The sequence below is a fragment of the Dipteris shenzhenensis genome, chromosome 32 (assembly GCF_047967505.1).
Source record: "Dipteris shenzhenensis isolate YYH24624 ecotype China chromosome 32, Dip_SZ_1.0, whole genome shotgun sequence".
Classification (NCBI taxonomy): domain Eukaryota; kingdom Viridiplantae; phylum Streptophyta; class Polypodiopsida; order Gleicheniales; family Dipteridaceae; genus Dipteris; species Dipteris shenzhenensis.
Genome location: NC_141627.1, coordinates 355,230 through 427,318, shown reverse-complemented (window position 1 = coordinate 427,318; position 72,089 = coordinate 355,230). Strand labels below are relative to the sequence as shown.

At 45.3% G+C, this 72,089-nt stretch overlaps 1 protein-coding gene and 1 pseudogene across 1 annotated transcript; one reads left to right on the top strand and one right to left on the bottom strand.

Moving 5' to 3' along the window:
* Positions 1 to 30,353: 30,353 nt before the first annotated feature.
* LOC147880149 (ATP synthase subunit delta, chloroplastic pseudogene) lies at positions 30,354 to 31,500 on the bottom strand (annotated as a pseudogene).
* A 23,425-nt stretch (positions 31,501 to 54,925) lies between these two features.
* Positions 54,926 to 58,030, top strand: LOC147880148 (heat shock 70 kDa protein, mitochondrial-like). The gene is made up of 5 exons (XM_087370525.1): positions 54,926 to 55,166; positions 55,249 to 55,328; positions 55,781 to 55,859; positions 55,948 to 56,514; positions 56,630 to 58,030. The coding sequence occupies exons 1-5, from the start codon at positions 55,086 to 55,088 to the stop codon at positions 57,833 to 57,835; spliced, it is 2,013 nt and encodes a 670-aa protein (XP_087226651.1). The 5' UTR covers positions 54,926 to 55,085; the 3' UTR covers positions 57,836 to 58,030.
* The last annotated feature ends 14,059 nt before the right edge of the window (positions 58,031 to 72,089 follow it).

The window sequence follows — 72,089 nt, the reverse complement described above, 5'->3', positions numbered from 1 at the left end:
TCACATTTGCTATGGTTGGGAACAATCAAGATTTATTTGGAGTTCTTCGTGAAGATGATAAGTTGGATGGCACCAACTATCCGATGTGGCCTTATCTCATGAAACATATTCTTGTTGCAAAGCATTTGTGGAATATTGTTTCTGGGGCTGATCTGAGGCAAGCCAATGCTACAGTGGTTGCCTCTACTACTGGTCCTTCTGCAGGGGGTACTCCTCCTGACGCCTCTTCCTCTAGCACTCCTGTTGCTGCTCTTCCAACTCAAGAACAGTCAAAATGGGATGTAAGATATGCAAATGCACATTCATGCATTGCTTTATCATGCAAGAGAATCATTATTCCACACATCTGGACTTGCAGGACAGCAAAGGATGCTTGGGATGAATTGGCTTCTCTCTATCAGATTTGCAATGAAGCTCGTGTTGCATATTTGAGAAGGCAATTATAGGAAGTCAATATGAATGAAGGTGAGTCAATGGATGCATACTTGACAAAGGTCAAGGACCTCATGGAACAGCTTGCCAACATTAATGAGGTGGTGCCAAATTCACAGCTTGCCAGTACCACATTGAATGGACTGCCAGATACATATCAAGGGTTTGCTACAACCCTTCGATTAGTGGCCATGGGTAATCCAGACCACTATTCTTTTGATCAGCTAGTTACTTTGCTTTTGCAGGAAGAGCAAAGTAGAGCTAACAGACAAGCCATTATTCCTGATCATGCATTTGCTTCACAGTGAATAGGAAGAGGCAAGGCTTCCAAGCCTATGGGCAAGCCAAAATCTGCGCATAGCAGCTGCAACTCCTCCCATGCATCTAAAAATACAGTAGAGAAGGCAAAGAAGAAAAGATGCAACTATTGTCGCAAGCCTGGACATGACATTTCAGAATGCAGGAAGCTCATTGCTTCGGAGAAAAAGAAAGCAGGATTGACATTTAATGCCTCACATGCTATTGAATCCCATGAGCTAGTAGATGCTTCACATGCACATGCTCTTCAAGATGATTGCTGTCCATTGCTCATTTGATCCCTCCAAAGCTGATGCACTCTTTACAGCTAATGATGCTCAGGTACTTTGATAGTGGTGCTTCCAAGCATGTCACATCTTGCAGACATTTGTTTCATTCTCTAACTGATGCACCTCGAGGGGGGACTGTTACATGTGTTAATAATGCTTCAAATGCTGTAAAAGGAGTTGGAGATGTGCAGCTCACATCCATTTCCAGCCATCCTGTCACTCTGACAAATGTTCTTTTTGTGCCTGGCATTGAAGTCAACTTGATTTCAATTTTAGCAAGTGCTACTTCAGGTTTTAGAGATATTTTTTATGGCTAGAGATGCCTAGTATATGATCTTCATGATGACAATGCCATAGTTCTCACTGGCACTTTGCAAAAAGGGCTTTATCACCTTGATCATCATCTAGCTACACTTTCTATTGAAGAATTGGCTATTTTAGATTCACAACTTGCTGAAACTCATCTTTAGCATGAGAGAATGGGCCATCTCAATTACAGAGCTCTTACAAAGCTACATTCACAGCAGATGGCAAACGATGTACCTCAGACTCACACAATTTCCAAACATGTGTGTGAGGGTTGTCTTTTGGGTAAGATGCATAGATTTCCTTTTAAAAAGAATTGTCCAAAACTCTCACAAAGGAAATTGCAGCTAGTACACAGTGATGTCTGTGGCCGAATGAGGACAAATGCCATTGGGGGGTATAAGTATTTCATGATTCTCATTGATGATTTCACAAGATATTGCTGGGTATATCCTTTAAAGGCCAAATTTGAAGTTTTATTATGCTTTTAGAGATGGTTGAATATGGTTGAGAATGAATCAGAAAGCAAGCTTGTCACCCACAACATGGATAGGGGGGGTGAGTATATGTCTAAGGAGTTTGATGCATTTCTATCCTCACGGGGCATTATTCACTCATGCACTACTCCTTACACTCCTCAGCAGAATCTTGTTTCTGAAAGAAAAAACAGGTCCACAATGGAGATGGCCAGATGCATGCTTAAGGCCAAGTCTTTGCCCAATAAATTTTGGCTTGATGCAGTAATGTGTGCCAACTATGTGCTAAATAGATCACCTACACAGGCATTGAAGACTATTACACCTTATGAAGCATGGAAAGGTAGGAAGCCTTCTTTTTTTTTTTCCGAAAAAACAGTGCTAATTATATTACTTCGAGAGCACGATACAAAAGGTCAGCTTATCGCTGACGGACTGCGTTCACAAATCGGACACAGCCCAAAAAGGTACAAAATAAAGTCACTATCTCACGGAGGGATAAGGCGAGTGTGAATGAACAGCCAGTGGGGTGGTGAGTAGCACCACCGAAGGCCCTGTGAAGTCTGCTCGAAGAAGAGGGCCTGTGTGTCCCAAGCCCGGAGGAAGCGTCTCCGCTTCTCCTAGCCGGCCCGGGAATCTCCCTGAATCTGGTCCCACTGGCCTCTGAGTGTATGAATAATCTCACACCAGATATCCGTCATGATTTGGGCAGTCGATAAGGAGGTGCCACCGAGGAGCTGCGCGCAACGCGAGGTCCAAATGTGCCATCCTGCGATGCTGCTAATAATCTCCCAGACTGGCTGCCTCTCTTGAACTCCTGTATCATCCTCTGCTAGGTGCTGCGGGATACCCTCGAGCGGCCCCCACGTCCCCTGTGTGATAAGGAAAATGGGGTCCTGCTGGCAAGCCTCGAATAAATGATGAAATCCAGGTGCTGTACTGCACCAACAGAATGCGCCCCAAGTGATCAAACCTACCTCCGGTGCTGCGCGAGTAAGAATCCCGAAAGTCCACCTCCACACTTCCTGGGCGCGAGTGCAGCTCCACAGGCAGTGTTTAGGTGACTCCTCGGCCTCGTGGCAGATCTGACAGCATCCATCCTGGCCTATCTGCCGCAACCAGCTCCCCACTGGAAGACCTTTGTGGGCAAAAAGCCACAGGAAGTAGGAGATCTTCCGCGGCCACCAGCACTCCCACAAGGCCTTCCAGAAGGCCTGCAAAAAGAACCTGGAAATACCCTGTGCATACCAACTGGGCCGCTGGGTGGGGGGGCGGCTCTGCATCCTCCCAAGAACTCGCCTACCCAGAGTCGTGCTGTACGCAAAGAAGGAGGTCGGCCCCTGTCCTGTCACAAGCTCTGGCCAACTCCACTCTCCTGGGTCCCAATCAAGCTCTGACAAGGCCCGCCCCTCCCAGAGCCAGAGTCGCCAAAGCTGCATCTGATCCTGCTCAATGCTAGGATCGGTACTCCAGACCTTCCCAAAAAGGCCTACAACTCGAACCCTCTGCCATGGGAGTAGAGGGTCAATGAGCGCATCCTCTCTCCTGAGTCGTCCATCCCCCATGACCGCGAAGAAGGAAGTAGAGGAGTCGTCCATACGTCCTGCGACCACCAGTGGGATGCCACGGGGGGTGAACTGTCCCAGCCAACGGTCGTCACCAGGCATGAGTATCTGGGACTCAGGTGGAACCAACCAATCAACTGGGATCGCGCCGTCGATCTCTATGCGTCTCGCCTGGACTCCCCGTGCACCTCCAGCTGTGTCTGCGAGATCAGCCGTCCCCAGATGTCTGTACGTGTCCCTCCAAACTCGAAGGGACCGGGCTGGCCCCCTCATCTAGCCCTCCCACCTGATATGTGATCTCTCCCCCAACTGAAGGCCCTCAGCATCTCTGACCTGATCGTTCCAAATAAGCGGCTGGCGATCGATCTCCTCCTGGCAACTAGGCGGTGACTGAATGAGACTGAGATGGAGTTGCCTCCAAACCATGAGGAGGCTACGAATGAGTGGGGAACGGGGCTGAGTGAGCGGGGCAGAAGTGAAGATCCACCTGAGGGACGGTAGCCACTCTCCACCTTGGCGCGGGACACAAGAGCCGACCCCTTGCTGAAGTAGCATCTTCCACGTCTGCCCCCCCGGGGTCAAACCACGGATGACTAGCTTGCCTAGCAAGGCTTGACTCTGAAGCTCTGGATCGATGATCCCCAGGCCACCCTCAGCCTGCGGAAGAATGACTGTCTGCCAAGCAACCCTGGCTCTGGTATCTCTGAGGCCATCCTCACCGGCGGACCAAAGGAAGTTCCGAACCAGCCTCCTGAGCTATGCCACACTCGATCTCGAGAAACACCAATAGGACGCCACATACCAAGCCGTGGCTAGGAGGACCTGGTTGACTACCAGGGCATGACCTGCAAGGGAAAGCTTAGCAGTGCTCCAGAAAGCCAGCTGGATGGAATCTAGCACCGGGAGAAACTGCTGAGCTGGCGTGATGTCCAGGCCGACCTGAAAACCAAGATATCTAGCTGTCTGTCCCCGTGGGATCCACCTGAAACCCAAAAACCTCCCCCACTGACAGCTTGCCCCGGGGTCTGTGAGAAAACCAACTGATTTGTTCCAGTTGATTTTCGCACCAGCAGCCAAGCAGAAGACCTCCAGGGCCATCCTCACCCTCTCCAGCATCATCTCATCGTCCTGGACAAACAGGGCTGTGTCATCCGCGTACTCCGAATCCAAGAGCTCCGTGTCCTCCCGGAGTGGAAGGCGAACACCCCTGATCCCTGTAGACCTCGTCCGAAGGTAGTAAGTCATAGCCTCGGCGAAGAAGAGAAACAGGTAAGGAGCAAGGGGGCAGCCCTGACGCACTGATCTCTCCAAGCTAAAGCGCTCACCCATCCTGCCTCCAATGATGACTCTGCTAGAAGCTGTCCTGTACAAAGCTGAAATACCCTGAATCCAACCTGCTGGAAAACCTAGCCGCTCCAGAGTCCCCTCCAGAAAGGACCAGTCCACACGATCGTAGGCCTTCTCAAAGTCGAGAAGTAGGATGGCAAGGTGTGATCCGCTATGCTGAGCCCACTCCGCCGCCTCTGAGAAGGTGAAGACATTATCCAGGATACTGCGAGCGATCCTGGACAAAGCCTGTCTGAGTGTCATGGATGAGGTCTGGGAGTAGAGGCCGAACTCGGGCGCTGATCATCTTGGCGAGGATTTTGTAGGCAGTGGTAAGGAGAGTGATCGGCCGCCACTGATGGATCTCCTGTCTATCTCCTCCCTTCGGGATGAGGCAAATCATACCCGAGGAAAGGCTCTCTGGCATAAAACCGCTGCTGAAAATCCTCTGAAGAGCTGCTAGGAGGGGCTGATGGATCTGGTCCCAGAAGGAGGTGAAGAATGCCCGGGATAGCCCATCCTCTCCTGGGCATTTCTGTCCATCGATGGCCATCAAGGCCTCCAACATCTCATCCGTGGAGAACGGTGCCATCAACATCGCCTGCATGCTAGGCTGTACCAGGGAAGGAGTGTGCCTCCACACCTCCTCACGGGCACGTCGAGTACGAGGGGGGCAAGCGGCTCCTGCTGGAAGAGGGTCCTGTAGAAGTCAGTGGCTAACCCCAAGACCTCTCCCGGATCCGTAACAATGTGTCCCTCCGCTGTCCTGAGACTCCGAAGCTGATCACCTGTAGCTCTCTGACCATGCGTCCTGAAAAACTCCCTGCACATCCGGTCACCCTTCCGGGCCCAAAAGGAGAGAGAGGCGTGATAGGAAAACTCTGAGCGACGCTGGAGTGTCTCCTCAAGAAGGGCTCGGGCTCGAAGGGCCTGGATCCGGAGCTCCGGATCTGGAGCTCCTCCGAGCCCGGGGAGGCCTGCTGGAGTCGCTGAATGGAGGCGAGGTCCCTCCGAATAGCTCTCTCTCTGCCCCACCACACTCCTGTCGAACCTGTAGGGCTGCGAGCTGGCAAATCTGGCTGGACTCCTGCAAAGCCTGCGCCACCGAACCCACCAAATCCACGCACTCGCCCCAGTCTCTGTCCCAAAGACTGCAAATACTGCTGCATACGTCCTCCCTCGAGAAAATGGAGTCAGGAATCCGGCATGAGCGGGGGGGAAGGGTCTGAACTGCCGAGTCTAAAGATAAGAGCACTCGCGCATGGTCGGAGAGTGTTGTCCCTGGAACTATACCCGCCTAACCGCCTCTGCTGATGGCCCAGTCACTGACATAAAATCTATCCAGCCTCTCCAGGAGTCTACCTCCTTCCCTGCGGAAGCCCCACGAGAAGTCCAGGCTCCTGCGCCAACGATGGAAGGACGGGTCTCGCCAACTGTCCCTACCTCATGTCGCAAAGATAAAGGCATCCCAAGCTGACTGCTCTGCCTGAGACATGCCTGTAAACTCTGGTCCTCTGCCCTGCTGGTCCTCCAAGGTCTCCAGATTGTTGAAGTCGCCTCCAACAATCCAGGAATCCATGTCTGGGAGAATCCCTGTAAGTGTCCTCCAGAAGGTAACTCTACAACACGGAGATCTGTGGGAGCATAAATGTTGAGAACTCCAACTCTGGAGCCCTCCAGATCCAGGCCTACCCAGAGGGCACGGCCTGGTATCAGCGTGCCATGACCGAAAACTCCCGGGGCTAGCTGCTCGCCCACGGAGATATAGACACCACCACTCCTCCCCATAGCACCGATCGAGGGCTCCCAATAAGTGTGAGAGCGTCCAGGGAGAATCTTCCCGCATCTACGGGCGTGATCCGCAGAGAGCTTGTGCTCCTGGAGCAGAAGTACATCCAAACGACCAATCACTGCTGGCTGGAGTTCCTGTCTCAAAATGAGCTTCCTGGGACCACGGGTGCCAGAAGAGTGAAACCCGTTCACATTCCAGGATACGAGGTGTAGGCTCATGATGAGGACTGGGAGGCTGCGAACAACTGTCTAAGTCGACTGACATGTCGGAGTGGAGGCGCTGACGCTTATGGGAAGGTTTGGAGGGGGAAGTAGGGTCGTCCTGCCCATCCTTCAACACCTTCAGCAAAGGCGAGAGACCTTTGGTACCATGAGCGAAAGCTTTCTCGAGATCTCTGAGGTGGACATACCATAGAAGGCGCGGAGTTTCTGAGGAGTCCAGGCTCTGACATCTTGGGGGAGGGGCCAAGACAGGGGGGGCCTGAGGATCACAATCAATCTGAATCGTTTGGCGGCGCAATGCCACCGCAGGCGCATGTCACCCTCGGACCACTGAGTCTCGAGAAGCTGCCCACCGGACGGGCCTATCCACCTGAGCATGTGTCTGCTCCCTGAGAGCCTCCCAGACCGAGTCGTCTGTCCAGGTCTCGGTGCCATCGCTAAGGAACGTGAAAGCAAAGCTAGGGCCATCCCTGGGGGCCAAGGCGGCTATCTTCCCATCCGCCCCTTTGCGGAGCAGGAAGATACTGATGTCGAGGCAAGCGGGGAAGTCGGCCACATCCAAGTAGTCCCAGGGGCCGGATCTGTAAAAGTCGCGGGGGAGCGCTCTCTCCTGAAGCTGAGGCCCGTCAGAGTCTGCCACTGACGGAGAGGCCTGCATCGGTAATGGTATAGACTCAGGGTGTCCTGCCAGCGGAGCGGGAGGGGGAGGAGGCTGGGGAAAAAGTAACTCAGACTCCTCAGGGGCGACTAGCGGGGGAGGAGGAGGAGGGGGAGCGGGGGCTGCCCTCGGCTAAGGAACCGACGGTGCATCTAGCTCTGCGGGAGGGCTAAAAGAACCGATGGGAGGAGAGGGATGGGGATGCTGAGAAGGAGGGGGGGAAGACTGAGGAGGACGAGGGGGGGGCTGAAGCGGAGGGTCGGGAGATATGGGGGGTAGATGGGGGATGGACTGGGGCTGAGCGGGAAGAGGCTGGGGAGAGGAGGAGAGGGGGATCTGAGGCTGTGGAGGGCGGACTACCATCGAAGAAGATGCTCTCCCAGGTCCCTGGGGCGGCTGCCTGTCTGGTCTCTGAGGTGCAGCTGCAGCCTCGACCTCTTTGCCCTTATCCGAAATCTTCTTATTCTTTCCTCTTTTCCTTCTCACCTCAGTCTAGCCGCCAGCTAACTCTGGTCCAGGCTCCGGCTGCCTCTGCTCCTCCTGGCGTGGCTGTCCGGAGGGGGGGGGAGGGGGCGGAGAGGGGGGGGCGGGGGAGGCCGAGAAGAGCTGGCGAAGCGTGGACAAACAGCCGCCAGGTGTCCAAAGCCGTGACACCTCAGACACTGTCCTGGTTGTCCGGTGACCACCATGCTTTGGGTGATGCTGCCGGCATCTGTCACGATCTCGATCACTGCTGGGAGAGTCGCAGGGTCCGCCACCGCCACACGGACTCGGGGGGCTCCTACCGTCGTCACCGCATCGGCGAAAGTATCATGCATAACCCAACCAAAGTGAGAGCCCAGGTCCCGGACAATCGGCCGCAGCTCAGCAGCAAGACCTGGAAAGACAAGCCTCACTGGATGGCGAGGTATACAAAATCGAGCATCAAAATCTGCTGCGCTGAATCCACGGTACCACGGGACTATCATGATAATCTTTCCGTCCACTATCGTGGGGGAACCAGCGATCAGGTTGCTCGCCGCTTTCACAGTGGAGAGTTTGAGCCAGAAGATGCCCCTACCCATAAGGGCCACCTCCTCAATATGGTCGTCCTCTAACCTGAGAGTGGACTGATCTAGAGGGGGAATGTCCAATGACTCTGCCATACACCGAGGTAAGGGCAAAGTCATTGGCAACCTCCTGAACCCGAGATGATTGTCGCTCTGTCAGGATGACGCGATAGGCATCAGGAGAGGGAGGGTCCGTCTGGACCTCCGGTTCCGGGCAGGAAGCCGCCATACCGCCAAGACGAACTGCGAGGCTTCCGGTGAGGAAGAGGCTTCCACCCAAAAAAGGGGGGGGGATAGAAGCGGAAGGGTGGAGCCTGGGAGTGGCGAGGAGGATGGAGGGTGGAGGCGGAGGCAGCGGGAGGGGAGGGCAGGAAGCGGAGGTGACGCGGGGTGGAGAGGTGTGGGCAGGAAGAGGGCGAGGTGGGGAGGCGGGAACGAAAGCGGGGACGGGGGGAGGCGGAGTGGGACGAACGGGCGGACGGAAGGCAGGGGAAGAGGTGGGACGGGGGGGCGGGGTGGAGCGAAGGGGCGGGGAGGGCGGGAGCGGAGGGCGGGAAGGGGAGGCAGGGGTGGAGAGGAGGGGCGGAGAAGCGAGAGGGGCGGGGGGGAAGGCGAGGGGTGAGGGGAAGGGAGGCGGGGGGGGAACGAGGTGGTAGCGGGGTGAGGAGGCGGGGGTGAGTGAGGCAGGGGTGAGGGGGGGGTGAGCGGAGGTGCGAGAGGAGGGGGGGTGAGCAGAAGGGGGGGGTGGGGCGGAGGTACGAGAGGGGAGGGGGGGTGAGCAGAAGGGGGGGGTGGGGCGGAGGTGCGAGAGGGGGGGGGTGAGCGGAGGTGCGAGAGGGGGGGGGGGGTGAGCGGAGGTGCGCGAGGGGGGGGTGAGCGGAGGTGCGAGGGGGGGGGGGGTGAGCGGAGGTGCGCGAGGGGGGGGTGAGCGGAGGTGCGAGGAGGGGGGGTGAGCGGAGGTGCGCGAGGGGGGGTGAGCGGAGGTGCGAGCGGGGGGAGGGGTGAGCGGAGGTGCACGAGGGGGGGTGAGCGGAGGTGCGAGATGGGGGGGGAGAGGTCGGAAGGGGGGGGGGTGGAGCGGCGGTGAGGCAGGGGTGGCGAGGAGAGGCACGGGGGGGGGCAGCAGCGGGTGAGGGGGGGCGGCGAGGGCAGAGAGGGCGAGGGGGCGGTGAGGGCGGATGGGAGGGCTAGGGGAGGTAGGGGTACGACGAGGGGGAGGGGAAGCTCGCAGGAGCTAGACGATCTGAGACGCTCTACAACAGGTAGGAAGCCTTCACTTTCACACATGAGAGTTTTTGGGTCTCTTGCATATGTTCATGTACCATCTCAGCTGAGACATAAGCTTGATGACAAGGCAATCAAATGCATATTTATTGGTTACAGCCAGGAGAGCAGAGGGTATCGGTTATATCAACCAAATACTAGGAAGATTATTGTCAGTAGAGATGTGATCTTTGCTGAACATCCAGCTTCTCCTCTTGTGGGCTGCAAAGAAAAGCCAGATGTTGACATGTTTGATGCCTTTGAATCCTGGTTACCTCTGCCATCATTAGAAGAGGATTTTGTCCAGCAACATGAGCCTCCTATAGGCCCTCCACTAAGCAATGATCAGCCACAACCTCATGCTGATTTGCAGGTTTCTCTTCCAGCACAAAATGATCCCACTACTCATGATGCAGTCATTGAAGAAAGAGTTGTCAATAGACAGCAAAGGCAAGTTCCCAGATGGCTTCTTGATACATTGAGGGACAGCAAACAAGATCAGCCTTTTGCTACCTAGACAAGATCAGGGAATACATAGCATGCTCACTTTCTTGAGTTTGCACTCCTTGCTATAGCTTGCAATGAGGAGCCTCTGTGCCATAAAGATGCTTTTGATAGCAAAGAGTGGATGGATGCAATGAAAGTTGAGTTACAATCTATTGCCAAAAATGACACATGGGAATTAGTAGATCTCCCTCCAAGCAAGCATGCCATTGGAACGCGGTGGGTCTACAAATTAAAAAGAAAATCTGATGGCAGCCTAGATCGATACAAAGCCCGTCTTGTTGCAAAAGGGTATGCCCAACAACAAGGCATTGACTTTGAGGAGACATTTGCTCCCACATCCAGGATTACTACCATTCGATGTGTCATTGCCATTGCAGCCCATCATCATTGGCAAGTGCACCAACTTGACATCAAGACCGCTTTTCTTCATGGGGATCTGCAGGAAGAAGTCTATGTCACACAACCTCCTTGCTTTGAGGTTGTTAATTCTGAAAATAAGGTATGTTGGCTTAGAAAAGCCCTTTATGGTTTGAAGCAGGCACCCAGGGCATGGTATGCCAAAATTCTTGCACACTTACTATCCCTTGGTTTTCAGAATAGTCCCACAGAACCACTCTTTATGTCCATGGGAGTGGATCATATTTTTTAGTGCTGATTTTATATGTGGATGATATGCTCATCACGGGCCCAGATACTCAGCAAATTGTAGCTTTCAAGGCTGATTTGCAGCAGATTTTTGACATGTCAGACATGGGACGGCTCCATTATTATTTGGGCATTCAGTTTGCTCATGTTGAGGGGGGTATCATGATGTCTCAGTCCAAGTATATTGGACAGCTCCTTGATCGTTTTCAGTTTGAGGATTGCAAGCCAATATCTACTCCAGTGGACCCTGGCTTCAAATTCTCAGCTCATGATGGGAGCCCACCATGTGATATCAATCTTTATCAGCAGGCTGTTGGATGCCTTGTTTATTTATGTCACACCAAAGTTGACTTGTAGTATGCAGTATCTCAGCTCTCTAAATTCATGCACATGCCCAATTCACAGCATTGGCAGGCAGTGAAGAGAGTCTTCATATATCTCAGAGAGGCACTCAGGATTTAGCCCTCTCCTATGGTGATCAGGGTTCACTTACCATGCATGCTTATACGGATAGTGACTGGGCAGGATGTTTCGACACCAAAGTGTCACATACTGGCAATTGTTTTTTGCTTGGGAATTCATGTATCTCTTAGCTCAGCAAGAAGCAACCAACAGTTGCCACGTCTAGCTGTGAGGCTGAGTATAGGGCAGCTTTCACTGCTATAGTAGAGTGTGTTTGGCTTTGACAGTTACTTACAGATCTTGGTATTTGCCAGACATCCTCCACTATTGTCTACACTGATAGCCAGAGTGCTTTGGCCATTGTGCATAACCCAGTGTTTTATGCACGTACCAAGCATATTGAAGTTCACTATCATTATATTCGGGAGCGATTGTCAGCAAGAGACATAGAGTTGTCCTATCTTCCCACAGATAACAACATAGCAGATATGTTTACAAAGGCACTTCCTCATCCCAAGTTCGAAGTCTTCCGATAGGCTTTACACTTGGTTCCCTTTGTTACACGATCTGACATCCCTTGTACATACATATGTGGCTATATCCTTTTGGATGAACATGTGCCACCATGACCAGAAAATACCAGGTATTCTGAGACGTTTTCAGAGTACTTCAGCCCATCCCATGGAGGGGGATTTGTAGGCCATCTCTTGGTGGTTCTAGTGATGCCCTATAAGCCATGGTATGTGCCTTGTAGGCATAAATATAGGCACTTGTAGTGTTAGTGCCTTTTAGGCCACATAGGACACTTAGTCCTAGGTCTAGGTACAAGTACCTTGTACTCTCTATTTTCATTATCCTAGTTGACGTGACGGCTGATTATCATCGACTCTTTGTATTCTCTCTTTTGCCTATCGATCCTACAGTTGAAGCCTTCCCATGGTGATGTGCCTGCTGACCTGCTTCATGAGGATCAGCCTGAGGTTGAAGAGTTAGATGAAATCTTGGTTCTGGAACAGATTGTGGCACATATGGAAAGTAAAGTAAAAGGTAGAGTTTCCCATCGCTATGTGGTGAAGTTCAGGAACTATCCTCTGCACTCCATGCGAAGTATGCGAAGTGCATGGAGGAGGGTGATCTAGTAGAGTCACCTCTGATTTTGCAGCTCTACTTTGACACATTCAGCTTAAGCCCATTGTAGTGCAGGCTCCTACAGGTTCAGCAGAGCAAAGATCTGAAGCATTGCCAAGTGCTCGAGAGGAGGGTAGCATCTCCCCTTCTTTGATTCACACAACTGTATCTGGAGATCACTTGGTGGCACTAATTGTATCACCCGAGATACTACTTGCTAACAGTATTCTTGCTGTGAGGTCTCTGTGATGGGTGTTCTAGACACTCCACACAGAGGATGCATTGATCTATGGCTGGACTCGCGTGCTCTCCTAGACCATATTTTCATTGCGAGGTTGTATTTTACAGATGATGTATATTCTGGTATGGGCTATTTCTGCCTACTTTCTTTATTTTCATTGTAAATTTTCAGTAGCAACCTAGGTAGTTTAATATTTTTAGAGGAGGGTATGTCACGGGGACGTGAAAAGTTATATAAGTATTTTGCAACTCAACCACACTTAACAGGGGGTTAACCAAGGTTAAGTCTAGTAATAGTTTGGCCATGAGGGACTCGCTAGAGGAAGTGCAAACTTCCTAGAAGTTCATAGGGGCAAAGTCTAAGTGCACCACAAGGCCTTAGGGGCAAGGCAAAGGCACTAGAGAGGGGTCTAAAAGTTGGGCCCAAGAACAGCCAACGTTGTTCTTGGTCAGGTGGGTTAGAGCTTTAATAAAGGGCCATTTGTCATTCATGCATGTGCATGCCCTTCTACCACCTAAAATCTCTCTCCCCTCACCCTCTTGGAGCATATGTCATGGGGACGTGAAAAGTGATGTAAAGTATTGTAACTCAACCCACGCTTAACCCGAGGTTAACCGAGGTTAAGTCTAGTAATAGTTTGGTCGTGAGGGACTGGTTAGAGGAAGTGCAAACTTCCTAGAAGTTCCTAGGGGCAAAGTCTAAGTGCACAACTAGGTCCTAGGGGGAAGGCAAAGGCACTAGAGAGGGGTCTAAAAGTTGGGCCCAAGGACAACCAAGGTTGTCCTTGATCAGGTGGGTTAGAGATTTAATAAAGGGCCATTTGTCATGCATGAAGGTGCATGCCCTTCTACCACCTACCATCTCTCTCCCCTCACCCTCCTGGAGCACCAGGCCTAGTAGAAGTACTCTAGACTGATTTCGACTTTCTGGGCTAACTCTTGTTGCTGCTTTGTTGCTGCTGTGACTCCTTTCCTAGCTCCTACACTCACCTGAATCAGCCCAGCTACTAGCACGAATCACAAAGCAGGCCATAAGGTGCATTTATTATAGGCCGTATGGATCCGCACGGACCTAAGATGCGTCTTCCAAGAAGCTGTACATACACCTAGCATGCATTTCGAGGAGCTTTTGGCACACATGTGAAGGTTGGCATGCTTCCCGAGGAAAATTTTATGGTATGAATCCTGAGGTAGATATTTTAGGGCAAATATGTAGACCATAGCCTCTTCATATCTTTGATAGCATTCCTTCCACCTTCTTTTCGTCCTTTTTCTCTTTACCTGAAGATTAGAGGACACATGCACCCTGCTGGTGGGAGCCTAGTCAGGGGATAGGTGCAAGGCTACCTTTTAGGCTCAGTGCACACGACCCTCCAAATGCACAACCCAACTATGCACTAGCTGCACTCTAGCTTGGCGTTGCAGGCGGCTCTTAATGGCATTACCTTATTCACGCAATCATTTGTAGTAGACCCCCTTGTGTTTTGTGACGACCAGTTGTTGCTTTGTTTTACACATCTAGAGCCTCCCCTCTTGCACAGGTACCCTTGAAAACAATTAGTTGTTCCAAGTCAAAGTGGAGTGCAGCATTGGTGCCCAAATGGAACTTGAATTGGATGCTTATGAGGCAAGCGTGTGTAAAATACATTGCGTTGAAGTTTGTAGGTCGGTGCTGCAATCCGTGTACTGCTAGTAGGTGTTTGCCTCTAATAGTTGCTTGCATGCTATTGTGCTAGTCGTTGAAGCAGACATCTGTGATAGATTTTGCTTCCTTGTTGCATCTGCTTTTGCTGACCGTTGTAGTTGCAGTTGATGAATGCTAGGGTGAAATAGTGGTGAGAGAGAGCATGGCTCTGATCGAATTTAGAAAACCTGCTGGTTTAATTCAAGATAAAGGGTGAAAGGGAAGCAAAGGTGCCAGAATCTGAGCTTTGATACCAATGTAGAAAAGAAGTAGGGGTAGATTGGAGAAAGGGGGTTAGAAGAGTAGAAGGGAAAGAGATACAACGAGCTGTGGTAGTGGAGCTACTAAACGAGCTTCCATACCAATGCAAAATGCAAAATGCAAAAAATGCAGAATTGCAGTACTAAGTCGTACGTACAACATAGTCATGTCGATGGTCAACTATATATCAATCTCAGCATCATCATCATCCCCAACGACAGCAAGATATTAGGATGGATAAGGCAGTGGAGGCATGGAGTCAGCAATAGAGTGTTGTCGGCCACTCAGAGGTGCGGTCCTGGCACGTCTCCTAGTCATAGCTCTGCGTCTAACCAGGGCTACTGTGACCCCTGTCGGTTGGGCTCCCAACTCTAAACAAGAAGGGGATGTCTCCAATTGTGATCTGTGTGTCGACCCTCTGTCTGGGCTATCGGGTCATGGTCATGTCGAGGCCTCGTCTCGCTGGGGTCCATGTGATCTAGCTGAAAGAACTCTGTGATAGAGCTCTGAGAGGGATCAACAGAGGAAGAAGTCTAGTCCTGTCTCTGTGCTCGGAGTATTCTCTCATGGTGTCTAAGTGCCTCATGAATGAAACCTGAAAAACACCACTGGTCTGGGTAGGAGGAAATGGGCTAAAATCCCATGACTATCTCTGAAGAGGCAGTGGAAACGTCCTCGGATCTCATAGTACACAGGACACCAGAAGATGAAATGCTCCTCTATCTCAACCTCCTGTATCTCACATAGTGTGCATATGCACCGCTCCCTGGGTAGTCGCTCTTCTCTGCCACTCTCGATGCAAAGTCTATGTGAAGAGACCCAGAACTGCCCAAGAGAGATCTTCATCGAGTGGGGTAGGTGAATCTATGTGTACCCTGGTGGGTCAATGAAACCCTCTACTGTGATATGTAAGAAGTGATCTCTATAGAAGCTAAGCTTCACTGGGAGTTCACTCGATTCCAACTAGGTCCAAAAAGTGTATAGTTGTAGTAGATCCTCACGGATAACTTGGTTGACCTCGTGTGATAAGAGGGGAGAGAACAGAGCATCCATGCTATACTGGAAGGGAGGTAGTCTATCCATGTGGAGCCCCAGTCACTCAAACCATCTCTCTGTACGTGCATACCAGCACCTCTGATCTCCTCCTGCTGCTGCAAGTGCCATAGAAGAGGATAGAACTATCCATGGTAGCCTACTACGCCCCGAGGTATAATCCCCATATTCCCTAACTGGGTACACATATGTGATGACCTAAAATGCAGCATCTAGCTGTAAAGGGGGTGACCCAAACTCAACCTAAATGATCTAGTGAGGAATGGATGACTTACCATGAATCATCCATGATATCAGGAGAACTTGTAGACACTCCACACTAGCCCACTCTATATCTGACAAGTCTGGCCCCCAACAAGGACTGCCGTACATCCCCACTGGGCGAGCCAAGGAGTCCTGAAAGTGTGAGCGGAAGCACTGCCTCTCTAGCCTGGCCAATGAGGCATAGCCTCTACTCAAGCGTGCCTGCATCATCGCGGGTCTCATAGTGAAGCTCGGTCCGGAGAAGATAACCCCAAGATAAGTGTATGATGAAACTATCTCAACAGATGACCCTGCAAATGTGCCTGCAAATGTGCACTGCTCTTGACGCATGATGGCTCGAGATGTATTGAAGATCATGACCTTGGTTTTACCCAGGTTGACCTTCAAATCATAAGACTCACAAAAGGATTGTGGTGCGTTTAGGTGTCTCTGAAGCCCCTCTACTGAGGAAGACAAGAGAGCCACATCATCTGTATAGAGCAAAATCTGGATCAGCGTGCCCATAAGAGAGCAACCTACACCCCCCTGTGTCTACATCACTGTCTCAAGCTCGTCAATGTAGAGGCCAAACAAGGTAGGCGACAAAGGCCACCCTTGTTTGACCCCATGGTACTCATGATCTCATCTGTCCACCCGGATCCTACCCAAAATTTGCCAGAAACTCTCTCGTAAAGTGCCATGACAGCCCAAATGATCTCCTGGTCATGACCCAAGTCCTGTAGGCACCGTATGAGGCGGGCTCTCAAGACCGTGTCAAATGCCTTGCGAAAATCCACAAAGCAACAATAAACCCTCTGCTTCCGTGACCTCACCTCCTCGATGATACATCTGAGCGTCAGAATGTGGTCCATGGTTCCATGATCATGCCGGAATCCTGCCTGTCCTGCTGCTCTGAGTCCTCAACACTCTGCAAGTCTGCTAACCTCAGAGTCAAGTACTAATGCATAAATCTTGGACATGACATGTCCAATCATAACGGTCCTATAGTTCTCCGGGCTCATGGGATCCCCTGCCTTGTGGATGGGTGAGATAGTGTTAATGGTCCAAGTGTGTGGAAATCCCAAACAAACCGCTTCATTGAAAAGCTTTGCTAAGATCGGGGCTAGGAGGTTAATCCCATATGCAATGAACTCAGTGCATAGTCCCTCATGATCCTTCACTCGGCCATTATGAAGTTTCATTACAGCATCCTTTACCCCTCCTCTAGTGAAGAGGGTGCAGAATGTGGGACAAGGCATGTGTGAGAGGCTAGGGACTGGCTGATTTGGGATGTCATAAAGTGTGCGTGCATAATCAAACTAGATCTGGGTGTCAGTGAGTGGCAGAGGGGACCATCCTTCTAGAAATCTCTGCCAGAAGTCCTTAGAGTTGTTACTAAATAAAATGTTCAGTAGCTCCTCCTCGTTTCGACGAACAAAGTCTAGTTTCTTCCTCCGTACCAGTCTACGGTATTTATGTAGCGTATCTGGTGTGCTCGGAAGACTATTTTTGGTTTTAAATCTGAGTTGACGGCGTAAGATCTTACACTCATCATCGTACCAACTATTACAAGGTATGGTTCCAGGGGGTGGTGGGTGGGTGGAGCGGGTGGTGTGGGGAAAAGCGTGAATGGCAACCTCATGTAGTGAGCAGGTAACAAGGACAACACGATCCTCTAAAAGGGGTATGAAGTCAATATAAGCAAGAAGTATGTACAGACGGCCAGAGTAAGAAGGTGAGTGATCTCGATCAAAGCGTATATCATGGTAGGTGGAGTAAGCACTGAGTGGAGTGGAAGATGCTGTGCGAAGGGAAGTGGAGATGCGAAAGAAAAGGTATGTATGATCAGCCCTTGGGGGGAGAGGTGCTACAGTGAAGTCAATAATGCGAGATGTGAAGACAGGGGATCCCATGATGTAATCAACAACACTGGAGCCCCCCCCATGTGGAAAGCATGTGAAACCACCTGAAGCGGCTCATCTGTCAAGACCATTATAGATAATGAGATCATGTATTCTGCCTAGGTCTAATAGGGCCTGCCCATAGGATGAGAGTGGACCTCGCCTGTCAGCCGAAACCCGTAGCATACCTGCCTCCTCAAGGTCAACATCTGCCAGTAGAGTGGAATCATCTCTGAAATCAAGAACTGGTACATAACGGGCCCTTGTCCTCGTGTTGAAGTCTCCCACCAGAAGGACTTCTCCGCAGCTCGAAAAGTCAATGATGGACTGATAAAGGGCAGCAAATGGGGATGTCTCATCATCACCTCGAATATCTCTGGCAAAGTGGGAGGTCTCCAAGGAGAAGTAGCAAACTGCGACAAACAGATCCTAGATGTCCATGTGTCGTATCCGGATCCAAAGAAATATGGAATGTGTATCTCTCTGCTCTACTAAAATGATCCCCTGAAGTGTGGATCTGAAAAGGACTGCAACTCCACCTGAACCTCGAACTCCTCCTGTACCCCTCGTCTCATCTCTGTAGGCAGACTCCCATGTATATCCGCTGACTATTGGGAGAGGGCACTCTGGACTCTAATGTGTCTCTATATAGAAGACTATGTCGTGGCCTGTATAGGATTCCGAGAAGTTCCCTGGTTCTGACCATAAGGTACCATTACAATTCCAAATGGTGCAGGACAGGGTCTCAAATATCTGAGTCTCATAGGCATCGCTTCCCTATCATCAAGGATGCTGATGCCTGAAGAGGGAAGAAATGTTACACTCAAGTAGAGGTAACATGACCTCGGAAGGGTCAGTCGACATTTTCCTTTAGAGGATCAATGTTTGTATTATATTTGTTTGGGCTTCATGTAAATGGTCAAAAAGGAATCAAGGTCAAGGTCCTTGGTGAGGGTGACATGGCACTAGACTAGGTGGATCTAAGGCTAAGGGACCTAAATACATGAAATGTGCCAAGGGGCAAATTATTTTAATGATATCCCAAGAGAGGGGTAAATGATGCATTAAGGAGGGACCCTGAAATGAAGACATGTGGCATACTAGATCCATCTAGGGAAAGTAAGCAAGAGCTTCAACGCAATGATAAAGAAAGAAGAGAAAGCTTACTACTACTACTGATATCGGTTGGGAGGTGATTTTGTGTGCCTGTGCCCGTGATTCGATGTATAGCTAGGAGTAAACAAGTTTGCATTTAATATCCACATATGGGATAAGGCATCTGCAACCACGTTTTCTTTGCCTTTCCTGTACTCAATGTCGAAATCATAAGACTGAACCTTAGCCAGCCACCTCTTCTGCTTCATTGACAAGTTGGACTGCGTAAGGAAATACATGAGTGTCCTATGTTCTGTCTTAATCTTGATTTTGCTACCGTACAGGTAGTGGTGCCATTTTTTGAAAGCATGGAGGATAGCCAACACTCTTGATCATACACATGATAATCCAATTCCTTGGCATCTAATTTCCTGCTTTCAAAAGCAATTACCCCATCTTCCTCCCTTACCACAGCCCCTAGTCCTTTGCCATTAGCATCTGCCTCCACAATGAAAGTACGTGAAAAATCAAGGCATACCAACACAAGGGCATGAGTGAGGGTGAATTTCATGTCTTCAAAGCTGTGCTGTGCATCTATGTGCATCTATAGACCACATAAAAGCATCCTTCTTCAAAAGGTCTACCAGAGGGCTGCCCTCTTGGCAAACTTGCGAATAAAGCGCCTGTAGAAGGAAGCAAGACCTAGAAATCCCCTCAACTGAGTAGGGTTGCGTGGCTGCAGCCAATCCTCAATGCATTTCACCTTTGCAGGATCCACTCGAATGCCATCCTTGCTTACAATGTAACCAAGATACTCAACCTCTTCTGCCATAAAAGTGCATTTGCTAGCTTTAGCATAAAGTTGATGCAACCTCAAAATTTCCAACACTTGCTTGACATGTCTGAGCTTATCCTTGCTGTAAATGAGGATGTCATCAAAAAATACCAGCACATATTTGAAAAGCAAAGGCTTTAAAATCTTGTTCATGAGTGTTTGCAAGGTAGCTGGCGCATTGGTTAATCCAAGGCATCACCTTGAACTCATACAGTCCCCTCTCTATGCAAAAGGTTGTCTTGTGCTCATCCCTAGCTTTCATTCTAATCTGATGATAGCCGGATCTCAAATCAATCTTAGTGAAAAATTGAGCACCCTTGAGTTCATCCAATAGGTCATCTATCCTGGGGATTGGAAACCTATTCTTGACGATGACCTTATTCAAGTCTCTGTGGTCAATGCACATACAGTAAGAACCGTCCTTCTTCACCAGGAGCATAGGGGATGCAAAAGGAGAAGTGCTATGAGTGATGAAACTCTTCTGAAGTAAATCCCTCACTTGAGTTGCCACTTCCTCCCGTTCTACCTTAGAGAGTCAGTATGGGGCCTTATTGATTGGCTTACTGCCAGGTTCCAGCACTATGGCATGATCTACATCTCTTCTCGGAGGCAACTATGATGGCAAATCAGCAAACACATCTGCAAACTTTGAGAGCAATCTTTGCATATCACAATCATCAACACGGGGAGTGCCACCCTCCTTAGTTACTGACACATTTAATGCATATATGGCACCTCTGGCCAGCTGCCTTGCTGAAATGACCTGCAATTTAGGAGCTGCAATACCATGCAATGTAACTGATCCATCCCTGTGGACAAAGCTGAGTGTTAAGGCATTGAAATCCACGCTGATTTTGCCCAGTGATTGCAACCAATCATAGCCTAGGACAACATCTATTGGGCCCATGTCCAGTACCAAGAGATCATCTACAAATGTATAGTCATCAAAGAACTTAATCCTTGCATCTTGGCAACAAGATCTACTGATCATATGCTGTCCATTGGCCACTTCTACTCTCAACCCATGGTCTATCTCAGTAGCAATCAGTCCCACCCTCTATAAGGTCTTGTAGTTAACAAAACTGTGGGTGCTACCGCTGTCCACCAACACATGCACAATCCTGCCATTAATCATCCCTGTTAATTTGATAGTATCAACACTTTTGACACCCATCAGGGCATGCATGGAAATAGTGTAAAGTGTTGGCTGGGCATCCCAATAAACCTCCTCCTCATTCACAGGAGCATTACCACCTGCGTCTTCATGTGCATAAAAAGGCATCACATCGTGATGCTCCACATAAAAGAGTGTGGGCCTACGGCCTCTCATGCCACCCATGGGCAGAATCTCATACGAATGCGAAGCATGAGTGTCATGCACAGTAGCATCACCAGGATCAAAAGGAAAGTCAGTGCCCTTCGTTGCTCCAGTGTCCATGTGTTTTTGCCATCTCATCTTGAGATGTATCCAAAGAACCTGGGGCATCAAACAATTCCTCGTCATCTGAGAGGTCAATGATCATGCTGAGCTTGGTAGTACCACTATCGCGCATCTTGCACACATTCCTGTGCTCAGGAGTCCATTTCTCGCCACATTTAAAGCATAAGTTGGCCTTCTTTTTGCTGTCCATTATTGCCCCTCAGCCTGCTCATTTCTAGTAGTAGGCTTGCCTCCAAGCTTGGCATCAGGATACCTGTAAGGCCTGGCATACGGCATCTTACTACCCGAGACAATAGGAAAGCGAGGAAATGGTGCTGCCATAGATTTCTTGTCAGTCCACTCAGTAAACTTAGGCTTTGACTCAGCATCATACCCCGTAGCATGCGAGCTGCCCATGGCATTTCTATGCTTGCTAGCATATTTAGGCTCGAATACTTTTGCAAGCTGAGCTGCCCTCTCAATCGTTTGAGGGTTATGTGCCTTCACATCTGCAGTGAGAGGACTTAACCCATGGATGAAACGTAGCAGCTTGCCCTTTTCAGACACGTCCTGCACAAACAGGGAAAGCCTCCAAAAGCGATGCAAGTACTCTTGGACCATACTGGTCTATGACAAGGCATAAAATTCAACCAAGTATTGATCCAATACAAGTGGAGATACAAATGTAGTGACCATCAATTCTTTGAAACCCCTCCAAGTGGTTGGTCTCTGAGGCAAATCCCTCATGTATCGCCACCATGTGTGGGCATAGTCCTGCATATGCATACCTGCAAAAATAATGCACTCCTCAAAGTTGGGGTAGAAGCAGAAATAGTCTTCCAGCTTCGTGAGCCACTCCTCCAACTCATTGGGAGTGTGAGTGTCCCCTTTAAACGTATGCACTGTGAGTTTGTCCTTGATATCCTTGGTTGCATAATTCTTGTGTGTGTAACCTCCAGAAGTGCGGGCATCATCACGCTTGAGGTGCACATAATCGGAGAAGGGCATCTCAAGTTTGATGGCCTCAGGTAAAGAGGCTAGAAAATTGTTAGTTTTTGCCCCTTTTTTTTTTTTTTGGGGGGGGGGGGGGGGTCCCTAAGTCACCTAGGACACTTAGGACTCCTAAGCTAAAGACGGGTAAGGCAGTTAGGGCACCGAATTAGCTTAGCTCAATCTAACCTACTAATTGAACCTAGTTAGGTTAACCTAATTGACCAACTAACCTAACCTAGCTACCTAGACCTCACTGACCTAACCCAACCAACCTAACCGTGGCTAGCTAACCTAGGGAAAAATGAAGGCTAAGCTTTTTGGCAAGGCAGGATGGGCGGCGGTTGCATGGTGTCAGGAATCGATGGACATGGCGACGACAGGATTGCTAGCATAGCAAAAGAGCAGCTGGAAACGAAAGGAACTGCAAGGCGACAACAGGGCTGACGGGCGTGGCACGTATGGACTCACGGACGGCAACGGACGAAAGACTCAACAGCTCACAAGATTCAGCTGCTCACTGAACGGGGGTTGACGAAAATTGGAGCAGGCGACGGATCGACGAAGGTTCACGGCTGGGACTCTGTCTCTGTCAGACGACGGGACATCACGACATGTATGTTGCAGATGTTTGTCGATGGAGTGCTCTGCTTTCAGCCTGCTTGGGCTATACATCGTCGGCTCTTTGGTGCAGGCGTCAACGGATGGGTGGGCAAGCTAGATGAGCCACCCGCACAAGGGCTCTCTTTGCGCACAACATGGCTCTTAAGCAAAATATCTTCAATGCTATCCTTCATTAGCAGTTGGGTTGATTTTGATTGTTGCACGCTTGTGCAAAGCTATGAGTGTTAGGGTTAGTGTAGCAGTTGCTGGGTATCGGAGTAAAGGATGAAGTGGAGAAGCAAAGGTGCCAGGGTTGGAGCTCTGATACCAATGTAGAAAAGGGGGTAGGGGCAGATTTGGAGAAGGGGGATAGACTAGCTGAAGGGGAGAGAGATAGGGGGAGAAGGGGTAGGAGAGAGAGGATGAGGTAGGAAAGAGAGGGAGAGATTGAGAGGCAGTAGGGAAGAGAGAGCGAGAGAGAGAGTGAGTAAGCGTAGGCAGGAAGGAGGAAGGGAAAGTAGATAGGATTAGATGTCACATCAAAAGGTACCATACAAATCATTAGGGGCTGACTTATATAGTCCCCCTTCTTTCTCCTATCTTACCACCAATTTCCCTTTTTTTTTCCCACCTATTTCCCACCTTCATTACAAGTTCAAAGACTCCAAGAACAAAAGCAAGACCGAGGATGTAGAGAAAAAGAGGCAGATGAAGTGCTTCTGTCGTGAGAAGCTTGGTCATTTTGCTAAAGAGTGCCGCAAGAAGAAGGCGGATCTCAAGAAGGAGTCCAAGCCCAAGGAGGAGCCAAAGACCGAATTGGCAAACGTCACGACCGGCGCTCTCTTCATCATCACTGAGTACTGCTCCGCTTATGTAGTCAGTGAAGGAGAGGAAGGTTGGTATATGGACAATGGAGCTTCAAAGCACATATACCTAGATGAATCCAGGAACATTCCCAAACTCATCCTCTAAAGACACAACATAGTGCAGTTTCAATCTCATGATACTCACTCACAAGGTTGAAAATCATAAACTCCATCATGCATAGCAGGGACTAGCTACTATGACATCCCATTGATGTCTCACACATACAAATCCACACACCCACACATACTTGAGCATCCGTTTATACAAAGCCTTTGTACTAAGTTTCTGTCGGCACTCCGGAGGTGAAGGGTAGACTCAACCATGATGAAGGCTAGCACTAAAGGAGAAGGCTAATCAAAAGGTAGTTCAAAATCTCTTCAATCAAGCTACAACTGCTTGTGAAGTCTAAACGTTTTCATTTTAGTCTCTTCCTAACGAGCATCTAAATCTAGCTAATAGGGCAACGCACCATTTAAGATAGAAAGAATTATCACAAAACCAGCAGACCGCAACTTGGACAAAAACTTCACATGGTGAAATTTGCATGTCCGCTAATACGGCATATGGACACTGGAGCTTCAAAGCACATGTCCAACAAGGAGGAGTGGTTCAAAACCATGGAAGGTACGCATCTTCATTCCAAGGTCACTATGGTGGATAACTGCTCATGCCCTATGAAGGGTGTTGGTGGTATTCCATTCATCTCGACTGCAAGAAACAAGGAGCTGATTTCCGGTGTATTGTATGTACCGACCTTGTGCAAGAACCTTTTGTCTGTCTGTCAGATGGACAAGCACAATATGTCGGTCTTATTCGACAATGGCAAAGTCACTGTCACATCCAAGGCAAACGGATAGGTGGTGGCTCAAGATGTTGAGAAGCATGGGCTATATCGGCTCAACGCTTTGTTAGTGCCTGGGGACCATGGTAGATCCAAATTGTGGCATGAGCGGTTTAGTCACGTCAACTATGGCACTCTCGCTGAGATGTAGAAGACAAAGATGGTGGATGGACTTCCACCGGTTGCAAGCAATGATCGTGTTTGCAGGGCGTGCATGGAAGGCAATCAACACAGGAACAAGTTCCCACAGGAGGCCTCATCACGGGCCAAGAAGCCGCTCGAGTTGGCTCTCGCCCACATCTATGGCCCAATGTCAACAAATTCATTCGTAGGTTCACGGTATTCTCTTTTATTTGTGGATGATTTCAGTCACATGACGTGGGTATTCTGCCTGGCCAAGAAGTCTCAGGCTTATGAGAAATTCAAAGACTTGAAGGTCTAGGTAGAGAATGAGAGCAGGGAGGTAATCAAAGCCTTCTGCACCAATAGAGGGGAAGAGTTCACTTCTACCAAGTTCAATGGATTTTGCAAGAAGAACGGGATCAAGAGACAGCTCGCACATCTCAACAGAGTGGAGTTGCTGGAGAGGAAGCATAGGACCGTCACAACGATAGGGTTGACCATGTTGCGAGGAAGGAATCTCTCAAAAGCTTACTGGGGTGAAGCCGTGAACATTGCCGTTCACATCCTCAACAGAACCAAGACCAAGGTTGTTGATGACAAGACTCCATATGAAGCTTACTATGGTAAGAAGCCCACGATATCTCATTTACGGGTTTTCGGTTCTAATGCATTTGTGCATGTGCATGTGCATAAAGATGAGCGGACGAAGCTTGATTCCCATAGCCAAAGATGTATCTTTGTGGGATACATTGAAGAACCCAAGGCCTATCGCCTTTTTGACCTGGAAAAGAAGAAGATCCATATCAACAGGGATGTGATCTTTGAGGAGTCCGAGCTACTGCCTGCAGAAGAGGTTCCTGAACTTCCGGCATTATCCCACCCAAGGTCACCATCCAAGAGGTGGAGCCGACTGAAGACCCCGAGGAGGGGGAGCATGCCATTCCAGAGCCAGCTCCCAAGGCAACTCCATCAAAGGCACCTCCATCAGAGAAGAAGCCACCTCAATCGCATTTGAAGACTTTAGTAGACTCACAGGTCACAGACATTCCCGAGAGCAGTTCCGGGAGTGCGGCGGTCTCATCGAAACATGAAGACTCCCTCCATGAACTACGCTTTGGTGGCTCAGCTTGCGGAGCCCCGTTCCTTCCAGGAAGCGAAGGATATTCCAGAATGGCAGGAAGCCATGCAGGTAGAGATGGATGCCATTCTGAAAAATGACAACTGGGATTTAGTGTCCAAACCAACCAAGCAGGAGGTCATTGGGACTAAATGGGTGTACAAGCTTAAGTTCAAGTCAGATGGGAGCTTGGATAAGTACAAAGCAAGATTGGTGGTGAAAGGCTATGCACAGTCAGAAGGACTTGACTTCGACGAGGCCTTCACCCCCACAGCTAGGATGGTGACTATTCGGGCAGTCATTGTCTTAGCTGCTCATCACAGTTGGCCTATTTTTCAGATGGACGTCAAGTCTGCATTTTTTAATGGTACCCTGGAGAAGGAGGTATATGTGGCACAGCCACCAGGATTTCAAATTCCAGGATCCCCATCAAAACTCTACAAACTGAAGAAGGCCTTATATAGGCTGAAACAGGCCCCTAGAGCTTGGTACCAGCGGATAGATGTTTTCTTTCAGAAGATCGGGCTTCAGCGGAGTCCATCAAAGGCGAACCTTTATCTCGACACAAAGGGGGATTTGCAGCTCGTATTGATTCTATATGTGGATGACCTCATCATTACTAGGGATCATACGAAGAAGATTGCTCAGGTCAAGAGACTTCTCATGGAGAAGTTCGAGATGACTGACTTAGGCATACTTCACTACTTTCTTGGGATTGAGGTGAAGTAGGGAAAGAGCAGTATCTTTATTTCACAGAAGAAATATTGCAGGGAACTGCTCAAACACTTTCAGATGGAAAATTACAAAGCAGCAGTGACACCCTGAGTGTGCGTGATCCATCTCAGCCGGTTGATTCATCACTGTATCGATGCTTGGTGGGGAGTTTGCTTTACCTCACCAATACCCGACTGGATATTTCCTACCCAGCTGGATTGCTCTATCAGTTTTTCGCCACACCCAAGAAGGCCCATTGGGACGCAGGTATGAGGGTGCTAAGGTATTTGAAGGATACTTGCACCTACAGCATCACTTATACAAGAGGCATTGAGTTGGGAGGTTTTTGTGATAGTGATTGGGCAGATACCCGAAGATCAACCTCTGAATATTGTTTTACTCTCATCAGAAGCTATGTCGTGGCTGAGTAAGAACAACCTACTGTCGCCCTTTCATCTACAGAGACGGAGTACAAGGCTGCCTGTACAATGGCATGTGAAGCATTGTGGCTCAGGTGGATCTTGGAGGACATGAATGTGGCCCAAGAAGATGCGATGGTGGTTATGCGTGACAATCAAAGTTGCATAGCGATCGCCAACAACCCCGTGTTTCACGCACAGATGAAGCACATCGAGGTCCACTACCACTTTGTTCGAGAAGTCATCGACGAAGAAGTCATAGAGTTGATGTACTGCCCGCCGACCAACGACAACATCTCAGGTGTCTTCACGAAGGCGCTTCCCAAGGAGCCGATGGAACACCTCATTCGATGCATGGGGATCGGCCCACGGTTGTCATTGAGAGGGGGTGTTAGAAAAGTCATTGCCCCACCTGTGAGCCTCCGTATTTGAGGGGACAAGGGGTCAGGAGACTATAGGGGGGTAGGGGAAGAAAAGGGCAGAGAACCCACCTGGCTGAAACCCGCGTAGCAAGAAAGAATGGCACGGCATTCTAGGCAACTCATGGAGCAGATATTGGCGGCGCCTATGGACTACATCAATAACCCATGTGTTGGGCACATGGACCTATATATAGGCCTAGCTCAAGCCGGCCTAGCTCAAGCCGGCCTAGCCAATTCAGCCTCCAAAGGCCAACCAGCCTGGTCGGTGGAGGGGCTCATAAAGTCGGTGCCGCAAGCAGGGGGCCAACTGGTCGGTTTTCTTCAGCCCAGCAATGGGCCTATAAAAGGCCCCCTCTCCTCCCCTCATTTCTCATCATCTGCACAGACAAGCCTTGCATAGGCAAGTGTGCATGCAGTGTAGGCTCAACATCTTGGACAGCTTCTGTTGGCTGTTGTACACGCTCATCTTTTGAGCTTTTGTCTTCCCACTATTGTGGAGGAATATATCTGAGTTTTTGCTATCTCTCTCTCCGTCTCTTTGAGTGTTGTATGAGCTAGATCAGGAGTGAGGTGTGAGTAATTCTATCCTCTATTTCCAACACCTTTGGCCTTCATTAGAGTGTGTAGCTTCGCTCTATGTGGCAAGGTGGGCTTGCAACAGAAGTCTAAAGGCTCGCGTAGCTTGCTAGTCAGCCAAATAGGGGAGTCACGTCTCTACAGCAACGCAGAGGAATCCTACATCAATATGGCCAGAGCCAACATTCAGCTTTTTAAGTTGTCATCCGTCAACCCCGTCCACGCAGCCTGCTTGTGGGAGCCATGTCTCATAGATAGACAAGATGAGACTTGTATACACATTGGACCAGCCATGAGTAGTCATATGGAACCACCTTAATGCAGAGTTCTTTAGAAAGGTCTCAACCGTATCTATCTAAAGTACACATCAAATTTTCCAAGGTTATTTTGAAAGCTCTAGGGTAATCATAACACTCTAGCATGCTTCAACAAGGTGCCCCCTTGCCCCTCCTCCATCCTTCTATGACCTCCACCTCCCCTCATTCATCTTCCCTTGCTCACTGCTCACAAGCTGAGTGGACAAAGATAAGGAAGGGAAGACGAAGGAGGGGGATCCTCCACCGTGCCCATCATTCCTCTGCTTGCCCCTCCCACCTTCGGGCATTTCAACAGCCCTCGAGGCCTCACCCCTCCCCCCCTAACCTGTCCATACCGAAACCATAGGCTCTAGACCCCAACAATGTCACAAACGACTCCCTAGCCCCTAGAAGCCACTCCGAAGGGGAAGTGACATCCACCCCCTCAGAATTCTTCCACCAACGGGCCCCGTAGCATCAGTGGGTCCACCCTAAGAGAATAGTCACGCCATGCCCCAGATTCTCAAACTTGGGAAATTGCTTCAGGAAAGTGGACGCGAAGTATCGTTGAAGCAGCTTCGACCACCTTGTCTACCAATAGATTTCATTCTGTTGCGCTGGAGAATATAAATGCTCACAGCTGTTAGCTCCACCCTCCAATCAGATTTACTCGCTCTCTCCAAACAACCTTGGATGCATGCTCGCGATACCCACAAACACTTTCACGAACCATGGGCATGGCGTGACTGCTTTCAATTCCACTTTTTCTCGAATGGTTGCCCTGTCCTCACTTGGCTCCCTTCCACCCCTTCTCCAATCCCAAGCCTAATACTGACACCAGCCCCCCCTGTTGTCTAAACCGAAGCTTCTACTTTCCATCCCTCCCCTCCCCCGCCATGGGTCCCTGCGCCTCCACTCCCTCCTAACCCTACCCTTGCACCCCCCTCCCACCTCTACTCCCCTAGATTTGCTAGCCTCTCCCAGCCCTTTCATCCCGACATCACCGCTTGTCGTCTCTCCTCTTGTGCTGGAGGTGGGTGGGGTTAGACTGCACTCTACGGTTCCCCCCCCCAAATCCTCCTCTTCAATGTCGCCTTGCAGCCCCATTGTAGCACAGCCTCTCTATGAGGACTTTTGGAGTGTTTGACTACAGAACCACAGGGACAATTCTCCCAACTATGCTCACGGCTTGATTTCTGTTCATCTATGTTCGCCCTGGGAAAGGGGGAATATTGGGTGCCTTTGAGGCTGCCTGGCTTAATTAGGGACGAGAGCTGGTATCCACAAACATTTGCCCTGATCTTTAACGATCAAAGGTTGTCCTTCGTAGGATGATGGATGAGAGCCATGGGCATGCTATGTAGATCATGTATGGGGACAAGGCAAAGCGCAAGCTGACCTTTACCCCAGACATGCCTGACAAGCAAATTGCCAATTGCCTTGATACTGGATGGCGCCATTCTCCAAGCCTCATAGGATGGCACCTATTGGCCCTTTGCAAGCTATGCCTACTGGCTTGTGTGTCTCATAGCCTAATCTGTTGACTTGGACTCATATGTATGTCATCCGTGATGCCCCTCTCGAGGCATCGGACTGATTGGGATTATTTGCCCTTGAAGCCACTTGCCGAGACAGGCCACTCAAACCTTTTGACACAAGCTTCCAGCTCTAGGAGGGCATTGTTCTTCACCTCCTTGACTCCACATTAGGTGGACATATTGAATTGGAATGGGTACAGCTTCATGCACGACAGTCGCTATAGAGACTAATCTTGAGACAAGAGTTGCCTTGTCAGGCATTGAGTGGATGTTTTGATGCTTCAAGAGCACATGTTCTCCGGTATAGACATCACGAGACACAATTGCCTGCTCCGAAGCCGTGGGCCAAAGATATGGTCTTTCACAGTAGGACAGAACGGGGGATGGAAGTCTACATTATTCGATTGGGCAGGCCCTTGCTTTGGAGGTCTTTGATAATGGGGAGATGATTGGTGGCGGGGCATTGTGGATGGGCATCCCGCTTAGGGCTTGGGATCCTCAATGTTTATGCACCAGCATGCCGCTACGAGAGGGCTGCCTTCCAAATCCTCTCAAGAAGCTAACCATAACCGTTCAGACTCCTCTAAGCAGATGAAAAAGAGCACAAACCAGACAGACAGCAGTGTACATGTTGACGTGACCTTAAGTAGAGAATTCCGAAGTTTGGCGCTGTCAAAGATTCAACTAAAAATGAAACATAAAGGGAGCAATGGCATTGCGACAGCCTGTGACAAGCCCCTCCAAAGAACTTTCAGTCATGAATGGAACTCTAGCTGCAATGTAGTGCCAAAGTACTTAAATACATACCATGTCCTAAATTCTTTTACATTGATCAACACATACCGTGCAGAGGATTCTCAAATGTGGGAGCTGTTGTGCGGTTGAAGAGGATATTCAAGAGCGAGAGTACTCTGCATGCAATAATGGATGCCAGAATGCTTGAAAGTATTGGAGACTGCTAGAAACTGCTTCCAATCCTATAGCCATTCTCACAGGCAGTGATTGTTGCCAGCTAGTGAAGACCATAGGATAGAGCCTTTGGCGTCTATGTTGATATAACATTAACCGTAACGTTGCTGGACAAACTACATATTTATGAGATGGGCACGCTGATCATTCATCAATAAACTGCCAGCTTTTCAGAGACGTCGATCTGCCGGGCATGCGGTCAAGTTACCCCTTGAAACTCATGTCAACCAAGCGAGACCCATCCTTCCCATACCTCACAATGAACCCCGCAACCAATGAAGAATCTATCACGTTCTTCATTCTTACGTTTTTAGCGCCAGATAAGCTTTGGACCTTCTTCGCTATGAGAGCGAGTTGTGTGGTTTCAATTTTCACTGTCGAGCTGACTATAGCAACTTCAGTGCCTGTCATCTCGTTGTAGATCTCTTCGAATTCTTTGATGACCTCTTTCAAGAGCCCTGTTCTCTTCTTGTCAACAGTAAGATTGAGAAGATTAAGAGTGTAGGTATGAAACTTGGCCTCGTCAGCTAATCCCTTCAGGACGATCTTCTTACTGTCGCCCTTAACGACAGGATTGTTTAAGAAATCACAAAGTTGTTTATCTAGAAGGAATTGCCCGAGCTTCTCTACGTCAGACTTTATGGCCTCCAGGACGTTTTGGGTGCGCCCAATGTCCGCAAGGGCAGCGGCGTAGCCTCCAGCGGCGCTATTACGCATGACGACCACAGCTCGACGGCCGGAGGAGGAAGGGGGACGACGAGTACGGGGAAGCTTGGAAGACACGTCATTACTGAGGGAACGAGAGCTGAGGGAGCAGGAAGTGACGAGGCGGAATGGCTGAGGGAGAGGAAGGGAGGAAGAAGTGTGGATGCGGATGAAGGAGAGCGAGTGCTGCAGGGCCTCCATAGCCGCCTCTCTTCCAGTTCAGATAAGGAATGGCGCCCTCCGTGTGGTCATTCCCGAAAGCTTGGAATTTCTTCGTTGGTATGCGTGGCAGCCTCTCGCGCGGCCACATGTTTTCCCTTTCGGATGTCGGATCGCTTTCCAACAATGCAGGTGGCTTGTCAATGCAAATGCATGTTAAAGAGTGATGCGTGTAACATGTTTCCAAGATTAACAAGTGTGTACAAGTGCTCACTCAAGTACTCATGAGCACTGCGAGCAATGCCTTAAGTTCTGCAAGATGCAAACGATTGTCAAGAGGAGTGGACGAAGCAAACCGCTTTCAAATGCAAAGTGTGTGTGTGTGTGTGTGTGTGTGAGGGAGAAAGAGAGAGAGAGAGAGAGTTCTTAAGATCCTACAAGACACAAATTGAAAGGTTTAGAATAATTTGCAAATTACAACTTTATATTGCATGGACTAGCTAATAATCAAGATCCTAGCCAGTCCTCTCTAGCTATATTAAACCTGCACCATCTTCGTACTGGACCCTATCTCCTAGCCGAGCCCCCTATCTACATTAGATCTCTCGTTGCCATGACCCTATCTCCATAAATGGGCAATGTTTTATGTCGTAACTTTTTAACATTTTATTGATATAACATATTAGCAAGCTCAATCGCCTTTTCAAACATTAATATTTAATCATCTTTATTACTTTGCACGTACTATCAATCCAATAGCAAATAAGCAAATTGAACTTTAGAACTAAAAAGATGCATTCGACACTCTATGTAAGTATGCCATTGCACGAAACACGTTCAACACTAGATATGCTCTCCCATGTGCTACACCACCAACACTGGTGGTGATCTTTCTCAAAATAGGGGAAAGGCACATTCCCCGATGATTATCAATTTATGGAGAGAGTTGTGTCGCCTTTTTGCCATACGTTATGCATGGATTCCCCCTGTCCCCCCCCCTTCTTTCCCCTCTCTCCCCTATCCTTGTGCAACATTCTAATGAGCACTTTCTTCTCATGTGCATTAATGTTGCTTTAGCATTCCACGTCAAACCTACAAACCAATTTTCTTTTTTTATATTTTTGTTGGAGTTTATGAATTCGAATTAGACATCATACTTTGGACAAATATATTCTTCACAAGGTACACATAATGCAACCTTTTACCTATGTTACAATTTGAAATGCATGTTCATAAAAGACAATATTTGAACATTGTAGGATAGATGGTAAACAAGATGTTATTATGCACATTGAAATTTCTAATTAAAGGAATAGGGGTCAGCATAGTCTTTGCAATGTTGTCACTTAGTGGCAATGTTAATCTTGATAGTCTGTGCACATCATGACTAACCCATGCGATTAACTTCTAACCTCACTATGATTTTTACACATCTACAACTATATTTTTGACAAGGAACATAATCCGTTGTAACCTCAATATGACTTCTGCACGAGTTTTTCATGTTGTGGAACGTTCACCTAGCTATGATGGGAATATATGAGAGCAATTGAATAGGTAGACGCTCGCATCAATTTGCAAATAGCTCCATCGATGTGCAAATCAAGGACATGATTAGTGGTCGAACATCTGTGTTCGCAAACTCTGAAAGGCATGCAAGAGTCTCTCCCATGCTTGGAAGTGCCTGAATCTTGGTCCTCTTCACGTCAATGCCTCAAGAAGTCTTTATTCATTTCATCGCTTGCAGGTCAATATATATGCACCTCGTTGATAGCCTACAACTTGGGTTTTGAGGATGTGCACCTGCATATTTTGATTCTTCTGTGAGGCCTTTGTATTTTGAAGGAGTGTTGTAAGAAGCATCGATTTCAGCCTCGCTAGTGTGAGAATCCGAAAATAAAAGCAGAGACTCTGGTTGTTGTGCTAAATCAAAAGGCTCCGCTCGAACAGTCATTACCTCTCGCCGGCCTCGTCGCATATTGAAGGAGCAATAATTGGATTCGCCAAATATTTTGCACATGGGTATCGACCTGGTTGTAGACAAATGGTCTCGATATAAGTTTTCTCCCTTAGATCTCATCGTCGGCTTCTTCCTCCCCCCTCTCTGTTTGACCTCTAGGCTGTGACAGGTTCTCTTTCGTTGCTCAACCAGTTCTCTTCCTCCTCTTTGATTGGCCTCCCCCAGTTTCTTCTTCCTCCCCCCCGACCTTCCGTTTCTCAACCAGTTGGTTTGCTTCTTTTCCCACCAACTTTGTGCATTTTGTGCCACCAATGTACAATCCTCCTCTTCAGCTTTGTCCTGACTCTCCGGGTGCCGTTCTTCATTCTCTTGCTGTGATTCGGTTCTGAATTATAGAACATTGAAAATTCCAATGCTTATGTTCACTGCCATTGAGGTTTTGTTGCGTGCCATTTGCAAATGTTGTGTTCTCTTTCGTTCCATCATTTTTTGGGATGCTTTTGAAGGCAGATGACCACCTTGCAATTGTATACATTGTCGAAGGCGTAATCGATGGAAGAAGTAGAGGAAGACGGGTCCCAAGATGAGACCAGCAGCTTGAGGAAGGCAAGGAGGCCAGCGGAGAGGACATCAAGCTAGAAGCAAGCGAGCAAGGCACGTAGGAGGGAGGGGGAAAAGGGAGATTCCTGGGAGCATAGGGAGGAGGAGAGAAGAGAAACGAGGTGTTGGGAGTGGTCAGAAGGTGTTGGGAGTGGCCAATTGTCATTAAGCCAAAAACTAGCAGGAATGAGAGCTCTTAGCAAAGGTTGGGCACTCAGAAACTACTGCCAGGTGCAAGCACAACACCAAGGACAGCTTGAAAAAAATAACTTGGAACTCCTCGAAGACCTCCAAACTGAAGCACATAGCAAAGGGGTGAAGGGTGCCTTTTTACAATAGGCCCCCCTGAGAGAGGGACCCTTTCAGAGCCATGGGAGGCACGGCCATCCTCCTGACCACCTAGACGGAGGCGAAGAATAGCACGTACTAGTGAAGCTTAGCGGGGGAAGAAGGGGCAAAGAGGGAGGGAAGGGTGCACTTAAGGTCTGGAATTCGTAAATCAATAGGCTCACTTAAGGCAGCATATTAGAAAGTCTAATATCCTTATCTCAATATCCTTATCTCTTAGGATCTAGCCAAATTAAGTATGCATACATTTTAGGCATCAACATCACAAATATGTGGATCGTTGTATGAGCATACAGAATTTGCATCAACTCGTTTTGTTTTTATATCGTTGATCGTAAAGACTTTATATTTGAAAACTTCATGTATTAATATAGTGCAAGGTTAGCTTTTCACGTATTAAAATAATGCAAGGTGGAGATTTATAGCTTTTGCCTTGCTTATTAAGTAAACACTTTGTTGCCAATTTTATGTTCACAAAGTACTTGCGCAAGGTTAATGAGTACCTTCTCCAGGTACTTTCCAAGTGTTAGATTTACGCAACAAAGATGGGTTGCTTACTTTGTTTGAATGCCTTATTTGCATCTGTTGTTGTCTTTGTGACATGCTTCTTTGATTTTGTCCGCAACTAGCTCGTGTTTGTATACGCTTATGCTTCATGTTGTGGGATGTTCACCTAGCTATGTTGATGTGATAGCATTGAAATGAAAACCCATAGCTGGGTAGATTTTAAGAGTGGGAATGTGTGAGAGCAATTGAATAGGATTTGCAGATAGCTCCATCAATGTTGTGTAGATCTCGGACATGATCAGTGGTCGAACATCTGTGTTTGCAAACTCTGAAAGGGATGCAAGAGTCTGTCCCATTCTTGGAAGTGCGAGAATCTTGGTCCTCTTCGCGTCAACACCTCAAGAAGTATTTATTTGTTTCATCGCTTGCAGGTCAATATGTATGCACCTCGTTGATAGCCTGCAACCTGGGTTTCGAGGATGTGCACCTACATATTTTGATTCTTCTGTAAGTCCTTTGTATTTCCAAGGAGTGCTTGATTTCAGCCCCACTAGTGTGAGGATCCGAGAATAAAAGCAGAGACTCTGGTTGTTGTTCCAAATCAAAAGGCTCCACTCAAACAGTCGGTATCTCTCACTGGCCTCGTCACATATTGAAGGAGCGATAATTGGATTCACCAAACATTTTCCGCGTGGGCATTGGCCTGGTTGCAGATGAATGGTCTTGATATAAAATTTCTCCCTGAGATCTCATCGTCAGCTTCTTTCTCCCCTCTTTGTTTGACCTCCAAGCTCTAACAGGTTCTCTTTCATTGCTCAACCAGTTCTCTTCTCCTCGATTGGCCTCCCCCAGTTTCTTCTTCCTTCCCCTCTGAGCTTCCATTTCTCAACTAGTTGGTTTGCTTCTTTTCCCACCATCTTTGTGCGTTTTGTGCCTCCAACGTACAATCCTCCTCTTCAACTCCATCCCGCCATCTCTTCGGGTGCCTTTCTTCATTCTCTTACTGTGATTCAGTTCTGAATTCTAGAACATTGAAAATTCCAATGCTTATGTTTGCTGCCAGTGAGGCTTTGTTATGTGCCATTTGCAAATGTTGTGTTCTCTTTCGTTCCATCATTTTTTGGGATGCTTCTGAAGGCAGATGACCACCTTGCAATTGTATACATTGCAGGAGGCGTAATCGATGAAGAAGTAGAGGAAGATGGGTCCCAAGACAAGGCCAGCAGCTTTGAGGGAGGCGAGGAGGCCAGTGGAGAGGACATTGAGCCAAAAGCAAATGAGCAAGGCACGGAGGAGGGAGGGGAAAAGGGGGATTTTTGGGAGCGGAGGGAGGAGGAGAGAAGAGAAATGAGGTGTTGGGAGTGGTCAGAAGGTGTTGGGAGTGGCCAATTATCATTAAGCCAAAAACCAGTAGGAAAAGAGATCTCTTAGCAAAGGTTGGGCCCTCAAAAACCGCTACCAAAATCCCCAAAAAGAACCCACAACTAGCGAGGAAAGAGAGCTAGCTATGGGGCTACTCCCAGCTGCAAGCACAACACCAAGGACAGTTGGAAAAAACACCTTGGAAAGAGCCGCTCCACAATCCTGAGAGGCGGCCGTATCCCTCCTGACCACCTAAAAGGAGGCAAAGAACATCAGGTACCAGCGAAGCTCAGCAAGGGGAGAAGGGGTAAAGAGGGAGGGAAGGGTTCACCAAAGGTGTGGAATTCATAAATCAATAGGCTCACTTAAGGCAACATATTAGAAACGTCTAAGATCCTTATCTCTTAGAACCTAACCAAATTAAGTATGCGTACATTTTAGGCATCAACAGCACAAATATGTGGATCACCGTATGAGCGTACAAAATTTGCATCAATCCGTTTTGTTTTTATATCGTTGATCGTAAAGACTTGATATTTGAAAACTTCATGTATTAATATAGTGCAAGGTTAGCTTTTCACTTTTTTATTGTCTAATATTAATGTAGAGCAAGGTTAGCTTTTCACGTATTAATATAGTGCAAGGTGGAGACATAGATTTTGCCTCGCTTATAAAGTAAACACTTCGTTGCCAATCTTATGTTCACAAAGTACTTGCACAAGGTTGACGAGTACCTTCTCCAGGTACTTTCCAAGGGTTAGATTTACGCAACAAAGATGGGTTGCTTGCTTTGTTTGAATGCCTTATTTGCATCTGTTATTGTCTTTGTGCCATGCTTCTTTGATTCTATTGGCAACCAGCTCGTGTTTGTGCACGCTCATGCTTCATGTTGTGGGACATTCACCTAGCTATGGTGAACGTCCCACAACACTTATAGATCTTGTGTCTCTTATAAAGTAAACACTTCATTGCCAATCTTATGTTCACAAAGTACTTGCGCGAGGTTGACGAGTACCTTCTCCAGGTACTGTCCAAGTTTTAGTTTTATGCAACAAATATGGGTTGCTTGCTTTGTTTGATTGCCTTATTTGCATCTGTTGTTGTCTTTGTGCCGTGCTTCTTTGATTCTATCGTGGCAACTAGCTCGTGTTTGTGTATGCTCATGTTCATGTTGTGGGACGTTCACCTAGCTATGTTGACAATATTGAAATGAAAACGAACACCTGGGTAGATGTTAAGAGTGGGAATGTATGAGAGCAATTGAATAGGTAGATGCTCGCATCGATTTGCAAATAGATCCATCGATGTGCAGATCTCAAACATGATCAGTGGTCGAACATCTATGTTCGCAAACTCTGAAAGGGATGCAAGAGTCTCTCCCATTCTTGGAAGTGCGAGAATCTTGTTCCTCTTCACGTCAACACCTCAAGAAGTTTTTATTCATTTCATTGCTTGCAGGTCAATATATATGCACCTAGTTGATAGCCTGCAACTTGGGTTTTGAGGATGTGCACCTGCATATTTTGATTCTTCTGTGAGTCCTTTGTATTTCCAAGGAGCGCCTGCGAGAAGCGTCGATTTCAGCCTTGCTAGTGTGAGGATCCAAGAATAAAAGTAGAGACTCCAGTTGTTCTTCCAAATCAAAAGGCTCCACTCGAACAGTCGTTATCTCTCACTGGCCTCGTCACATATTGAAGGAGCGATAATTGGATTCGCCAAATATTTTGCACGTGGGCATTGGCCTAGTTGTAGACGAATGGTCTCAATATAAGTTTTCTCCCTCATATCTCATCGTCGACTTCTTCCTCCCCTCTTTGTTTGACCTCCAAGGCTCTGACAAGTTCTCTTTTGATGCTCAACCAATTCTCTTCCTCCTCCTCGATTGGCCTCCCCCAGTTTCTTCTTCCTCCCCCTTCGACCTTCCATTTCTGAACTAGTTGGGTTGCTTCTTTTCCCACTAGCTTTGTGCATTTTGTGCCTCCAATGCACAATCCTCCTCTTAAGCTTCGTCCCGACTCTCCGGGTGCCTTTCTTCATTCTCTTGCTGCTGTGATTTGGTTCTGAATTCTAGAACATTGAAAATTCCAATGCTTATGTTCACTGCCATTGAGACTTTTTCCTTTTTGTTTGCAAATGTTGTGCTCTTTCGTTCCATCATTTTTTGGGATGCTTCTGAAGGCAGATGACCACCTTGCAATTGTATACACTGCTAGAGGCGTAATCGATGAAGAAGTAGAGGAAGACAGGTCCCAAGACGAGGCCAGCAGCTTTGAGGAAGGCGAGGAGGCCAATGGAGAGGACATCGAGCTAGAAGCAAGCGAGCGAGGCATGGAGGAGGGAGGGGGAAAAGGGGGACTTCTAGGAGTAGAGGGAGGAGGAGTGAAGAGAGACGAGGTGTTGGGAGTGGTGAAAGGTGTTGGGAGTGGCCAATTATCATTAAGCCAAAAACCAACAGGAAAAGAGAGCTCTTAGCAACGGTTGGGCCCTCAAAAATTACTGCCAGGTGCAAGCACAACACCAAAGACAGCTTGGAAAAAACAACTTGAACTCCTCGAAGACCTCCAAACTAAAGCACACAACAAAGGAGTGAAAGGTGCCTTTTTACAATAGGCCCCCCTGAGGCAGCTGTATCCCTCTTGACCACCTAGAAGGAGGCCGAGAACAGTAGGTACCAGCAAAGTTGAGCAAGGGGAGAAGGGGCAAAGAGGGAGGGAAGGGTGCACCATAGGTGTGGAATTCATAAATCAATAGGCTCACTTAAGGTAGCATATTAGAAAGTCTAATATCCTTATCTCTTAGAACCTAGCCAAATTAAGTATGCATACATTTTAGGCATCAATAGCACAAATATGTGTAACACCGTATGAGCGTACAGAATTTGCATCAACCCGTTTTCTTTTCATCAATCGGTGGAAGACTTAGTCTAATGTTTTCTAATATTTCCCTTAGTTTAACGTAGAAGTAATTCCCCTTATTTTCTTATGTTTTCCTTATTTTAACGTTGAGGAGCGATTGTTGGTAGCACCTAGACTTGAATTCACCCAAATTAGGGAGCGTGGATTTAATGGACAGCTAGGGATTATTCAGAGTATTGTGAATTTGGTGGATGACACAAATATAGTACAATGTGTTCTACCATGTTTCGTAAATGATGAGGCTTCCATAGTGATTGGTATTAAAAAGAAAATGGAGTACAAGTACACTTATGCAATAGGTAGAGTTGGGCCCAAATTTCTAATGGAAGCTCTACATGAAATTATCGACAAACCTTTGTACATTACTAATGGCGTCACTACTAACCATGAGTGGTACCAATACATACTCACTTTGAATCACTCACATCTCCACACACAAATATTGAAAAGTAACGACAACCATAGTGTCAATGAAGATGATAATATTGAAATAGAGAGTTTGATCCATAATATCATAAGCACAAAACAAATTGTGGACTTTGAAACACAAGTAACATATGTTGCTCCAAGACAAAATCAAAAGCCACTTGAACTCTTTCAAGACAAGCGTTGTGAGGAATTGAATTTCCCTACACTTTGCTTTAGTTCTCCCAAACGTGTCAACGATGACAAATTAACATACTTAGACATTGTCAAATGGGAATTAATACACAAGTCATTTAGGTTCTCGCAAAACATAACAAATTTATCATTTAAGTCCATAAAGGTTATTATATAGCAAGTGATGTAATCTATATGGGTACACTTAAGAAAAGGAATGTTGCAAGATAAAGTTCTATATGCTAGAGATGTTAAGAACAACACAAACATAGAAAACATTTTGAAATTAGTTATAGGGTATAGAGAGTTTGAAAGCCTTTGTACGTCACTAGATTAGAAAGAGAAGTTACGTAAGGAGGCTTTTACCATGGTGAGGCAACTTGGTCCACCCACATTCTTTGTTACATTGTCATGTGTTGAATGCCTTTGGGATCCATTGATGGCAACCTTACAATCAACATACAATCCACAGAAGGACAATGCCTCACAATTACAAAACCACTCTGACATTAACCACCCAATTAGACAAAACCCTATGTTGTCTGCTAGGTACCATGCTCACAAGCTATAGCACATGCTATCTCTGATCTTAAAATATTTACATTAATCAGGAATGTTATGGATTACTTCTTTGCTACTGAATTTCAGAGTCGAGGAAGACAACACAAGCATAGAATCTTTCCAAGATTACTACTACATGGAAGTTGGCAAATAGCATACTATGCGAGACAATCTACTATAGACAAAAACAAAAACAAAAACAACTACCAACACAACAAACATATGGAAAACAAAACAAATTGTGGACTTTGAAACACAAGTAACATATGTTGCTCCAAGACAAAATCAAAAGCCACTTGAACTCTTTCAAGACAAGCGTTGTGAGGAATTGAATTTCCCTACACTTTGCTTTAGTTCTCCCAAACGTGTCAACGATGACAAATTAACATACTTAGACATTGTCAAATGGGAATTAATACACAAGTCATTTAGGTTCTCGCAAAACATAACAAATTTATCATTTAAGTCCATAAAGGTTATTATATAGCAAGTGATGTAATCTATATGGGTACCCTTAAGAAAAGGAATGTTGCAAGATAAAGTTCTATATGCTAGAGATGTTAAGAACAACACAAACATAGAAAACATTTTGAAATTAGTTATAGGGTATAGAGAGTTTGAAAGCCTTTGTACGTCACTAGATTAGAAAGAGAAGTTACGTAAGGAGGCTTTTACCATGGTGAGGCAACTTGGTCCACCCACATTCTTTGTTACATTGTCATGTGTTGAATGCCTTTGGGATCCATTGATGGCAACCTTACAATCAACATACAATCCACAGAAGGACAATGCCTCACAATTACAAAACCACTCTGACATTAACCACCCAATTAGACAAAACCCTATGTTGTCTGCTAGGTACCATGCTCACAAGCTATAGCACATGCTATCTCTGATCTTAAAATATTTACATTAATCAGGACTGTTATGGATTACTTCTTTGCTACTGAATTTCAGAGTCGAGGAAGACAACACAAGCATAGAATCTTTCCAAGATTACTACTACATGGAAGTTGGCAAATAGCATACTATGCGAGACAATCTACTATAGACAAAAACAAAAACAAAAACAACTACCAACACAACAAACATATGGAATACAAAGTCTTTGTAGATATTACGGCCCAAAATGAGCATAGTAGCTTTGCCTTATATGATGAAAAACATGTTGGTAGTGACAGCTCTTATGACATTCAATTCGAGATGCCTTCATTACAAACTCAACCAAGGTATGACTAATTCATTGTTCATGTAAAACAACAAACACTATCACAAAATGAAGAATACTTCCAAAAATTGTGATCTTTAAACCATGAGCAAAGGGAGCTATTTGATGACGTGATGATATGGAAAATATTAAGCCCAACAAAGAAGCTACACTTGTTCCTCATGGGGGGTGCAAGAACAAGCAAACCATACTTAATTCTTCTACTAGTTCAAGGCCTGCTATGCTTTTACAACCAGAACGTGCAACACATAGACTTCAACTTGCCTAAAGCTCTAATGCTTGCATATACTAGAAGAGCCTCATATAACATCAATGGAAACACAATCCATCAAGTGCTACACTTGCCAACACATTCTAAAAATCTAGCATCCCTTCTTAAAGATAAAGTACACACACTTTCATCTCTATATGAAGAGGTCCAACTAATTGTTTTTTACAAGATCTTATTGGTTGGCAAAATAAAACTAGACTTTGTACATCTCAGAATGCACTCCTTCAAAAGAAACCACAACGAGTACTTTGGCAACATTGACGTCATAACCTGTGGAGGCTTTTTTTTTTTGGAGCAAAAAAAAGTATACTATATTAACTTGAGTAAACTTTGTACATCATCAGAGTTCTTCCAAAAGAAGTGAACTGCATACTTACTCTCTTACAAAAAGAGTGGAAGCAGCAAAAATTAGTAAATTCCTCATTAAATATTGAGAGATGCATCAAGAACATGGAAGGAGAAACTGGTGGACGACTCATTGTGGTGGTCAATAGTAGGAACAGTAACAACAGGAACAATAGTGAGAGCACCTTGGGCAAGTTTAACAGACATTCCTCAGTAGCCTGCCTCTGAGAGGAGAGAGTAGCATCAACCAAAATTTGAGCAGAAGGAATCTAAGTGGAGGGACCAACAGCAATAGGGTTGAGATCAGGTTGTAGTTCTTCTCTGCGATAAGTGAGGAAGCTTTGTGTGTTCATTAGAAATTTGGACAAACAAAAACACACACAAAAACAAATATGGAAGGAGCTACATTTACTAGTTAGATCATTCACTTCTGTACATCATACGTCCAAACATTTACTCCTACTAAAACTACACTTCCACACCTAGGCAAGCCCTCTGAATGTCATTCAACTTGCTGTAGGAACCTCAAGGGTGGGACCTCTTTTGTAGGAGACCTCTTGGGTAAGAGTCTCTACACTTTTTGGAGGGACGTCTTTGGTCCCTATACTTTTGGGGGGACCTCTTGGGTCTCTACACTTTTTGTAGGCTTTTAGTATTTCTCTCTCTAGTTTTTGTCTTTCTCTCTCTAGATCTTATTTTTTCAAGTATGATTGGATCTTTTCTAGAGAGCATTTTGTTCATCATACCATCTTTCAAGCTCAAGATACTACAAACGAAGCTTTGCCACTACTCTGCACACACAATGATCTCATCTTCATTGATCTAGACTGCCCTTCTAGCCCTTGTTGCCACAAGTTTAGCAATTTGCTATGAGTCTAGAAGTGGTGCCACAATAGGAAAACTACACTTGATGAATAAATACACTATATTTGAGGTTTACACACAATACAAGGAAGAGATTTTAGAGGGCGCTGAAAGGTTAGCTAGCTATAGCCATTTCTATAGATCGTAAAAGAACTTCTTTAATAATGTGAAGATCCCTAAAAAAGTAAGAATGGGAGTATGTATTACATGTGAAAACCTCAAGAGGCAATGACAAAGGGCAACAACCTTAAGCAAATGATGTACCAATATTTTTACATGTACAATTTGATTCTCTAAAAGGTTTTGAGTATGTTTAATAATTTTTGTGCACTTTTACATGCAACTCAAATCAATAAAACTCTAAAGCACCATAGAGAACAACAAACTCAAGGATGATCAATTTTTGGCAAAGCATAGAAGAAAGTTCTTGAAGGATCTTGATAAATATCTTGGGATTTTTATGGATGGTATGAATCAAAAGAAGACCTACTTGCCACACTTCATGAGAGCTCCAAAAAAAGTAAAGGAAGAGACATTTTGTGCAAATACATCTTTGAATGTCTTTTGTCTGAACAAAAGCTCCAAGGTAAGGTATTATTCAATTATCCAAATTTGCACAATGATCCAAATCTATCTATCACAATAACTCATTACATTATTATGTCGTGGGGAAGCTCACCTCCAAAGAACCCTATAGATCCAACTTAACAATAAAGTGAGAGAAAATAAAAACCAAACATTTCTCATGTACATGTATATGCTTATGGATGAGGGACTTGTTCATAAGATCAAAGTTGAATTCCTCTTTGTTGGTCATACTCACAATTAAATAGAACAATTTTTTAGTACATTCTCCAAGAATCTTGGAAGGAATGACCATTCACTTTGGTATAGATGATGGATCTTGTGAAAGAACCTTATACTCCATGGCATGAGGTTTATCACTTGAAAGAAACTTATAATTTCATGACATTTATTCAATTTGGAGTGGGTGAGGAGTGTTGTACCAACATATTGAATGACTTGAGCTTTTAGCATCAATTTCCCATAAAGAAACAAGCAGATAAAAGAACATATCGATATGATAAGCAATATACATGTTCTACCCATGGATGGCTTACAAGATTTGTCCTTCATTCCAGTGCATGAAATGTATCGTTCAGTGCAAGAACCTTTAGTGATTGATAGTGAGGTGAAGTAGGCACAAGCTCAAGGAAGGAATGTTGACTATGAAAGGTGCATGTCTGAGAAGGGTTTGATTGACATGGCAAAAACATACTCTAGAATTGGAGACAATGAAGGATGGTGGAATACTTTCTGCGAAGACCAAATCCCTCACAGTTCAACAGTAACACAACTACTTTGTGTAGTCCTATTGTATGGACAACAATTCTCCTCCTTAAGGACAAGCTAGACAACCTTAGAGTATTTTACGTACCTGAACGAGAGATGTACCTCAGTGCATGACAATCTTGCTAAAGAAGAGAAGATCTCTTTGAAATATGGGCACGTTCTATACAATATTTGAAGGTTGTGTTTTTCCAGTTTGTCAATCCTTTGATGAAGTTAAAAGGACTATGTATTGTGTTTTTTAAAATAATCTTAAATTAAGGCCATGTTTTGCATGTTTTTTTCCCTATAATGATACTATACAATAATATTTTTAAAACAAGTGTCAAATTCTTGCTTTTAAAAGGAATATTCCATTTAATTCTCATTTGTGCGCAACGTTACCCACTTTCTACACAATAGTGTTAAATGAGTACAGCTCATGGCTTGCCACTTGATCCAATCTTCTTCTTATGGAAAAAATGGGAATGGATTTGAAATTGTTTGAATATTCTACTTTCGATAATCTATACAAGCTCCAATTTGTCATTTTCCTTGCGAATGACAATAAGAAAGCCACTTGATTCAATCATGAGATGTTGATTGGGCTTTTCTTTTATTGATTTTACATTTACATCTTTACTTTTATATAAGTGTATTATTTGGCACCAATGGAATACAATGTTGATAAATCTCAAGAGGAAAACCCTAACTTGATTTAGCCCTTTGCAAATACATATTTTTTGAACAATTCGTGGACTTGATTTATATTTTTGTGGTTCAGTATTTGGTTACCTCGGTTGTATGAGTTTTTTCTATTCTTGGATTGACTTAGAGATTGTGTTATATAAGGTGTCCCTAGTTGATACATTCAAGTACATGGGTCTTCTTGCACAATATGTTCTCATTCTTGATATTGAATGCACTAAAATTGGGTAGCAGCTATCAAAAGAGCCTTTCCATGCACATGTTTATGTTCAAATGATGTGAGGAAGGCTTCAATGCACAATAGGGTGGCATTGGGATGAGGTGACACTATGTAGAAGACAAAATTTTGAGTTTAATTTTTGATTACATATTCTATTCACTTCGAGTGGAAATGGCATGGGGAACCATTTTGAGCGAGTAAAAGTAAATTGGTGTATCCGGGAGCCTTTCGATGCCATTTTGCTTATGTCATGGTTTGAGGGAGTGACATACTGATTTTTAAAGAATTTTGTGTGTAGGAAGGACAAGATGTTTGGTATAGAGGTTTTTTTTTTGGGGGATCAAGAGGCGACATAGTGGAGATTCAAGAGAGAAGAGTGTTGTGTTATGTTATTATGAGAGTAGGCTTTTTTGAGGCAGAGACACATGCCAGACATCTAATGGAGAACTTAGGAGGAGTGGGTGTTTTTAACATGGAGGAGAGGCAAAAATTTGAGGTGAGTAACTTACATGACCAACCTACATGAATTCTAAGTTGAGAATTAGCCATGTGTCATGATTCTAGTGGCTATTGAAGAGGTTCAAATTCTCCAAGTGGCATGATTCTAATGGTTATTGGAAAATAGTTGATCTTGCATTTTTGTTCAAAGTTCTCTCGTCATTGTGATTCATCTCTAGTGGTGAACATCTATTGAGCATGGGCTTCTCCAAGATCGTTGTTCCCCCGCTCTCTGCTAGTCATCTAGATGACTCTAGGGCCAACCTCGGAAGTCTCCAATGAGGTAAGTCCCAGACTATGTGGATGAATGTCACTGTCTGAAAGATGGCATCAACCTGGGAGGTGTCATGGCGAACTCTACCTGCACTATCTCATGTGGGACTGAGGGCTTACACTGAATCATCCTGGATCCCATCAATCACTTGTAGCCGCTCAAAACTCCTCCAGTCTGTCCTCGAGAGATCGCATCCCCAAAAGGGTGTTGCATACATGGCAATCGATTGCACCAGTGTGTCAAAAAGCCAGCCCTTCGTCGGTGGATCCTGAAAGTGTGCCTCGAAGTCTAATCTAGCCAAAGCACTACACCCTCATGTGAGCCATGCCTAGGCTACGTGGGTCATCGTGAAAATGGGTCCTATGAAGACTACTCCCAAATATGTGTATGATTGCACTATCTCCACTGCCTCGCCATTATAAGTGAAACTAAGTCGGTGAAACACTGCTTGTGAGGTGTTGAAGACGATAACCTTGGTTTTCCCAAGGTTGGCTGTCAGGTCTCTCTCTCTGTAAAACACCTCTAAGGCCTCCAGATCTCTCTGTAGCCCCTCCACTGAAGATGATGTAAGGACTATATCATCAGCGTATAACAATATCTATATGAGGAGGTCACCTAGTAATGAACCCTTGCCCCCTAGGCGATCTATGAAAGATGTGATGTCATCGATGTAGAGTCCAAAGAGAGTCGATGAGAGAGGGCAGCCCTACTTCACCCCGATTGCTCTCGACCCAATCCAATAGACCACCTGGAGCATGGACTCTACCTCTGACCGACTCATATAGGCTCATCACACCCCACATCATTGTCTCTCGAATCTATATCTGCTATAGCTTCCTGATCATACGGGATCGTGGGACAGTGTCGAAGGCCCTTCAAAACGTCTACGAAACATGTGTAGACTTTTTGATGTTTAGACCTCGCCTCCTCACTCAATAACAGCCCTCAGAGTGAAAATGTGGTCTAGAGTAGAGTGTTGCCTCCTGAATCCTAATCCTACCTACCCTAGTACTCGCTGCCCCTGTGCCTCTATGACTGTTGATCTTCCTCTCTAGTACCGATCCATAGATCTTGGCCAATGTGTGGCCAATCATGAGGGTGCGATAGTTCCTAGTGTCCATGGGGTCTCCTGCTTTGTGTATCGGTACAATAGTGGTGGTGCTCCATGCTGGTGGGAAGCCATGGCAAACTGCATGGTTGAACATTTGTGCAAGAATCAGGGCTAGAACCTCTTGCCCATGTGCAAAATGCTCTGTTCGTAGGCCCTCATGATCCTGTGATTTCCGGTTGTGGAGCTGGCAAAGTGCAGCCCGTACATTCTACTTAGTAAACAAATGGCAAGTAGTGGACCTGGGCATAGAGGACATGTCTGGCGGTGTCTGCCTCGGGACATTGTATAAGGAGCATGCATAAGTGTGCCATACCCGCGGGTCAATAATGGGAATGGGTTGCTTCCCCTCCAAAAGATGTTTCCATCCAGTAGGCGCGAGTCTCCTTCTCGAAATGATATGATGATCTCATCCATCCTGTGTGTGAGGAAGTCTCATCTCTTGTGGCATGTTAGCCATTGAAAGATTCGTTGTGCCTCTCATATGCCATCAAATTGACCCAAGGCTTGTTCCCCTATGAGGTGGACTCGCATCTCTCTGCACTCATTATCAAACCAAGGGTTTTGAGGCATCTTTGTGAGGGAGAACAGAGGAAGCTAGGAGGGAGAGGAAGCTCAAGAGACACGTTTTTGGTGGGTGCTTCAATCACCCTAATCTTCAGTCTATCCATATCTATATTGTTTGAGTATACATAACCGAGGTTAAGCAGGGGTTAGGCACATAGGCCTTTAACCCCACAACCTCCCACTTAAAGGCCAATATGCCTTTAAGGGAGAGCAACCAATGGACATACTATCCCCATCAATACACGACAATACTCAAACCGCGAACTAGGTAGTTTTTTCGTCAGCATATGTGGGGGGATTCACATCCTCGAAAGTGATCCTCCTCATTTCCACATCCCTCATGGGTTTCTTATGCATCTTCTTCTCATTAAAGACCACCTCATGGCTTCATATGATCTTCTTTCCCTCTGGATCCCAGAGACGATAGCCCATCTCTCCACGTTCACCATAACCCAGAAAGATGCATTTCCTAGACTTAGGATCTAGCTTCTTCCAAAGCTCTTTTGGCACATGTGCATATGCCTCACACCCAAATATACGTAAATGAGAGTAAGAGGGCTTCTTGCCATTCCATGACTCTTTAGGAATACCACCATCCAAACTCTTACTAGGTGATCTATTGATCACATGCACTGCAGTTTTCATTGCCTCAACCCAAAAACCATCAGGAAGACTTGCATTAGAAAGCATACATTGCAACCTTTTCTGAATGGTACGGTTTATCTATTTTGCAACTAGATTTTGCTCTGGAGTACAAGGGGATGTGAGCTCCCTCTTGATCCCATGTGTATCTCGGAAATGCTGAAAGTCATGAGAGAGATACTCTCCACCATTGTCAGTTCATAGGCATTTAAGCGTTCTACCTGACTGATTTCTAGCCAAAGCCAGCCATTTCTGAAATACTTGGAACACATCTCTCTTTTGTGAGTAATAGCATAAGCCCACACTTTGCTAGTTGCATTATCAATGAATGTCACATAGTATTTAGCCCCACCTAATGACCGTGTAGGCATGGGACTGTTAGATATCAATGCTCCACTCTCGTGTAACTACGTGGGAACCAGCTAACTCTACTTGTAAGCCCCCCATATGAGGAGAAGGCATTTGAGTAGCTCGGTTATCCGGTAGGTCCTAGTTTGGACACCAGATGGGGGCCATGTGTGGCCTGATGGCTGAACGGCTTCAGATAGAGTTGGCACACCGCCAACTAGGCTACATGCAAGTGCGGGAAGGCATCCCTTGACTGACCGCACTGAGGGTAGACGGAGCATTTCTCGGGGCAGCCCACTCTCGGGTTGCGGGGCCCGTTTGGAGCCTCAGATGATCCCAGATGGCTGTGGGCCGAACGGACACCATAGGTGAGTTGCTCTATTTTGCGCACCGGTTCTATCGTATGGTCGGGGACCTATTTCGGGACCGACCCCCAGTCGACCGTTTTGGGCGGACTAGGTCGGCCACCCAATTGAGCCTAACTGACTACGACTGGTGGCTATATAAGAGCAAGTCTGTGAAGCCCATTTCATCACTGGCTACAGCAACCTTGATTCCTTAGCATTCAGCCTCCGTCTTCTACTGTTTCTAGCATGCCATCGAGGCTTCTTTCACAAGATCGCACGGCTGGGAGGCAGCGCCATCTGTTGTATCAATTCTATAGTAATCAAATTTTTGATTCTCCATACTATCTTGTTTTCTCTCTTGCATACAAGATCCTGTTATCTGTTGAGCACAGACATTGTATTATTTTCTTACAGGGACCACATACATTTGAATGCACCAAATCAAGCTTTTCAAGCTCTTTCTTTTCCCTTCTTTTATGGGCTGATTTAGTCTGCTTCCCATAGAGACAATGCTCACAAAATTCAAAATAAAAAAAACTCAAATGCAGTACATAATCCAAATGATAGACTAGACATGAAGAGAATGTCATTGTCACTAATATCAGTGAAGACTGCATTAATCTCCTTGATCGTGATTTTTTCTTTGTCTTCCCTTGGACTCTCTTCCTTCTTATTTGCACCCCAATTTGCATTTTTTTCTTATCCTTTTGCTCTCTTTTCAGCTTGTAGCAATCCTTTTTCATGTGACCCTTCTTGCCACAATGGTAACACTCAATGTTCCGTGCCCTGGATTTGCTACGAGACTTCCCTCTTTCTTGGGACTTCCCCCTGAATTGTGATCTGCCCCCTTTGCACATTTAAGGCTGTGTCCTACTTGTTGCCATCCATAGACTTTCGTCTAATCTCCTTGGCCAACAAGCTACCCAAAACATCATCAAACTTCAGTACTCCACCAGGTGCAGAGTTACTGACAGTTGTACGGAAGGTATCCCATGAGGATGGCAATGAACATAAGAGGAATATCGCCTTAGTCTCCATATCAAATTTCATCTTTTGAGCTTGAAGCTTACAGAAAATAATATTGAATTGATTCAAGCGAGAAGCAATGGAGACCCCTTCTTTCATCTGCAGCTCAAACAACCTCTTCATGAGGTAAACTTTATTAGAGGCAGTTTCCTTCTCATACGTGGCACATAATTTCTTCCACAAATCTTTCATAGTCTGCTAATTTACTACTGTGAAATAAACTAATTTTGTAAGATGAAGTCTAACAGTAGACTTTGCTAATGCATCCAACTCATTCCAATCATCCTCAGACATATCTGCAGGCTTAGCTCCAATCCCTACCAAGGGTTTAATCTACTTCTTTTGAATAAGCACATCCATTATCTGTTCTCTCCACAAAGCAAAGTTTGTCCCATCAAACTTTTAAATGCTAAAAAACTCCTTTTCAGACATGGAAGAGGATGCCATGATGCAAATGAAACAAAATCCCAAATGCTAGTACCTGCAAGAGGGAAATCACACCAAATACCAAGTGCACCCAAATGTGTATGCCAAAATGGAAGGTAATATCACCAAACCTCAAAGGCTCAAAGCATCAAAATGCATCTGACTCATGTGCATATACTATGCATCCACATGAGCAAATCTAGCGCAAAAGAAAATGCCAACTACAATGGCAAAACAACGGCAATCCCAATGCCAATAAGTGCCAAAATGCTTAAGCATAAATGTTGTTCATGAGCATATGCATCAACAAAATCTCATCCAAGAGATCATAGCACAACCTGTGCATCCACTGCAATATGTCAAAGCTATTTCTCAGCATAAAGTAGCATCTTTGCTTTGCATGTGTTTGAGAAATAGAGTGTTGATAAAGACTGAAAGCAGATCTGCTCACCAAAAGCACTCCATTTTGCACTCAACTAGTGCCAAAATCATCACAAATAGATGCATAAACTCTGCAAACACTTGCCTTGATCAATCACTGCAAAGGAGATCCAATAGTGGCCAAAAAAGCACAAATTTGCACCCAAAATGGATCAAATGGGAACTAAAAAAAGCATCACTTTCATACTCCAAAAAATAGCAAAAGTTTGCTCAAAACGAAACCTCAACTGCCAACGATAAGGCCCAACAGTCGGCTCTGGAAACGATGCCCAAAAACTCCTAAAAAACCACTTGAAATTGTGGTGAAAAAGAGGGGTAAAATGGCTTTTTAAAATTGTGCCAATAACTGGGCAGTTACTAATACAAAGGCAACTTTGGATAAGCAAAATCAAAAAAATGAAATTTCTAAATCTCTATCGATTCTGCTCTCTACAAGTGACCTGTGTCGATTTCTCTATTCAATCCTTCATTTGCTACCTTTTGAATTCGGGTTCATTGGCTCACACAAGGCTCTCACTACCAATTTCTCTCAGCAAGTCAATGCTCAATATTTGCGGCAAATTTCTAAACTATGGCAATTCAATCAAAAATGGCAGGATGGAAACACAAAGCATCAACGAATTGAATTCTAGCAACAGCCCATAGACACACTTATTCAATCAATAGCTATTATCCCAACATGGGCTATTCTCTGTGTCGATATGTCACAGGCTGCTAGCTTTCCCCAAATCATAACAAATTGGATTTTAGAAATTGGCTTTCACACTGGAGGCTTCACCTTTTCCTTCTTCTGTAACAAGTGACAGAGGTTCAATGATTTGGGTAGCTTGCTTTAGATCCAGCAATCGATTCAAAACTGTCAAAATCTACACAATCTGGAATGTCTGCCTCAAGCGACTACACCTCTTGTGGGATTGTTTTGCACACAGGTTGCCTCCCCTAGCTCTGCTATGACAACGTGTCCCCAATAGCATCATCAAACCAATAGCGATTGACAGAAGTTGTTTAGCTTCATAGTTTTTACTTATTTGCTTGTCATAGCATAATCATGAACCATATCCCAAAAATATTGAGGGCGGCATGATTGCCTTGAATGGTTTCTATCAAAGCCTACGACCAACGATGCAAGGGCTTGCTCTTAATGTTGATTTGTCCACCACAGCCTTTCATGAAAGCATATTTGTGATCGTTTACCTCAAGAAACAGCCCTGTATGCAACAAAAAAAAAAGTTCTTCTCTTCCAAAATAGATTCAGGCAATTGCAAACACATAGGGGATTGCACACCCACGACTATTTCCTTGTGATAGACACTAAGCTACAACTCCACGAAGCTCTTGTCCCTGCTCTCAAGATTGAGCACTCGAGTTCCAAGCTCCTCCCACGGATCGAGCACCAATGTAGCTCTGATACCAGTTATGAGGGAATAGAGGAAGCTAGGAGGGAGAGGAAGCTCAAGAGACATGTTTTTGGCGGGTTCTTCATTCACCCTAATCTTCAGTCTTAATCTTCAGTCTATCCATATCTATATTGTTTGAGTATACATAACCAAGGTTAAGCCAAAGTTAGGCACAAATGCCTTTAACCCCACAATCTTCCCATCTCGTACCCGTGCAGATCAGGTCATAGGAAAGGATCTGGTGGCAGCGTCATGTATCATTGTGACAAGGGTGTCTAAGGCATGGGCGGATCTAAATCATCCTCCAATAGGGCCGGAAGCTCTCTAGCTAAATGACTCACATACACTGGATCAAGGGCATGGTAAAACTGGGTATGGGAATGGGCTGTTGTAGGAGCTCTCCCTATGACTCTCGTAGTAGCAAGAACATAGAGGGCTAGATATGAGTGGTCAACAGCTCCGAGTTTTGGGGGGGGTATTGTTAGGTCCCTGTTAGGTGATATATATGTGAGACAAAAGCTAATGCTACTGTGCTAGTCCCACCTCCATGTGGGAAGTAGGTGAATCCCCTAGATGATGGCCATCTTTGAAGGCCATTGTAGATGATGAGATTGTGGACACAACTCCCAGCTCAAGCAAATGTCGTCCATGTGAGGTATTTGCAGAGTGTCTCCAAATCCCAAGCTCTATTGCATTTAGCTCCGGAGTCATGTGGGGGTCTCTCTCATATGGGAAGTCAAGTAAGCCCACTTGCCTATCTCTTTTCCTTGCATTGAGGTCCCCAAGAAGGAGGGTGTCTCCCTGTCTAGAGAACTCTATGATATCATCATGTATTGTCTCATAAGATCTGTGTCCCTTTGTAGTGATCTCATGAGCATATGATGATGTGTCTGAGGGGAAGTAGCATACAACAAAATGAAGATTGGCCAGGCATCTAGCAACTAGACTCGTATCCACATATGACTTGCATGTTCCTCTCTTCGTACCACTGATATGAGTGGTCTCAAGTGTGTCTTGAAAAGGACAGCTACGCCTCCAGAGCCTCGTACTCCACTATCTCTCTTCAGTTCTCTCTTATGAACTGACTCCCAGGTGTATCCTATCACTATGGGTAGCCTTGTCTCTGGGCTCTCATGTGTCTCAGTGTAGAAGATGATGTCTCCATTTGTGTATGTCTCCAAGAAACCACCAGGATCACGAACCAAAGAATACCATTACAGTTCCATACAGCCATGCTTAGCTTGTTTTATGCAATCCCCTCCTGGGTTTGACACTGTCATAATTCCCCTTCTCCCTTCTCCCCCCTGTCAGGTCTTTCCTGGATAATCACTTTGCCATCCCTGTAGGTAGCCCATTTTCCTGCTTCCCTTGTTGCCATTACACGTGTCATGCCTTCCCTTGTGTGTACTTGCTGTAGAAGGGCGAGTTCATCATCCAAGTAGATTTTGGTCCCCTTCAAGGATGCTCGCATGCTCATGAGGGTGGACCTATCTATTGTAGTCTGGAGTTTCAGCACTAAGGGCCTTGTTGGTATCTCCATCTTCCCTACTCTCCAAGTTGCCATCTTGTGCTGCTCCAAATCTACCTCTTCCAGGCCGGATCTATGCCATGTATGTATCGCCATGTGTTGCACCACTTCGAAGCCTCCAGGTACTTTCCTTTTTCTCTCTGATCTCTACCCTCATGGCAACCATCTTGCTGCCTATGTGGCCATCCCTTAGGACCCAAGTCCACCCCCCCCATGCTCTCCTCATATGGGGGCTTAAAGATGGGGGGGTGACCTTTCCAACACAAATACAAGATATCTTTGCAGCTCACCAGAGAGCCATCACTTTGCTAGGCTTCGGTTTCTGATTCTGATTATGAGCCCCAGCTTCGAGACTGACTTGTTTTTCAGTTTGTACCTAATATTGGGATAAATTGATCTGGTCCACTATGCAGTTGCTTGCAGTTGCAGTTGACTATTTCTATTCATGATTATGATTTTGTTTAAGACTTAGCAAGGGCCCTAGTGCATCCTTTGCCCACTAAGGCTTATATGAGTTCGTCTCTGTGTACTTTGTCCCATAGGCCTGCGACGCCTCTCGTGGACGTTAATACATCTCTCTCTCTCTCTCTAGGGGTTTTCTGCTTCTTCCCTTCCACCACTAACATTTTGATCTGACTTGCCTCTTGCCAGAGCCTTGTGTAGAACTCTATCCCATGAGGAGAAGGTCGCCTTAGCATCAGGAAGGGAGTAACCCTTAGTTTGATAATGATTTGGGTGTGCATGATTGGATGACATGAGGAAATGCCCACGGCAGGCATTTCCCTAGCTCACTACTGTGATTTTTGGGAGCCTCCTGTGGGCATTTCTTGAATGTTGGGTGGCTCGTATTGATTATGACCTGGAGCTCATCTTCTGTTAGCCAACTCAACAAATCTGCATTGCGGGCCATCTTCCCAAATCTGATGGTGAGTCACTCATGGTGCGGATGTGACATTGTGTAGGAAATGCCGACAAGAGGAAGGTGAGCATCTCTAGGGGAAGGAGATGAGTGAAGAAGACGTAGTGGACAAGGAAGGGTTTAGGGTTTTGGGAGGCTCGATATTTTTGAAGTTAGGGTTTTAGTAGGGGTCCGTGTGCGCGAGAGTCTGTCTTTGTGTGTGTGGGGGTTTTTCTGCATTAGCGAAGTGAGCTTCATTTCGACAAAGCCATAGCCATAGTAGCGATCCTCCCCCATAGGTCTCCTTGAGCTCCCTCGCCATTGTCCCTCCCCCCAGCGATGGCTACCTCTCGCCTTCTCCGACGAGCCTCTTCTTCCTCCCTTCGTTCCCTCCTCTTCTCTGCTTCTTCCGTAGCTGCAGTACGTGTTTTGCCCTCTCTCGCGCACATTGTCCTGTGAATTTAAGGTCTATTTTCACTCTCTCGCTTTGACTGTTTTGCAGGTGGAATCGCGCACCACTTCTGCTCATCAGCTCGCTTCCTCTCTTACCAGACGATGGTTCGACAGTGCTCGCGCCTTCAGGTACTTTGGCCAATATGATTTTTCCTCCCTCTGTACGTTGTTGCGATCGAACCTTCGGTTCCGCTAATCGCGAACCTTCATTCTTACCGCGTCCTCTGCGGTAACCTTCGGTTGCTCTAATCGCGAACCTTCGGTCTCTCTGTAATCCCTATTCTTTCTTTGGAACCGCCTTCTCTGCGGTAGCCCCCCGCTTCTATTGGGAATGCGTTGGCCGTTTAAGATCCTCTAACTCGATCATTTCCTCTTCTGGACGTGCCTGAATTCCTTCGTTTCCCCTCCGCCGCGTGCTTTTCTGTTGATTCGTGGTTCTTCCGTTTAGCTGTGCGCGTCGCTTCGATGCGCCAGCATCGTGGGACTTCAATCCGTCCATCGGGAAGAATACACGTCTCACTGTGCAGTGATGGATGCATCACCGCTTTTACGTCCTGACTCATTGCGTGTGATTCATACAGCTCTAAGGCTGCAGGTGGCGATATAATTGGAATTGATTTGGGCACTACGAACTCATGTGTCGCGGTGATGGATGGAAAGGTGAGCGTGAGGTCTCGTTTTGGGTTAGATTATTATAGAATTTTGTCTATGCTACCTGGGCTAACTTGCACACTGAATCTTCAACCAGGCCCCTCGTGTGATAGAGAACTCTGAAGGTGCTCGAACAACACCATCCGTGGTCGCCTTCACCTCGAAAGGGGAAAGGCTGGTGGGAACACCTGCCAAGAGGCAAGCTGTAACGAACCCGACTAATACGCTTTTCGGTACAAAGAGATTAATTGGACGACCTTTCGATGACCCTCAAACGGCAAAGGAAATGAAAATGGTCCCTTTCAAGATCGTTAGAGCTCCAAATGGAGATGCGTGGGTCGAGGCCGCCGGACAGCAATACTCCCCGAGTCAGATTGGTGCATTTGTGCTCACAAAGATGAAGGAAACTGCCGAGGCTTACCTTGGTAGGCCAGTTTCAAAAGCCGTTATCACTGTTCCGGCTTACTTCAATGACGCCCAACGCCAAGCCACAAAGGATGCTGGTAGAATAGCTGGTCTTGAGGTGATGAGAATTATCAACGAGCCGACCGCAGCTTCGTTGTCATATGGAGCAGACAAAAAGGAGGGCGTTGTGGCGGTATTTGACCTTGGAGGAGGCACATTTGATATATCTATCCTTGAGATATCCGGGGGGGTTTTCGAGGTGGGTTCTACATTAAGATGTGGTTCCTTCCTATAGTTGGGCTATAGGTCCAATGTTTATTGTTGCCAATTCTCTTGTTGGACTCTTTTTAAAAATTGTGAATGAGTGCGTGCAGGTGAAAGCAACGAACGGTGATACCTTTTTAGGTGGCGAGGACTTCGACAATGCCCTACTCGAGCATCTGGTGCAGGAGTTCAAGAAAGAACAAGGTGTAGACCTGACTTCCGACAGAATGGCACTTCAAAGGCTCAGAGAAGCTGCTGAGAAGGCAAAGGTGGAGCTTTCTTCTTCAACTCAGACAGATATCAACCTTCCATTCATCACAGCTGATGCCTCAGGTGCTAAGCACTTGAATGTGACTTTGACTAGAGCGAAGTTTGAGACTATGGTCAGCAATCTTATAGAGAGGACTAAGCAGCCTTGTAAGGACTGCCTGAAGGATGCCGGCATCTCAGCTCGGGATGTGCATGAAGTACTACTTGTTGGAGGCATGACGAGGATGCCTAAAGTTCAGGAGGTAGTTGCAAGTATATTTGGAAAAGACCCAAGTAAGGGTGTAAACCCTGATGAATGTGTCGCCATGGGTGCAGCCATTCAGGGTGGTGTCTTGAGAGGTGACGTCAAAGATCTACTTTTATTGGATGTCACTCCTCTTTCTTTAGGTATTGAGACTCTGGGAGGTGTATTTACCAGGTTGATCTCAAGGAACACCACCATACCAACAAAGAAGAGTCAAGTCTTTTCAACTGCAGCTGATAGTCAGACTCAGGTTGGTATCAAGGTATTGCAAGGAGAAAGAGAGATGGCTGCTGACAACAAAATGCTGGGACAGTTCGATCTTGTTGGTATTCCTCCTGCTCCACGTGGGGTTCCTCAGATCGAAGTGACCTTTGATATAGATGCCAATGGCATTGTTAATGTTTCCGCACGTGACAAAGCAACTGGAAAGGAGCAAGCAATTACTATACAGTCATCTGGAGGCCTGACAGAGTCTGATATTGAAAAGATGGTGAAGGATGCTGAACTGTATTCTCAAAAAGACAAAGAGAGAAAGCAGCTTATTGATGCCAAAAATGAGGCAGACAGTGTTATTTACTCCACTGAGAAAAGCTTGACTGAATACAAGGACAAATTGTCTGCAGAAATTACTGAGAGCATTCAATCAGCTTTGAATGATTTGAAGGCATGTTTGGGCAGTGAGGATCCCGAAGAGATCAAGCAGAAGACATCTGCTGTCCAATTAGCTGCGATGAAGATTGGGGAAGCCTTGCAGAAACAGGCCCCTGAAGCAGCTGGAGAGGAAGCTACAAACAGCCAATAGAGAGACCAGGCAGAATTTTGATAGACATACTAGTGTTGAGCATACATACAAATAACTCTTTCAAAATTTTGACGCAAGGCAGATGGTGTCTTCCAGTTGTAGTAGTGAGAATACATTTGCCTATTTTGTTATTCTTGCAATATCCAAGATTTGATGTGGTATCAAGTTGTGACCAAGATGGTCAACCTTCATTCAGACGTATGGGGTTAATCTTCTACTTTGTCAATAGGTAAAGCATTATACTTAATTACTGTCACCAATTATTATTCCAGAAAGACTTGGCATCATCACCCATAACGACATTCTCTTTGGTATTCTTATTAGGATGTGGTTCTAAAAACCAAACCTTTTTAGAAGTCACTGTTACTTGCATCTGAGTCAAGCTGCTCTCATCGTTTTAATTTAGATTAACTGGTTTCTCTATACTGGCATACTGAGAGCTAAGAACTTTGTGAAGGAACTAATCATGAGAGATCTTGATATAAATCATTGGCATAATGTGAAGAATGTCTATGCAGATCACCTTCATTGTGATGTTGATTGCCAACTCCAATGTATTGATTACATGCTATATCTCTTTGTTTCTTCTATATTTAGGTTGCAGTGGCTTGACATACCATACGAATGACAATATCTTAACTTCTTAGGAGTACTGCTTGGATTGCTTCCTCTTCCAAGGTTTCCTCTACATCTGGGATTCCATGTCCTTATGAGTGGGAGGACCTTGATGTGGATTCGGATTAAGTTGATGAAAGTTATTTAGATTGATAGCTATGGGAATGTGACAAGTTTCTTCTTCCTTGTTGAACCCAACCTTTTTCCCCATCAAATTATTTACCTGCAGCCAAAAAAAAAACCCATTAGCCATTTGCAATCACAAACTGATCATATGTTTCACTTACACCATTAAGGGGGATCTATACTAATCTTGTGGTCTTGATCTCTTGACCAACGGATGATATTAATTCTGATTTTGAACTTATTTTTAGAATTAAATTGAGCATTGTCTCTAATGTGAGGAATCATGGGATTGAATGCTAACTACAGCTTCTCATCCCCTGCACTCTAATGTTTAACAAGTCCTTGCAGTTGATGTAGTGTTGATAGTGTCAAAAGGATATGCAGGAGGTTGTACTCTCCTCTTGTTTTGTATTAATATTCCACAACCTAATCATTTGGAATCTGTTCACAAGTTTGAATTTCCAAATCCCATACTTGTCATCATGTTTATAGTTTTGGTCCAAAAATATCATCTCATCATGTGATTTTGCCATACTTGAAAACAATAGTCAGCTACAAATAATGCCTTGACTGATCCTTTTAGTAAATTAAGGGGACCGATGAAAACGTTTAATAAGGGGACTGATGAAAATGGATCTCAAAACTGGCAGGTTCACGTGAAAAAAAATGTAACTATTTTGTGCTTTCAACAAAAGGATACTTTACATCGGGTTTTTAATGGAAATATGTTACAAAGGGGAATCATAAAACATATTTTGTGAAAGTTACAGATTTGTATAGAAAATGGGTGCTTTTTTATATCACAATATTCACAAATAAGGGATTTAAACAATAGGCCTTGAACTCATGTGATCTATAGGGTTACCATATGGTGACTCCCCCTAGCTCTCAAAGCATGATATATAGGGTTAACATATAGTGGGTACTCCATGCTCTCAAAATTGATAAAAATTAATGAATATGTGACCAAACTACCCAAAAAAGTGATCAAAATGGATATTGGAGTTACAATTTTCCAAAACATTCCAAAAATAACCAAAATGACTTTACAATAATGGCATTTGATATGTTGAACTAGTTAGTGGGGACAACATTGATTTTGACCAAGATATGGTCTAAATAGCTAAAAATTAACTTGTTTTGATAATTGCATTGACTGCCAATAGTAGTGCATAAAAATATTATTTATGGCATCAAAAGTTTTTGAACGATGTGTTCTTTCACTATGTGAAATATTGATTTAAATTGGGCTCGATTGGATGAGAAATGACCAAGCCATGGATGTTTGTGGCATTCAAAACTAATGATGTGTCATCTGAGATAACGACATGGGATTTGGGTTCTAGTATGATGGTGGCATCTAAGAACTCATGACATGAAATTTTAGGTGTTGATATGGCATTTGGGTTTGACTTTATGACATGTTGATGCAAATCTAGATGCCAATGTGGTCATAAAAACATGATCATAAAAACTTGACCACAAGGAAATCCCATCACACATTTAAATCATGGATTCTTCAAGGCAATTTAGACCAAAGGAGATTCTTTAAAAGTTAGATTTAGGAGTGTTAGGTTGTCCCCCAACACAAAGGCTTGTTGAAGTTCATGCATGATATCTTCATGGATTGTACTAGGGAATTTAAAATTGCAACAAAAGTTGAGAACATAACTTTGTCGATTGCTATATCAATGATAAGGGGTTAGACATACATCAATACCTCCTTTGAATTGGAATATAGTTCAATTTTGACAAGGGGCTCAATTGCTTGGTATATATGACAATTCCATATATGAGGGCTGAATTCTCCCATAGTGGATCTTTAAATTCCATTTATATCATTTTAAATGTTTTGTGAAATGGCATGCTTGTAGGTTACTAGTACCCTTCAACTTTGTCTTGTACCAGTACCTTCAACTTTGTGCCTCATATAGGTGGTGTTAGTGTGTCTAGCAATTGACTTCTCTAAGTATATTGTGACATAGGGTGGACTTTAGCAATCGACCTCTCTAAGTATATTGTGACATAGGGCGAACTTTGGCAAGACTTCATCTCTCATTTTTTGGGGGTTTTTGTTCACACTGGAGAGAGATTGGTACATAACAAGGGAGCAAAGCAAGTTAAGGGCCAACAACAAGAAGTATGCTACCAGTACTAGTTGATATCCTACTAGCATTAGCAAGTTGTAGATAATAAGAGAATATAGCAAGGCCTCATATGTCACATCAGGAGACAATGGGAAGGAGAATAAATAGGATTATTGGTCTTTTGGATAGCCCATGGAGAGTTGGAAATCTTGTGGTTTTTGCCTCGTAGTCTAGAAGCTTGAGGTGTTTGCCATGCAGAGGCTACGTAGAGGTTCTTGAGGTAGTTCCTTTGTAGGAGGCGAATTCTTTCACCATAAGGTTCAATGGTATGGCTCCATGAGAGTTCAAAAATTTACCTTCTCGTCATTGCTTTGAGTTGCTTAGCTGACCCTTTTGATAGCCAAGAGGCGAAGGTGTCAAACATCATCTCAGGTCTTTCTTCTATATTAAGTCAAAGCAATTGATCGTGACTTCAATAGTCTTATTATTGTCTCATAGTAGTGAGTCTTTGGTTATCTGTTCTATATCATGTAAGCTGTGACAAGCCTATAGGGATGATAAGTAGTCAAGTTGTTTGTTCTAGATAATAAAAGTGTTCTAGTGTGCACAATAGTGTCACTTGAATTTTCCATGTTTCCTGCATATTTCATGTGAAATTTGAAATTGTGATAATCTCTAGTTGTGAAAAGTAAAACTATCATATGCTCTGATTTTCCTACATTGCTATTAGGGCCACATAACAAGGGCTTAATACTAGTGGAAAGGTTAAAATGAGGTTATGATCTCTAAAGGTTCCATGTGAGGAGCTATTTGTGAATAGTTGTTAGGAATTAGAATGGGCACTGGTTGAAATCTCATAAGGTTAGTGTAGGAGATTTCAATGTCATCAAATTATATGGGAAGAACATGTGGCAACTCCTTATTAGGTTGTTGCTTATGTAGAACGGGCTTTGGGGAGCTGCGTCAAGATCTAAAAAGAAACTAGAAAACAATTAGGGAAGTAAAACATCCAAGCTTGGGAGCTTAAATTTGAAAAGTCCTTGGGCATGTTAGGTCAAGCCCTTCATGTGGATATATTCCACTATGTGGATGCCTCCAAGGGGGCTGCTTATAATCCACATATGCTAGAAACACTTTTTGGTATGGAAGTGAAGAATTCAAAGATTGTTCAGGCTTCACATGGGAGACAACGAGTCTCTAGGAACCCATCATAACTAGAGGCAGTCTCTGATGAGACAACTACGGGCACTTGGAGTAAGAGTAAATGACAACAATGCAATGGCTATCCTATTGATGAGTTTACCTTCTGAGCTGGTCACCATTCTTAGGGTAAAACTCAGATTCTTCATACTTTCATGATGTTTTTTCTATGCTAATGAGTGAAGCCATAGGATTGAAGCTATTTGGCATGGAGTCGGTCGGCATAGCATAGGTAGTAAAAGACAAGGCAAGATGAATAATAATGGAAATAAGATGAGTTTGGTTTGCGAGCATTTTGGAGAGAAAGCCACATAAAGAAGTTCTGCTACAAGTGTTCATATGATTTGAAGAGCATAAAGTCAAGCACAAATGCATGTATTGTGGAGGAGACACAAGGTGGCAATTTGCTAGACTAGTACAGAGAGACATTTGGGTCACTCTTGAACATGACTATGCTTTTTAACTCAACATTTTTTGAGAGCTTTTGGTGATTGTTATTTGGACCCTTTGTGGGTAGCCACATGAGTTGGTGTGATCTTTCTAAGTTTATCTTTTCAACCAATTCTATGTGAGTGGATGAGTGATCTTAGTTTGTTTATCTTTTCTCCCCCTACTTAGTTTAAGGGGGGGTCTTGGAAATCGTGTGGTATTTGTGTAAACATCACAGGGGGAGGCCTTGCAAGGCTAGAAGCTTGATTTCTTTTCCACTTCAAAGTTTTACATGCAAAGGCTACCTAGAGGTTCTTTATGAGATTCCTCTACAAAAGATGACCTCTTTCTCCACGTGTTTTGATGGTGTGGCTCCATGAGAGTTGGAAAATCTACCTTCAGGTGATTGCTTGGAGCTGCCTCTTGGCTGTCCGTACGGGATGGCCTTTGGAATTTCCTCTATAAAAAATCGAAGCAGCTGGTCATGACTTTACTACTTTTGTTATGTATCTTGTAGTGAGTATATCTTGTAAGCAGCAACACGCCTGTGAGGTGAGACATAATTGAGTCATATGCAAGTTTTTGGTGTGAATTTGAGTTTCCATATTTCAAGCATCACTTCATTTGAGATTTGAAATTGTGATTGTCTCCGGTTGTGAGAAGAAAAAGTAGCCATATGCTTTGATTTTCCAACATGGAGGGATTCTATTGGAGGAGTGGGTGCATTTTAGACTTTCTAAAGGGGACATTGTCATATTATTAAAAACATTAATGAATGTGGCTATACATTATTGATTCCAAAGCTTAAAATTGTAAAGGGGCCATTTTTCAACACTATTGATTCCAAATCGTGATTTTGCTTATTGTTGCCTTGGTTCATCTCCTTGCCCTTCACTATTGGTTTGGGTGTGTGGTACAATGCTATTCCAAGATGATCAGGTGAATATGGTTCTCTTAATGACAAACGAGTGCAACAGGATGTAGTGTATGAAAAAATTGTAGGGGCAAGGGGGAGCGCACAACTTAGAATGAATTGAAAAAGAATCAGAGAAGTGTTCTACATAGTGAATTGGAATTAAACTTTTGTTATTACTTTTCCAATCGAATGTCAAGATACAATCAATACTACAGCCATAGGCTAGCACATGCATTGCCTTGGCAATAAGATGACTTGAACTTCTAGGTCAAAATTGAAGCTACCCAAGAAGCTGAGCTAGGAATAGAGTAGCAATGTGGATCAAGGAAATCTACCAATAGGAAGGAGACCAAGTGTCCCCAAAAGAGGAACCGAACAAATTCCAGTTATAGCTCCATGTTAACAACCATTGAGCATGTTAAGGGATCTGGAAATGGAGACAAGGAAAGGTTGAGAGATTTAGCATATGCCTTGGTGCAATGTGGGCCCAAGTGGTTGTAACGAGAGAGAGAGAGAGAGAGAGAGAGAGAGAGAGAGAGAGAGAGAGAGAGAGAGAGAGAGAGAGAGAGAGAAGAGAGAGAGAGAGAGAGAGGTAGGTACAAGGAATAGGATTGACCCTCCCTTCAAAAGGTGACATGTATAAAAGGCCAAGTGGTTGACTTTGGACTTCATTGTTGGACGCACAAGTTTGGAATATAAGCTCCACCTTCTCTTCAAAGAGTGCTTTTGGGTGTTTTCTTGTTTTCTTTGTAGTGCCTTTGTGTTTGCCACTCCATCCCCCTCCATTCCCCTCTTCTCCTTCTTTTAGGACCTGTCGCTGCTTCCACGTGTGTGCCTACCTGTTTAGCAGGTCCCTTATGTTGCCGCCATCTATCCAATGCTCTGTTGCAAGTCAAACACCTACCCACAGGCCCTGCACCATAGGCGCCTATGTCTTGGGGCATCCTACCTTGATAGTTGCCCACATGGTAGCCTGTATGCTGCCCATGTGGTAGCCTCTTCCTTTTCTATGTGCTGCCCACATGGCAGCTCATGTGAAGCTCTATATCTCAGCCCCAATATTCCTTGGTCTACCTCCCACATGCTCTATTGGAAAGGTCACCTCCCATTTGTAAGCCCCCATATGAGAAGAGTGTGGGGGAGGGAGATCTAGTGCATGTGCCCAAAAGAAAAGGAGAGGAGGGGCTGCTATGACATGTTCTCCCCTTTCCCTCCTTTCGTGGAAACACATTGCAACAATTCGGGTGCCGCTTGAGTGACACTAGCAATGGCTCATGCTTTGCATTGCTCTTACAAAGAGTCGCTTGGAGTGGAGGCTCTATCAGCATTCCTTCAAGATCCCCACTACACCTAAGTCTCTGTCAAGATTACACATCTTTGGCACCGTTTTCGGGGAGTTCAAGGTTTGTTTTTTGCATTGCACTTGCTTTTTGTCATCATCTACCTATTGCTCATTATTTCAAGCTTAACTAGGAGCACTGATAGTGGAGTTGTAGGAGAGGAATGAGTGAGAAGTGTGAGTTTTGGAAGGGAAAAGACGAAGCTACCATTTTCTGTTGGAAATCATTTTGGATCATTTAGAGCTTCTTGTTGATGTTTTTTATGTTTTGAATTGATAAAAAGATAGTTTAGAGGATTGGTAAGGTGTGTGATAGAAAACTACAACAAAAACACCCAAAAGTGATGCTTGAAGTGATTTTCAAAGTGGTTTTCAAAGGAGAAACTATCGCTTTTTACAAAAACACCCCATTTGCAATTCAAAAGTTGTTCTTTTTTGTTGGTTTTTGCATTGATAGGTAGACTGGGTAGTTTGTCATCCCCCTATCACAAAAAAACTTGAACAAAAACTTTATAATCATCAAAAATCATCAAAAACTAGTTGGCAAAACTACGAGTTTCTATCCCCCGACTTGGCACCATAGGCCAGCTATCCCACCGCCTAGTTATCCCAGTGCCATAGCCCCCTATCCTATCGATTGACACGTGTCAGCCACCTAACCCACCTATCAAATTTATGGGCTTATAGGAGGATTGAACTGGTGTTATAACTTGATATCCCTCCGACGATTAGTGCCATCCATCTATCCCACCAACCGATGCCATATTGATCATCTCGTCGTCCTACTATCCCGCCGAGTCGGTTAGCTCTATCCCACCGGATTGGTGATATAGGCCTCTATCCCCTCGTCTAAAGGGATAGCTCTGGGAACACCAAAATAAGGAAAAAGTAGGGATATAAGTGTAATATAGCACCTGAAAGTTGGGACCCCCGTACCTTGCTAGGACATTGTCCCTGGACCCTGCCCTATTGTGGCGTAGGGAAGCCACAAGTGATTGCCACCCCGTGACCTGGCATCGAGGTGGAATCAACCTAGAATTGGGGTCTCAACTGTGCCAATAAATGCATGATCTTGAGATCAAGAAGAGTCCTACAAGCTCACCCTGAGGTTGAAGACTGTGCCTCAAATGCCATCTTGTCGACCTCCATACCTAGATTAGGATCCTTAGGGTTAGCAAGCCCAAACGTCGGTTCTCACTTCTTGCAAGAACCACCTCCAAGTGAATTATCCAACTTGGAAGAGTCCATGAGTCAAGACGGAGACATGGGTGAACCCTCTAATGTTAGAGCCTCAGTGGCTCTGAACTACATCCCCAATGATCTCCACTCTCCTACCCCATCCACAACAACAGCTAGATAAAGGGGAACCTTTTCCAATATCATGGAAAGGTTTAGATTGACAAACCCAGCGGAATTACTAAACCCATTTGCTGGGTAGCCTAGGGCAACGATAAAGCTTTAAATGTTGGCCCAACCACCAATATCACAAGCAATACTTAGGGAACCATGTCCCATGATACCTACTAGTAATCAACCCCCGTCTTATCAATTCTTTGATGATAGAAAGTCCTATGGAGATGGATTTGGACTTAGATTCGCATAAGGATCCCAAATGCTAGAACAAACGGGGCAGAGGAGTAACCTCGAAAGCCCACAATTAAGACTTTCCACCTCGAAAGCCTACGATTCCTCCTTAGCAACAAAACATGGGAGATATTCACTACCCAACAAACATCCCTTATCGACCTATACCAAGGGTGAACATACCACTCCCTAGAGGACCCCCAGTCCAACCTATAGGCCCAATTTGACCCAAGTCACAATGCAAATGCTTGGTGGGCTTGGATCCTCCCATCCCAACCTTGTGCCATCAAATCCATGGAACCCTGCATTAGGACCACCAATGTACGGGACATGGCCCACCGTTTCACAACCTCCTTCTGTATCGTAAACGATCCTTACGGACGAAGCTATGAGAATCGTAGTGCAAGCGCTAGGAAGGGGGCCCGCAACACCAGCTCCATATTTTCCAAAAAGGGATACCAACCCCTCAAGGAGCAAGCCTGTTACAATCTCCAAGATAATCACCAAGTTTGTAGGAGAAGGAGACCTAGTCTCCCATGTTGAGAGATTTGAACAAATATGTGAGACCTTTGGTGATATAGGGGATCTAGACAAGGTCAACGCTTTTGGCTTGAGTCTTGATGGCAAGACTAGACAATGGTTCAGAGTCTTAAACCTTGATGAGAAAATAAATTGGGACACATTGCATAAATCTTTCATTGTGGGGTTCGCCCCTAGTGGTCCCAAGTGGAGACCGATTATCCAGCTTTATGAAGTGAAGCAAAAGGAGACTGAGTCCTTAGGAGACTATATCACCAAGATTAAACATCTAAACTCATGATGTGAACCCCACGAGAGGATGAGTGATGCACAGGTTCTCCCACACTTCCTCATAGGGTTAGGGGATGCTAACTTTGCATGATCATTTATTTGCTATGAATCCCACCTCGTTCGAGCTATGCAGCAAGATGACGATATGCCTAGGGAATAATATGATGGTGAAGCCCCAAAAGGATAAATCCTCAGCTTCCTTCTAGTTGTCCCAAACAATAAAGGATTTGACCTCAAAAGAAGAAACTAAGGATGCAAGCATGGCGCCCAAGATGCTAAACATGGAAGGGTTGGCCACCGATCTATTAAACAAGTTGAGCCAACAATGGAAGATAGAAGCATCAAAAGAGGCTCATAGCAATCCCCATCTATTTCCACAAAGAGATAACATATGGTGTGGGGTATGCAATGGAGATGATCCCACTAAGGAGTGCCCTCATCTTAGGGCAAGGCCAACAACACTCTACTGTGCCCACTGTATTTGTTGGGGAAATCATGATACATTCCAATGTCATTATTCTAGGGTGATTTCTCAATCCATGTATCAACAAAGGCCGCAACTAACATTGCCTACACCACCCATCCTTCCAATTAGGCACAATTTGCAATACAAGGAGCCACCTTAGCCAATCAAGGGCAACCTAGGTCTCAAAATGTTCCATTACCCTCACCAGTATTGGGACATCAACCACCACCACCACAAATTACTCCCTTGAATCAAGTATTGGTGGAAGAGCTACCTAGTGATTGGGGAGACCTTGAACCTATGGTGACAATGCAAATTGGTTTAGCATTATAAGTCAATACATTATACAAGATGACCAATACATTTCGGTTTGCCAAATGGCACCGATTTCTCAAACAATGGGAGATAGGAACAGCTTGACCAAGACACAACCCATTCAATGTCGTATCTATTAATGGACACACCCAACCAATAAGTGTCCATATAAGGGGCAATCTAATCAGCCGATCACGTGTGCACTAGCATCTAATGTACCATCGCCATTGTACATTGGGGTCCATCTTTTTAAGGATTGCTCGATGATGAGAAGGCCATCTAAGTTCACAATTATTACCTTCTTAAGCATTGAGAGAGGCAAAGTGTCATTAGTATCCTTGAATGTAATCACGAGGTTGCAAGCTAAAGCCCTTAATGAAGAGCTTTGCAAACAAGCCGAGAGGGATAAAGCTAGCACGTCACAGCCTAGGGCAGCAACTAAATCCACATGAGTAAGCAGCAAGGGTGAAACAAAGATTGGAAGGGGACACAATAAGGTCATCATCCAAGGTGGGTTGGATGAAGACGCGGCCTCCCTAGCAACATCATTTTCCTCTGGTGGTACTTTCTCAATCGGTGGTAGAAACAAGCACCCACATGAGGCCACTGAGGGAACAATAAGGGCCTCAGCCCATGGCCAAGCCACACTGTCATGGTGAATATCCCAACCCATGGGTGGAGAAATAATGTCTCACCAGGGCATAGAAATTAACACGCAAGTGCCAAGACGAATATGTGAGTAGAGGCTCAAGGCAAGATAGATTGCTGATACAATTCCTCCAAGACATGAGATGACCACTCAAGCCTTAAAAGCCTTGCAAATACCTGAAAGGGTAGATGAAGAAGGTGTGTCATGCCCTTCAATAGAGGGTGTTGAGATATGGTGCCATAAGCACATATTAGAGGCTAAGGTATGGTATAGGAATGTATTAAAGTAGCCACCCTAAGATGTGGACTACATGATGTAAGGATGTGGATTGAGGACATCCATAAGGAGAGATGTGGATTAGAGGATCCCATAGGTGTTGAATATTCAAAGGGCTCTCTCTATATAAGAAGCCTATTATGTATTGTTGATGATATACATTGCAATACATTGAGTGTTGCCTACTTTATTTCTCTTTCATGGTGCATCGACCCTTCTTGATCATCTTGCTCTTCATGTATCTAGATTAGGAGTGCTCGATCCCTCACCTTAACATGGTATCATAGCATGGTTGTATCTTCCGTTGAGGTGCCATCCTTCTTGCGAGAGATTGAAAGAGTGAGAGAATGAGAGATCTTGTGAGATTTCATTCCTTTGTGAGAAAGCTCAAGGATATCTTCTCTCATTCTATTATGAGAGATTTCTACTCATCTCATTGAGACAAATTCTATCCATTCCTTTGTGAAAGATTTATGTCCATTTCATAGATCCCTTGTGTGAGAGAAAGTTCTTTGAGTATTAGAATCTCTTTTTTGTAGTGACTAGATATGAGAAGCACTCAGTCGACTCTTACAACCTAGCCACAAGTGCTAGACACAATCATCAAAATGAGACTTCTTCTCCCTTGGCCAATCCAACGTTGCTCCATTAGTGACCTCTTCTACAAGACCTACACCAACGAGTTTTTGGAGGTGAGGAGGGTTCTTGAGTCAAGGAGTGTAAACAAGCAACGCTCTCTATAGTAGTGGCAGGCAACTCACTACGCCCAACAAGTACCTTCATCAATGAGCAAGCCAGCAAATCTTGCTACAAGCAGCAGCTCTACATCATCCTCGAAGCGAATGACTGATCAAACGAGCAATAGCAAGCACACATGAGCAACTTTCATCGACGCTCTCGACAACACCACAATCGATGCCCACTCAAGCCGATCAACAGTAGCATCTCCAACATAGCCAGCTCTAGGCTACAAGGACTACTAGTCGAGATCGAAGAGACAACTCAGTGACCTTCATTAGCTAGCAACACCCTCTCTATCACCATCAGCCAGTGGCGCTATCTCCATCGGCTCCATAGTAGCTCCCACGATCCACAACTTTCATAAGTGATAAAAATTTGAGGAGAGACTCCAACATAGAAACGATGACCTTATCCTTTTTGTACTCTCCTATAAGGTTCTCATTGTTTAACATGTGGCAACCTTGACCATGATTAAGTGTGTACTTTGGTTAAGACACACAAACTAGGTCAACATGACCTTGGGTTAAGTATATGGTTAGATTAAAGTTTACCATGGTTAAGTTTCTTCAGGTTTGGGTTAACTTAGTTCAGTTAGAAGATTGCCATGTGGCATAGTGCCACCTAAGCGCAAGCGCAGTCCCTTTGTAAGCACAAGCCTGTAAGCAGCATGTGAATCCATATGCCACATCATCAAAAGGCCTCTTTTTCATAAAACTTTGACAAGCCGTAACTTCCAGGAAGAATTTGCACACGCTCCAAAAGGGAAAGTGATCGCCTTTTCAAGCTCTACGTGCCTGTCAAGTCAATTTTGTTGTATGCAATTAAACATTGCCAGATTTGAAAGTTTCTTCAACTGGTAAGACCTTTGCAGTGGCAATACGCACCCCAATTATTGAGAATCTCACCGAGGAAGTATTTCACACCTGGTCCATACAAATGAGGTATCTCTTGATGCATCAAAAGCTTTGGAAGACCGTAAAAGAAGACATACCCACTGCACAAAATGATGCTTGGAAGGAAAAAGATGAAGCAACACTATCACTCATTGGTTTGCACTTGGGTCCAAACATAATTCATCATATAGACTCCAAGGATCATGCCAAAGATGCATGGGATGAGTTGAACACAGTGTTTGGTGCAAAAAACAAGAAATTCATCTTAAGATTGAATTCTATGGTTTGCACATGAGCTTTAATGAATCCATGGCACAATTTGTCAACAAAATCAAAATCATTATGACCCAACTAGGAGGCCTATATGCAAAAGTAGGGGAAAATGATGCACTTGCAATCCTCCTTAAAAGCATGCCTGTAGAGTACAACGCACTGACAACCACTTTGAAGAATCTCCCAAATCCAAAGTTTGAGGAATGTGTATCCTCTCTTCTTGAGAAAGAAAGAGAGTTGAAGGCATCGACATCGACATTGACATCGACATCTACTTCAACACGCAACAACAATAATGAAGAACAAGCATTGTTCAATAAAACATCAACGAAGTGTTACCATTGCGGAAGGGTGGGTCACTATCAAAGTGACTGTAGACTAAAGAACAAACCAAAGTGTCACCATTGCAAGAAGGTGGGACACAAGGAAGAAGATTGTAGATTGAAGAACCAGCAGGTCAACTACATGGAGTCATCATCAAGCCATGAGTAGAATGACAAGAACAACATGTATTGAGAAGCAAAAGCTTTTCCACCTTTAGCTTATATTCTTGTAATCAAACCTAGCCACCTAAGACTAGCCATGTAAGCACCTAGGGGAGGATTTGATCTTGTAACTCACATCTAACCACCTTGCAATAGCCAAAGGGTCATGGCACCAAGGGGACGTATTGAGATATGGTGCCATGAGCACATATTAGGGGCTAAGGTATGGTATAGGAAGGTATTAAAGTAGCCACCCTAGGATGTGGACTACATGATGTGAGGATGTGGATTGAGGACATGCACAAGGAGAGATGTGGATCAGAGGATCCCATAGCTGTTGACTATTCAAAGGGCTCTGTCTATATAAGAACCCTATCATGTATTGTTGATGATATACATTGCAATAGATTGAGTATTGCCTACTTTATGTCTCTTTCATGGTGCTTCAACCCTCCTTGATGTTTGAAGAAGACCCCACCCTACAACACTTAAAAGAGGATGATGATAAGTCCTTTTATGATTTTCAGGAGCTAGAATCAATCAAATTGGAGCCAACCATGGGGCCAAGAGACATTGTTGGTTTCGCCTCGATTTTATCTACAGAGGTGAAGATGCCTATTGCAACATTGCTCTGAGGCAACCAAACCATTTGGAGAGACCTTTGTGATTGGATGAATGGGCAAATAGTGACACCCCAGTCCACTAATCTTGAGAATGTTGAATCTCCCAATCAAGCTCAAGACCTTCCAAGGCTGCCAGCCAACAAACGGGGCTAATACTTTGGTCTTGAATACTCTTAGTGTTCTCCTATACCCGAGTTACAAGACTCACGAAAATGGATGCATACATTGGCTCTACAATAGATCTACGTACAAAGGGAACTCAATTTATGCATCTTGAAAATAATAAACCTCCTAACATTAGGGGAATTTTGAACTCAAAAAGGGCCGTATAAGGAGTGGATTAGCAAAAAGGATTAAGAACTAACGATTCCTATAGAGGGTCCCATCGCCCCCATATGAGTCCAAAAAAGTACATCTTGTGAAGATA

Coding starts and splice junctions, on each gene's coding strand:
- LOC147880148 (XM_087370525.1), top strand. CDS start 55,086: ATGGCTACCTCTCGCCTTCTCCGACGAGCCTCTTCTTCCTCCCTTCGT. Junction 55,167..55,248: donor CTGCTTCTTCCGTAGCTGCA/GTACGTGTTTTG, acceptor ACTGTTTTGCAG/GTGGAATCGCGCACCACTTC. Junction 55,860..55,947: donor TCGCGGTGATGGATGGAAAG/GTGAGCGTGAGG, acceptor ATCTTCAACCAG/GCCCCTCGTGTGATAGAGAA.